The sequence below is a fragment of the Elephas maximus genome, chromosome 5 (assembly GCF_024166365.1).
Source record: "Elephas maximus indicus isolate mEleMax1 chromosome 5, mEleMax1 primary haplotype, whole genome shotgun sequence".
NCBI classification, from domain to species: Eukaryota; Metazoa; Chordata; class Mammalia; order Proboscidea; family Elephantidae; genus Elephas; species Elephas maximus.
The window spans coordinates 91742285-91814166 of NC_064823.1; the positions used below are offsets into that span (position 1 = coordinate 91742285).

The 71882-nt window shown below is 37.2% G+C and overlaps 1 protein-coding gene across 2 annotated transcripts; it reads left to right on the forward strand.

Moving 5' to 3' along the window:
- The first annotated feature begins 34861 nt into the window (after positions 1 to 34861).
- On the forward strand, positions 34862 to 55121 carry GNRHR (gonadotropin releasing hormone receptor). Of its 2 annotated transcripts, none has more exons than XM_049886167.1 (3): positions 34862 to 35383; positions 51990 to 52209; positions 54877 to 55121. In XM_049886167.1, exons 1-3 carry the CDS (start codon positions 34862 to 34864, stop codon positions 55119 to 55121), a joined length of 987 nt encoding a protein of 328 aa, XP_049742124.1. The 2 variants fall into 2 exon arrangements, with proteins under 2 accessions (XP_049742124.1, XP_049742125.1); XM_049886168.1 differs by having other exon boundaries at positions 52118 to 52209; positions 54877 to 55012.
- The last annotated feature ends 16761 nt before the right edge of the window (positions 55122 to 71882 follow it).

Below are 71882 nucleotides of genomic sequence, written 5' to 3' on the forward strand. Positions count from 1 at the left end.
ATCTGTACCCAGCAATGAAAAAAAAATTCAAGCTGTACAAATGTGCATTGGTTGAAAAATCTCCCTCCTTCCTCTGAACTACAGTCTCTCAATTCCCCTCCCCAGAGGTAACTATGGCATTATAGTTTTTAATGTCCAATTAGCCAGTTTAGTTTCCTCAGAGGATTGATGATTTTTAAAGGATTAACTATGTTTTATAGCTAAAGTATCTAATTAAAATTGTATTGATACCTAATAACCCACTGCTGTCGAGTCAATTCCAACTCATAGTGACCCTATAAGACATACTAGAACTGCCCCATAGAGTTTCCAAGGAGCACCTTGTGGATTTGGACCACTGACCTTTTGGTTAGCAGCCATAGATCTTAACCACTATACCACCAGGGATACCTAATAGGTCTCATTAAAGTATTGAAGTGCTAAATCACCTTTACCGTTATAAGAAGCTATGAGTGGGCGTGGAGAAGAGACCCAATTTAGAACAAGCAATAAAGAGATGAAATGGAATATTGTTGACCTTAGTTTGATTGGCCTTCTTTCACTAAGAAACACTTAACTGAGTCCAACACTAAACCTAAATGATCCCGGAGATTTCTTAATCTGGTTCCAATGTCCTAAATATTTTATTTATTAAAAGTCCTTTTATAGCATCCCCCTGTGCCAGGCTCTGTTGTAAGCTCTTTACAAATATTAACTCATTCAATCATCATGACAATTATGTAAAACGTGTTTGTAGTATTATCAACCCTATTTCTCAGATGAGGAGGCCTAAATAAAGAGATCAAGTAATTTGTCTAAGCTCACACTGCTATTAAGGGGCAGAACTGGGATTTAAATCCAGAAAACTGGGCTCCAGAACCCATACTCTGAACTCTACACTAAGATGCCTTTCCTTACGATTAGTAGGCTTCTAATATTTTTTTTTTTTTTTAATATCCCTGATGTTATTTATCAGCAATAGTCCTAGTGTTAACAAAGCTACTACTATAGTTACCTGGGCAGACAGAATCAGTGATAAACTCAGGAGAACCTTTATTTTATTTACTAATTTTTTCACGTAATATTTACTGACTACTAAATAAAAAAAAAAAATTTTTTTACCACACTAAATAAATAGATACCGTGCTAGGTGCAGTATCTATTTATTTAGTGATGGAGCATTATTTCTGTATCCCAGGAAATAAAAGACATGCAAACAAGTATTTGAAATACCTGGTTACCATCTCTAATAACAGATTGCTATAGTTCCAACTTTACCACTAAATCTATTCTTCAGTGTCGTAGAGAGCTTAATTCTCTGTTCTAATCAAATTTCTCTGTCCATCACCCCATCCCCATGTCTCTCTTCCAAATTTACACAGCCTAGAATCCACATTTTATTATTTCCACCACCCTATTGACAGCACCCTCAATGACTTCACCACTTACTTCCCCCATACCTGTCCTAATAACCTCAATGATAGAGCAATCCGACTACCTGCTTTATTTGTTCTTACATGCAAGCTGTTTAAGTACAGCTGAAGGAAATCTTGTAGTCTTGTAAACTGGTGTCATGTGATCACAGCTGGGTCTTTAACACACTGTACTTTTTTTAATGCATTTTTTATGGAGCTATGTCAAACCTTCATCACATTCTTTAAACAATCTATTCTACCATACCCTTATCTCCCTTAGCATATGAAATTTCTTCCTACTTACCAGAAAAAAATGAAAGCAATCATATAAGAACTCCTTTAATTTCCTTTCTCCTTTATACATTCGTTATCTGTACTCATCCTCATTTTCTAGGCTCATTATGAACAAATTTCTTCTGCTATTCAAAGTTAATCTCTTTCCTGTTTTATTCATCAAATCTCCTTCCACCTATGCAAGTATTTTAATTTCAATTTATATGAACTTTCTTCCTTATTTCTGAACTCTCTCACACTAAGGAATCCTTCTACACATTCTATATACATGATCAAGTTTCTCCCTTGATAGGTCCTACTCCATCTTTCTTCTCTTCCTGTTCAAGCCTCTAAAGAATAGTCTATTCTCAACACAGTCATTCTCTGACTCACAACTTGCAGACTGTTACCCCACCAGTCCACTGAAGGTATTACTAATGATTGCCTAATTGCCAAACCCAATACATTCAGAGCAGAAGACAGACGAGAGGTAAGTGAGCTAGAGATGGTGGAATCTATTGAATTATTTTGCCTGAGAAAGGTAATAAGAGCTCCATCTACAACACACTGGGAAAGGAGAAACAATAATAAAATAGAGTGGACAAGATTTTGTGACTTATTAGATAAGAGAAAATAAGGAATATATGCTAACCTCCATTTTCTCCCTGAGCAAATGGAAAGAGGGTGTATCGGAGAAAGAATAGGTTTGAGGAGGGTGAAAGCTCAGTTTGCGCTGTGCAGAATTTTAAATTTTTTTTTTTTTTTTATGACGTAGTGATTAAGAGCTATGGCCGCTAACCAAAAGGTCAGCAGTTTGAATCCACCAGGCACTCCTTGGAAACTTTGTGGGAAGTTCTGCTCTGTCCTATAGGGTCTCTATAAGTCAGAATTGACTTGATGGCAGTGAGTTTTTGGAGTTTTTTTGGTGGGATATCCAGATAGTTATGTCCAATATACCACTGTAAATAAAAGCTTTGAGCTGAGGAAAGACTTCTGGCTGGAGATATATACCTAAAAGTCATATTACTGTCTTGGTGGTAATTAAATCCATGAGTATGGATACAGTTGCCCAGTTGAAGTATGTTACAGAACTCTTGGGTCCACATGATTTAAGGGGCTATCAGTAGGAAGTAAGAAAGCAAAGATGAGGAAAGCAGAAAAACAATAAGAAATTAGTGTCACTAAATTCTGAAAAAAGGATCACAAAAAAGAATAGTTAATAGTGACACATGCCACAGAGGTCAACTAAGATAAATGCTGGAAACAGTTTATGAAGTTCAACACTTTGTTTATTGGTGAATTTTGGGCAACCAATTTTAGTGCCTTTTTTTTTTTTTTTTTGGTAGAGAGAAACCACTTCGAAGTAAGTTGAGAATGAGGTGAGAAAATGGAAACTGCCGTATACCCGATTCCAACTCATAGATTACTAGTTAAGACATGTAGTTGTAAAAGGAAGATAATTATGTCAATAGAGAAGGTTTTAAGATCCAGGAAGACTGTCATTTTTCAAGTAGGCAAGATCAAAACAAATAATCATGTATATACCTAGAGGAGAAATGCAGTGGAGGAAAGTTGAAGTCAGATTAAGAAAAAATAAAAAAGAGATTATTGATCATATAAGGTCCTTGATCCAGAGAAGAGATGGCTGGCTTAACCTTGGAAAGGACTAAATACATCCTGTCTGAAAAAGAGAAGAGTAGATACAATGATGACTTGCTGTAGGTGAGCTGGGAAGTCAAAAGAGATGAGGACAAGAAATGGAGGGGTTGCCACCTGCTACCCTATACTTACTCAATGAATTTGAAAGTAATACACTATAAACTAGATTCAGAGAGAAGAAACAGAATTTTTTTAAAAATGTGAAATGACAAAACTTTGGAATGGCTGTCCTGAATAATGAGAAAGGAAGCTGGCCAGAGATGCATAAATATTGCTCTGAGCTGCTGGTTTGAGGATGTAAATTTATAATGTGGTTTCCTTTCACGGTGTACAGTTTGGCCCATACTATGGTGGGGAGAAAGTTTAAGCAAGATAAGGAGCTGAGGATGTTGTCAAAGAGTAGTGGTATGCATGAATCATGAATTATAGCCTGGGTAAAGAAAAATGAAAAGTAGGAAGTGGGAGAAAAGGGTGGAGTCAAAGAATTGACACTCTAAGTGAATGTCTATTGACCAGCAGATGTAATATGAAAATTAGAATAAGAAAACTGAAGGGATAGGTTGATGCAATCATACTGCTGAATAATGGTATTTCAGAGGTGAAACAGTTCTAGTTGATGACAAGGAGAAAGTATGGATCATCAGAGCCAAGGAAACCAAGAGATTGTGAGGCTAAGGATGGATCATCCAATGGATGTTGAAATTAGGCAGAATGATAGGAAAGATTAGAGCAAAGGAAATCCAGGTGCCAATGTCTTCTTCATTCTTGGAAAGTGGCCTAACATCAGTAGTATGAAAATTATAAGGAGTGTAGTGGGCGGGGGGTGGGGAGATAACCAAATTACATAATTCTGAAAATTGGAGGAATGTTTACACAAGAACGGAAGAGCAATAGTCCAGTTCTGGTGATGGGTAAATACAAATCTTCCTTTTTTTCCCAGTATTGACCTGAAAATGGAGGAATTTGGGAAAATAATGGGAGAGTTCTTCAACATTCCAATGATTGCATAAGAAAAACTACCTTCAATATGTCCTTTGAGTAATAATTGAGTTGAAATTTTTCATACATGTTTTTCATTTTGTATTGTTTTATTCAAAGACATATTTTGAAATCTCTGATTTGAAGAAATTATTATAGAACATAAAAATATTCTAAAATCGGTATTTTGAGGCAGGGCCAAGATGGCGGACTAGGTGGACACTACCGCGGATCCCTCTTGCAATGAAGACTTAGAAAAACAAGTGAATCGATCACATACATAACAATCTACGAACTCTGAACAACAAACACAGACTTAGAGACGGAGAACGAACAAATACGGGCAGACAGCGATCGTTTTCAGAACCAGGAGCCAGCGTACCAGGCAGATGACCTTCGGAGCCCGATCTGGGGCAGAGCCCAGGGGGGCAGACGGCACAGACAAGGGGCCAAGCCCTACCCCCCGAAATCATCCCGGGAGAGAGCCTAGCTGGTTGGCGCGGGCGGCGTAGCGACGCAGCCGGTGGGAGAAGCACCCGGGAGGCAGTGACTGATCTTGGAGCGGGGAGAGCAGCGTCCCAGCCGGGGAGCCGTCCCGCCGGGAGTTTGGTGGGAAGCGGGCGTGGCGCGAGCGTGGGGATCAGCTATATTTCCCTAAAGCGACCCCGGGGGTGGGCCGAGACTTTCGTGTGGGCAACGCCCACCCAGTTCGCGAAAGCGGTGCGGCACACCGGAGGGAGAAGTCCCCGGGAGGAAGTGACTGGTCTCAGAGCGGGGAGAGCAGCGTCCCAGCCGGGGAGCCATCCCGCTGGGATTTTGGCGAGCGCGGGCGGGGCGTGAGCGCGTTCCCCTGAATAGACCCCGGGGGCGGGCCCAGCTGTTCATGAGGGCAACGCCCACCCAGTTCGCCCGAGTGGAGCCGCACGCCGGAGGGAGAAGTCCCCGAGAGGAAGTGACTGGTCTTGGAGCGGGGAGAGCAGCATCCCAGCCGGGGAGCCATCCCGCTGGCATTTTGGCGGACGCGGGCAGAGCGTGAACGTGGGGATCAGCACTATATTCTGAGGTGCTACACTCCTAGCTCTCTGATCCCTCCCCCACCCTCCCCAGGCGGCTCCATTAACATCCGAATACCCTGAGCCAGAGGGAGAATTCAGATAGGGATCTGACTGCATTTTTTTTTTAGCTGATTACCTGGAAAAACTCGTTTCCCAGTGATGGCTCGGAGACAGCAGTCCATATCAAACCACATAAAGAAACAGACCATGACAGCTTCTCCAACCCCCCAAACAAAAGAATCAAAATCTTTCCCAAATGAAGATACAATCCTGGAATTATCAGATACAGAATATAAAAAACTAATTTACAGAATGCTTCAAGACATCACAAATGAAATTAGGCTAACTGCAGAAAAAGCCAAGGAACACACTGATAAAACTGTTGAAGAACTCAAAAAGATTATTCAAGAACATAGTGGAAAAATTAATAAGTTGCAAGAATCCATAGAGAGACAGCATGTAGAAATCCAAAACATTAACAATAAAATTACAGAATTAGACAACGCAATAGGAAGTCAGAGGAGCAGACTCGAGCAATTAGAATGTAGACTGGGACTTCTGGAGGACCAGGGAATCAACACCAACATAGCTGAAAAAAAAATCAGATAAAAGAATTAAAAAACATGAAGAAACCCTAAGAATCATGTGGGACTCCATCAAGAAGGATAACTTGCATTGATTGGAGTCCCAGAACAGGGAGGGGGGACAGAAAACACAGAGAAAATAGTTGAAGAACTCCTGACAGAAAACTTCCCTGACATCATGAAAGACGAAAGGATATCTATCCAAGATGCTCATCGAACCCCATTTAAGATTGATCCAAAAAGAAAAACACCAAGACATATTATCATCAAACTCGCCAAAACCAAAGACAAACAGAAAATTTTAAAAGCAGCCAGGGAGAAAAGAAAGGTTTCCTTCAAGGGAGAATCAATAAGAATAAGTTCAGACTACTCAGCAGAAACCATGCAGGCAAGAAGGGAATGGGACGACATATACAGAGCACTGAAGGAGAAAAACTGCCAGCCAAGGATCATATATCCAGCAAAACTAGCTCTGAAATATGAAGGCGAAATTAAGATATTTACAGATAAACACAAGTTTAGAGAATTTGCAAAAACTAAACCAAGACTGCAAGAAATGCTACAGGAGATTGTTCGGCCTGATGACCAATAATATCAGGTACCAGCACAATACAAGGTCACAAAACAGAACGTCCTGTTATCAACGCAACTCAAATAGGGAAAGCACAAAAACAAACAAATTAAGATTAATTCTAAAAAATAAATAAACAAAATAATACACATAATAGGGAATCATGGAAATCAATAGATAAACGATCACAATAATCAAAAAGAGGGACTAAATACAGGAGGCATTGAACTGCCAGATGGAGAGTGATACAAGGCGATATAGAACAATACAAGTTAGGTTTTTACTTAGAAAAATAGGGGTAAATAAAAAGGTAACCACAAAAAGGAATATCAATTCCATAACTCAAGAAAAAAGCCAAGAAAAACGTAACGACTCAACAAACATAAAGTTAAACATTATGAAAATGAGGATCTCACAATCTACTAAGAAAAACGTCTCAGCACAAAAAAGTATGTGGAAAAATGAAATGGCCAACAACTCACATGAAAAGGCATCAAAATGACAGCACTAAAAACTTATTTATCTATAATTACGTTGAATGTACATGGACTAAATGCACCAATAAAGAGACAGAGAGTCACGGACTGGATAAAGAAACACGATCCATCTATATGTTGCCTACAAGAGACACACCTTAGACTTAGAGACACAAACAAACTAAAACTCAAAGGATGGAAAAAAATATATCAAGCAAATAATAAGCAAAAAAGAAGAGGAGTAGCAATATTAATTTCTGACAAAATAGACTTTAGACTTAAATCTGCCACAAAGGATAAAGAAGGACACTATATAATGATAAAAGGGACAATTGATCAGGAAGACATAACCATATTAAATATTTATGCACCCAATGACAGGGCTGCAAGATACATAAATCAAATTTTAACAGAATTGAAAAGTGAGATAGACACCTCCACATTTATAGTAGGAGACTTCAACACACCACTTTCGGAGAAGGACAGGACATCCAGTAAGAAGCTCAATAGAGACACGGAAGATCTAATTACAACAATCAACCAACTTGACCTCATTGACTTATACAGAACTCTCCACCCAACTGCTGCAAAATATACTTTTTTTTCTAGCGCACATGGAACATTCTCTAGAATAGACCACATATTAGGTCATAAAACAAATCTTTGCAGAATCCAAAACATCGAAATATTACAAAGCATCTTCTCAGACCACAAGGCAATGAAGCTAGAAATCAATAACAGAAAAACTAGGGAAAAGAAATCAAATACTTAGAAAATGAACAATACCCTCCTGAAAAAAGACTGGGTTATAGAAGACATCAAGGAGGGAATAAGGAAATTCTTAGAAAGCAACGAGAATGAAAATACTTCCCATCAAAACCTCTGGGACACAGCAAAAGCAGTGCTCAGAGGCCAATTTATATCGATAAATGCACACATACAAAAAGAAGAAAGAGCCAAAAGCAGAGAACTGTCCCGACAACTTGAACAAATAGAAAGTGAGCAACAAAAGAATCCATCAGGCACCAGAAGAAAACAAATAATAAAAATTAGAGCTGAACTAAATGAATTAGAGAACAGAAAAACAATTGAAAGAATTAACAAAGCCAAAAGCTGGTTCTTTGAAAAAATTAACAAAATTGATAAACCATTGGCTAGACTGATTAAAGAAAAACAGGAAAGGAAACAAATAACCCGAATAAGAAACGAGAAGGACCACATCACAACAGAGCCAAATGAAATTAAAAGAATCATTTCAGATTACTACGAAAAATTGTACTCTAACAAATTTGAAAACCTAGAAGAAATGGATAAATTCCTGGAAAAATACTACCTACCTAAACTAACACATTCAGAAGTAGAACAACTAAATAGATCCATAACAAAAAAAGAGATTGAAACAGTAATCAAAAAACTTCCAACAAAAAAAAGTCCTGGCCCAGACGGCTTCACTGCAGAGTTCTACCAAACCTTCAGAGAAGACTTAACACCACTACTACTGAAGGTATTTCAAAGCATAGAAAAAGACGGAATACTACCCAACTCATTCTATGAAGCTACCATCTCCCTGATACCAAAACCAGGTAAAGACATTACAAAAAAAGAAAATTATAGACCTAAATCCCTCATGAACATAGATGCAAAAATCCTCAACAAAATTCTAGCCAATAGAATCCAACAACACATCAAAAAAATAATTCACCCTGATCAAGTGGGATTTATACCAGGTATGCAAGGCTGGTTTAATATCAGAAAAACCATTAATGTAATCTATCACATAAGTAAAACAAAAGATAAAAACCACACGATCTTATCAATAGATGCAGAAAAGGCATTTGACAAAGTTCAACACCCATTTATGATAAAAACTCTTACCAAAATAGGAATTGAAGGAAAATTCCTCAACATAATAAAGGGCATCTATGCAAAGCCAACAGCCAATATCACTCTAAATGGAGAGAACCTGAAAGCATTTCCCTTGAGAACGGGAACCAGACAAGGATGCCCTTTATCACCACTCTTATTCAACATCATACTTGAAGTCCTAGCCAGGGCAATTAGGCTAGACAAAGAAATAAAGGGTATCCAGATTGGCAAGGAGGAAGTAAAGCTATCACTATTTGCAGATGACATGATCGTATACATGGAAAACCCTAAGGAATCCTCCAGAAAACTACTGATACTAATAGAAGAGTTTGGAAGAGTCTCTGGTTATAAAATAAACATACAAAAATCACTTGGATTCCTCTACATCAACAAAAAGAACACCGAAGAGGAAATAACCAAATAAATACCATTCACAGTAGCCCCCAAGAAGATAAAATACTTAGGAATAAATCTTACCAAGGATGTAAAAGACCTATACAAAGAAAACTATAAAACTCTGCTACAAGAAATTCAAAAGGACATACTTAAGTGGAAAAACATACCCTGCTCATGGATAAGAAGACTTATAGTAAAAATGTCTACTCTACCAAAAGCCATCTATACATATAAAGCACTTCCAATCCAAATACCAATGTCATATTTTAAGGGGATAGAGAAACAAATTACTAGTTTCATATGGAAGGGAAAGAACCCCCGGATAAGTAAAGCATTACTGAAAAAGAAGAAGAAAGTGGGAGGCCTCACTCTACCTGATTTCAGAACCTATTATACAGCTACAGTAGTCAAAACAGCCTGGTACTGGTACAACAACAGGCACATAGACCAATGGAACAGAATTGAGAACCCAGATATAAATCCATCCATGTATGAGCAGCTGATATTTGACAAAAGACCAGTGTCAGTCAATTGGGGAAATGATAGCCTTTTTAACAAATGGTGCTGGCATAACTGGATATCCATTTGCAAAAGAATGAAACAGGGCCCATACCTCACACCATGCACAAAAACTAACTCCAAGTGGATCAAAGACCTAAACATAAAGACTAAAACAATAAAGATCATGGAAGAAAAAATAGGGACAACCCTAGGAGCCCTAATACAGGGCATAAACAGAATACAAAACATTACCAAAAATGACAAAGAGAAACCCGGTAACTGGGAGCTCCTAAAAATCAAACACCTATGCTCATCTAAAGACTTCACCAAAAGAGTAAAAAGACCACCTACAGACTGGGAAAGAATTTTCAGCTATGACATCTGCGACCAGCGCCTGATCTCCAAAATCTACATGATTCTGGCAAAACTCAACCACAAAAAGACAAACAACCCAATCAAGAAGTGGGCAAAGGATATGAACACACATTTCACTAAAGAAGATATTCAGGCAGCCAACAGACACATGAGAAAACGCTCCCGATCATTAGCCATTAGAGAAATGCAAATTAAAACTACGATGAGATTCCATCTCACACCAACTAGACTGGCATTAATCCAAAAAACACAAAATAATAAATGTTGGAGAGGCTGCGGAGAGATTGGAACTCTCATACACTGCTGGTGGGATTGTAAAATGGTACAACCACTTTGGAAATCCATCTGGCGTTATCTTAAACAGTTAGAAATAGAACTACCATACAACCCAGAAATCCCACTCCTCGGAATATACCCTAGAGATACAAGAGCCTTCACACAAACAGATATATGCACACCCATGTTTATTGCAGCGCTGTTTACAATAGCAAAAAGCTGGAAGCAACCAAGATGTCCGCCAACGGATGAATGGGTAAATAAATTGTGGTATATTCACACAATGGAATACTACGCATCGATAAAGAACAGTGACGAATCTCTGAAACATTTCATAACATGGAGGAATCTGGAAGGCATTATGCTGAGCGAAATGAGTCAGAGGCAAAAGGACAAATATTGTATAAGACCTCTATTATAAGATCTTGAGAAATAGAAAAAACGGAGAAGAACACATACTTTTGTGGTTACAAAAGGGGGAGGGAGGGAGGGAGGGAGAGGGTTTTTTATTGATCAATCAGTAGATAAGAACTGCTTTGGGTGAAGGGAAAGACAACACTCAATACAAGGAAGGTCAGTCTAATTGGACTGGACTAAAAGCAAAGAGGTTTCCGGGATAAAATGAAAGCTTCAAAGGTCAGCGGAGCAGGGGTTGGGGTCTGGGGAACATGGTTTGAGGGGACTTCTAAGTCAATGGGCAAAACAATTCTATTATGAAAACATTCTGCATCCCACTTTGAAATGTGGCGTCTGGGGTCCTAAATGCTAACAAGCGGCCATCTAAGATACATCAATTGGTCTCAACCCACCTGGAGCAAAGGCAAAGGAAGAACACCAAGGTCACACGACAACTAAGAACCCAAGAGACAGAAAGGGCCACATGAACCAGAGACCTACATTATCCTGAGACCAGAAGAACTAGTTGGTGCCCGGCCACAATCGATGTCTGCCCTGTCAGGGAGCACAACAGACAACTCCTGAGGGAGCAGGAGACCAACGGGATACCGACCCCAAATTCTCATAAAAAGACCATACTTAATGGTATGACTGCGACTAGAGGAATCCCGGAGACAATGCTCCCCAGACTTCTGATGGCACAGGACAGGAACCATCCCTGAAGACAACTCATCAGGCATGAAAAGGACTGGTCAGCGGGGGGGAGACAGATGCTGATGAAGAGTGAGCTAATTATATCAGGTGGACACTGGAGAGTGTGTTGGCAACTCTTGACTGGAGGGGGGATGGGAAGATAGAGAAAGAGGGAAGACGGCAAAATTGGCACGAAACGAGAGACTGAAAGGGCTGACTCAATAGGGGGAGAGCAAGTGGGAGAAGGGAGTAAGATGTATGTAAACTTACATGTGACAGACTGATTGGAATGGTAAATGTTCACTTGAAGCCTAATAAAAATTAATTTAAAAAAAAGTCAGCAAATATGATTAAACCATAAAAAAAAACACTGTATTTTATAGTATAGGGTGACAAAGGAATAAACTTCTAAAATTTTCCTTTAAAAAAAAAAATTCTAAAATCACTTTACTATTGAAATAGCTAGTTTTTTTCCTTCTGTCCTCAAATCCCAGTTTACTTCAAAAGAGAAAAATATGAAGTATTCTCCTTTAAATCATAGTAATTATGCATATCCTTTTTCTTTCTAGGGTGACTGGTGGACCTCTAGTTAGTGAAGATTCTAAAGGTACCTGGTTTCTTGCTGGTATTGTAAGCTGGGGAGACGAATGTGCTCTTCCAAACAAGCCTGGAGTCTACACTCGAGTGACATACTATCGAGACTGGATCATGTCTAAAACTGGTCTCTAGTGCAGAAGTTCCTTTTAGATTAAAGCTCATAGTTTATATGCTCATCAAATATGTTTGTAATTCCCAAACCATATTTAATTTACATATTACCTCTCTTTATGATTTAATGTTGAATATTTAGACACTCACAATTTTAAAACTATCATACTCTGTGTTGGTTAGACTAATGGATGAGGACATACAATTTTCTCTTACCATTTTCCAGACTGAAAGTAATTATATTAGTAAATATAGATTATAGTTTACTAAAGACATCTTCCCTGTTAATTTGCAGAGCCAGATCCCTGGGGAAACATAGGTGTTAGCAATAAACTTCCTTTGGAGTGTATAAGTAATTCTCTGTTGATAAGTACATCATTTCCACAGGCTCGATATATAGATAGCTCATAGTCTAATGAGTTACAGTAATACTGACTATCAGAATTACTCAGGAAAATCTATCTACCTTTTTCCTTTCTAGTCCCTTGTGTCAATGATAACCCCTTCTCTACTTATAGTATCCTCCCTTTAAGTGATACAAAACAGCATTGACAATCCAACGGGGTGCATGGAATAGATTATGATGCTTGCTGACTTGTCCCTATCTGTCTTTCAAAAAAGCCAAAAAAAAGCTGGTTCTCATATATACACATACATAATAGTAAAATTGGAGCCCTCATGGTATAGTGGTTAATAGCTCCGCTGCTAACAAAAAGGTTGGCAGTTCAAATCCACCAGCCACTCCTTGGAAACCCTATAGGGCAGTTGTATAAGGTCGCTATGAGTCGGAATTTACTCAATGGCAACAGGTTTGGTTTTTTGTTTTTGTTTTTTTAATAGTAAAATTATACTCAGATTGTATGGGCTATGTTTCAATATATGTCTTGAATAGATCATGCAAATAATACTGCTTTATAGGTCTTCATATTCTTTAAAATTCCTCAACAATACAAATTATCAACCAGAATAAATAATACAAAAATTTTACTTCCACTTCACTCTCTTTTTGCCCATACAAAAACATCCCAGTCCCTAGTGAGGGCACCAAAACCACAGATGTCTATAAATGCGCTGTCTTGCTTTAGGCTTCCTGACAGCTTGTCAAATCAGCAAATCAGTTGACTTTTATCCAGAATATTATTTCATCAGTGTGCTTTCTCAGACTTCAGTCCACTAGTCCACTCCAAACTCTGTAGGAGTTTACCCTTCTCTGTTCATCACCGATAATCCTACAGCTACTATTAATAGCCTTCATTATAATTCTTTATTGGAGACCCAACAACATAATTGCATTAATAATAGTAGGTAATATTTATTGAGTCCTAACTATGTGCTGGTCACTTTATATTAAATCCTTACAACAACCCACTGAGGATGATCCCTTGTTATCTCAATTTTACAGATAAGGAAACTGAGGTACAGAAAAAAAAAAAAGTACAGAGAAGTCAAATAACTTGCCAAAGACCAGAGAGCTAATCAATGACAGAGGTGAGATTCAAAATCAGACAGTCTGATTCCAGAGCCTTAACAACTATGCTGTATCATGTGATATGGTTATAATTAAAAATCTACCTAATATTCTAAAACGTAACATTTGTCATAAACTTTATGGATGATATAATATAATAAGTGTTCTTATTTGATTGGCTTTAAAATATTTCAACATATCTTAAGTTTTAAATTTATCAGTCTAAAAGTTACACATTTTTTTTTAATTAAGCATAAACAAACTATATGCATACTGGTCAGGATTCTTTTGTTTGCAAGTGACAAAAATTCAATTAACACTAATGTAAACAGAAAGAAGAAATTTATTGGTTCATCTAACTAAAAATCTAGGGGCTTACATTTGACATAACTGAAGGTGGGTACAAGGGCTCAAACAACATCACTATCTCTAGCCCATCTTTACTCTCTTCTCCTCTGGCTTCATTCAAGGGCAAGTGATCTCTATAAGGTGGTACAGACAGGCTCACTCACTCTGAGCTTAGATTATCCTTAGTGCTAAATTAACAGTCCCATACAAAAATAGAGTTCGCCCACCTACTGGCTCCAGTGGGGAAAAAAAAAAGTCCTGAGGAGGCTGCTGATTGGTCCAGCCTGGAACAGGGTACCACTCCTGTGATACAGGAAGTGGAGCCCTTGATTGACAGCCCCTCTGGTCAGGGAGGAGTATATTCAGGAAATTTTAAAAAATGCTCGGTAGACAAAAATAATAATAATGGATATTACTACCCAGTAGGGGAGCCCTGGTGGTGCAGTGGCTAAAGTACTTGGCTGCTAACTGAAAGGTCAGCAGTTGGAACCTAGCTATGCCTCCATGGGAGAAAGTTGTGGCAGTCTGCTTCCATAAAGATTTACAGCCTTGGAAATCCTGTGGGGCACTTCTACTCTGTCTAGTAGGGTCGTTACGAATCGGAATACTCGATGGACTACAATGGTTATTACCCAAAGCAAAATATGCTACTTTCTGAATGCATTCAGTGTTATTCAAAATCATATAACCTCATAATAAACAGATATGCCCTGGTGGCTCAGTGGTTAAGCGCTTGGCTACTAATTGAAAGGTGGGTGGTTGGACCCTACATGCCCCTTCACAGAAGAAAGATGTGGCAGTCTGCTTCCTTAAAGATTTATGGCCTTGGAAAACCTTCGGGGCAGTTCTATTCCGTTCTACAGGTCGGTACGACTCGAAGGCAGTGAGTTCGGTTTTCTAGTTTTTATATTTCATGTGGAGTCCCTGAGTGGTGCAAACAGTTAAGTGCTCTGCTACTAACCAAAACTTTGGGGATTCAAACCTACCTAGTGGTGCCCCAGAAAAAAAACCTGGTGATCTGCTTCTGTAAAGATTACATCCAAGAAAACCCTGTGTAACATGTGAGGTCACCATGAGTCGGAATTGACTCAATGGTAACATTTTTTTAACTCGTCTTTACCTACCTTTTTTGTCTATATAAAATGGGTAAAATTCCTATGGAAAAAAAGTACAAAATACTTAATTTTGAAAATAATTTTACATGAAGACAGGTAGTTAAGTTAGCACATTTAAGAGGTATGTCACCTCCAAATAGGGCTGTTCAAGTAAACTGACCTGTGTAATGATACACTGTGCGGTGATATATTCCCTTTCCACTCTACAAGAGACAACATAGGAAGTAATACAAATGGTATTGGTACCTCCCCACCTGGACACCAGTGTAGTAACTACTGAGTCTCATTAGATTCAGGCACCTCTGCTATAAATAGTATCTGGTAAGAACTCGATATGAAGACTTTGAAATAATAGTGAAAACTCAATACATCAAATATAAATAAATGATGACTAAATTTTTTTTTATTTAAGTTAAAAAGGTAAGTTAAACATTACATACATGTCACTACACGTAAGTTCTGTATGTTGAAGTACATTTTGTCCACCAATCTCTCATCACTAGTAAGCTAGGAATACTTTAATGAACTGAAGGTTCGCCTATGAGTTGATTTCCTCTTTGGCTTTCTTAAACCCCATGTCTTTGCGACTCCTACCACCTGAAGTATCTGGTATCTCTTTCAGTGTTTTTGTGATTGTTTATATTCATCTGTGGCTTACAGGCTCTCTCTTCAAGTAATTAAATATCTAGTAAGACTAGTTTTATTACAGTTTGGTACCCTTACTGCGGATTATTGTTTTCACTTTGGTCTCCTCTGTTTTACTCAGACTGCTGCTTTTGCTGCTTTTCTGAGCTCTTTTGCTGAGAATACTTCCTTTGTTTATGCCACTAGGAAATGCACCTAGGATTGCTCAGATCCTTTATGGCATAGTTTGTTTACTTCCCCTCATAAAAAAAAAATAGCATCTCTTAATTTCCAATGGGAAGAACTGACTGAGTTCCTCAATGATTTCCACCAGGATGGTTTTCCACCAAATAAACAACATAAAGTAATGATAATGATTTTTAAGAAAACCTTTCTGGAAAGCTAATTCATTCTCTATTTTCAAGAATCCCCTTGCTAAAAAAAAAAAAAAAAGCCAGACTGCAGACTGCATATATTTTTAAATGACATTTAAAAAAAAAAAAAGAGGCATACCCTTAACACATCCTCTTTTAACCCTTCACTGTGCAGGAGCCTTAATATAAGTTCAAATAAATTATTTTTCTAACAAGAAAACTGCTCACCTCCCAATATATTTCAGTCACCGTTTCTTTAAATTTTTGCTTACAAAAAAATGTAAACTCCGTAATATTAGAGTCTGTATGTCTTATTCTATATTCCCAACATCTAGAACTCTGTTTGGCACATAATAAATACTTGTTAAATAAGTGAATAAAATGAATGAATGAGTAAAGTTAGGGAACTACAGTTCTATGACTATTAAATGAGGCATATTCAATAAATGAAATCGATCGTTTTAATCAGTAGAAATCTGTGCATAGTAAATGAGAATAATATAAAATGATTTTGAAGTAGCACTGACAAGTGAGCCAACTTACCTGGATTCAAACTCTAGCTCTGGGCACCCATAATTGTGTTACCTTGGGCAAGTCACCTAGCAGCTCTGAGCCTCAGTTTCCCCATCCATAGAATCAGGTAATAATAATACCTACCTCAAAAGGTAGTTATGAGGATTAAGTGACTACATAGTACTTAGAATAGTTCCTGGCACATAATTTCTATATTTGTGTTTTTAAATGAAATATTTGTTTACAACAATTTGCCATACTTAAAGAATTAGAATAACTATTTTATATTACCTTCTTCTGTTAAAGAAATGTAAATTATAAAAATAAGAGTAAAACATAGTAAAATAAGAATTAAGTCAGTATATTCTTGTCCTTATGGAATATTCTGTATAGATTGTTGTACCTTATTTCCATTATTGTACTAAGTAGAAATTAGGAAATAGTTCAGTCTTACAAATACAAGGAAATCTCCATGCTCTCTCTCGAAGTAGCATAAGGAGTAAAATAAATTTTAAAAACATTTCTTTACTATTTTCCCAGGGGAAAATACTAGCTATTTATACATTTGTTAAATTATCCCAAGCTAACTTCCTGTGACACAATAAGGTACTTTTGCCATTTTGCTAGGTCTTACTATAATATAGAATAAAATTAAGGTTTGGCAATCTATTTAATTGTTCTGCTAAGAAAAATGTTAAACCTTAACAATGTATACTACGTGGGGCACACAAAATTTAAAGCAGGCAATATTGATGATTTTTTATATATGTTTATTGAAAGAGCATCAAGAAATACTATGTGCGAATGAACCACTCAGAAATAGCAGAGACTTTATAGAAACCATTTAAAAAGTACATAAAAGAGAAGGAATAATAACAAAATAATAGTGAGTGTTATATAGGAATTAATAGGATGCCAGTTAATTTTATGTGAGTCCAATCTTACTAAAACTTAATTCTGATAGAAATGGATAATACCAAAAATCATATCTATTTTTCTAAACTGAATTTTTAGATCTTATTTATGTTATTATACACTTGCATCATAAATTCTTAATACAGTTAACCCACTGCTGTTGAATCAACTCCAACTCATAGCGACCCTATAGGACAGAGTAGAACTGCCCGGTAGAGTTTCCAAGGAGCGCCTGGCAGATTTGAACTGCCAACCTTTTGGTTAGCAACCATAGCACTTAACCACTGTACCACCAGGGTTTCCTCTTAATACAATTATTGGATATCAAATTTTCCAATTCTTCCAAATTTCCATTTCTGAAGAAAATGAGATTAAAATGTGTTGTATTTTTTAAGTTTGAATTATTTTATAGTCTAGAAATGCTGTGTGTCAACAGATTATCAACAAAAGGTAAAATAAGATTATATCACTTTTATGAACCAGCAGCCCACATAAAGTTTGTGGAAATAAAAGTATCTCACCATAATAAAATCATGAAATATGTTTGGGAATATCAAACATACTTATAATGAGCTTTAGCCAGCCTTTCTTTGGTAGCCGCAAGTACAGTGCCTAGTATATAACGGTCAATAAATTATTAATTAAGTGTGGTTGAAATAAAAATGATAATTCTAGTATTGTTAGTTTATATCTAGTTATATATTCCTAATTATAATAAAAACAAAAGTAAAATAGTACCACTTTCATTATTTAGTGGATATATTTATTTTGACAAATAAACATGATCATTGTGTTCCTGTTTTTTATTCATTTTATAAAATTAATGATATATTTTATATTTCTTCCTTAATCTGATGTCCAAAATCTTACATCAATTTTCAACCATAATTTCTATCATTTAACTCTGATACATTTATACTGAAACAAGAATTGTAATAAAGTCTCATGGTGTTTGCTATTCTCCAAATAAGATACATCATCAGAAATGAGAATGAATCTGTCATTTTGATCACGATACACAATTTAACATGGCTTAGATAAGTTTGTGTGACTTTTAAAATTTGTTCCTTACCTCCCTAACAATTTTGTGCAAACACTTTCTCAAAATCAATAGTCCACATTCCTTCTTCAAATATTCCAATTTGACTTCAGTAAAAATGCTCTCCTTTTATGGGGATCAGAGTTGTCACGGACACTATCATTCTTGAATGAAAGACATGTATTGAAAGACAGACAAAAAATATATATTTCTTTCTCTGGTATTGTGCTGCTCCTATCTTTTCTCCTCACTGGAAACAAAATTCTCACCCCAAACATACTTTTTTTCATCCACATATTTCTCCTTTGTAAGACTTGCCTTCTTCTATTCTTTCATTCTCACTGGAAGGAAGTGTTAAAAATCAATGTCTTGTTCCTCTGGGTCACTTCCAAACTATCATCACTCAATAATATCCTTCTTCTTTAACTCAACAATCAAGAGGCACTGACAATTCAAAGATGAATAGGCTCAAGACAAAAAATAAGGCAGGTCATTGTGACAATAGAAGGCTTGCGTTAGAAAAAAACCAAAATACATCATTCAAAACATCAAAAGCTATTGAGGAGATGTAAAGAAAACACAGGAACTAGTTCAAATGGTCTCCTGCTAACAAATTTGCAATAAATTTGAGCGTGAAAATAAATAATGTGAGCAACTGATTATAACTAATTTTTTAAAATCCATGCATACATAAACATGTTTTGAAATGTAACAAAAAATGATAAAGAAAGATAAATACTTCTTATTATATACGTAATTTTATTGTGGTAATATACATAACAAATAATTTGCCATTTTAACTGTTTTTAAGTGTACAATTCAGTAACATTATACTCACCATGTTATGCAACTGTCAGCACTGTCTATCCCCCAAAATTTATTATCACCCCAAACAGAAACTCAATATCCATTAAGCAACTACTCCCCACTCCCTCCCTCCCCCATTCCTGGTAATCACTAATAAACTTTGGTCTCTATGTATTTGCCTTTCTAGATATTTCATACAAGTGGGGTCATATAATTTTTGTCCTTTTGTACCTTATATATTTCATACTGCATGTTTTCAAGGCCCATCCATGTGATAGCATGTATCAGAACTTCAGTTCTCTTTATGGCAGAATAATATTTCATTGTAGAGATATATGATATTTTGTTTATCCGTTCACCTGTTGATGGACACTTGGGTTGTTTCTGCCTTTTGATTATTGTAAATAACGCTGCAGTGAACACCTGCATAGAAGTATCTTTCTAAGTCCCTGCTTGGGTATATACCTAGACATGGAATTGCTGGGTCACATGGTAATTCTATGTTCAAATTTTGAGGAAGTATCAAATGGTTTTCCACAAAGGCTGCATCATTTTACCTTACAACCAACAACGTAGGAGGGTTCCAATTTCTCCATAACCTTACCAACATTTATTATTTTCTGCTTTTCTGATAACAGACATCCTAAACCTGTTGCAGTCAAGTCAGTTCTCACTCTTAGCAACCCTATAGGACAAGGCAGAATTGCCCCATAGGGTTTCCAAGGATGTAGTCTTTAAGGGAGCAGACTGCTACATCTTTCTCCCATTGAGCATCTAATGTATTTGAACCACGAACTTTACAGTTAGCAGCCAAGCTTAGCACTGTGCCACCAAGGCTCCTTATAGCCATCCTAACAAAAAAAGAAATACCAAACCTATTGCTATCAAATCTATTCCAACTCATAGAAGGTTAGCATTCTGAATCCATCAGCAGCTCCTTGGAAACCCTTTGGAGCAGTTCTACTCTGTCCTATAGGGTCACTATGAGTTGGAATCGACTTGATGACAATGGGTTTTGTTTTGGTTAGGGTGGCTATACTCATAGCTATACTACGGGACAGAGAAGAACTACCCATTATAGTTGCCAAGGAGTGGCTGGTAGATTTGAACAATCAACCTTTTGGTTAGCAGTCAAGCTCTTTACCACTGTGCCACCAGGGCCCCATAGCCACCTTAGTAGGTGTGAAATGATATCTCATTGTTGTTTTGATTTGCATTTCCCTTATAAATGTCCTTTGTGAATTTTTTCTTTATTGAGTTTTTCTGTTTTTGTTGCTGACTTCTAGGAGTTCTTTCTATATTCTAGATAATAAATCTTTCTCAGATATATGGTTACCAAATACTTGTTCCCATTCTATGGGTTGTTCTTCACTTTCTTGTTAGTCTTTTGATGCACAAAAGTTTTTAATTTTGATGAAGTCCAAATTATCTATTTTTTCATTTGTTGTTTGTGCTTTTGGTGTTGTATCTAAGAAACAAGGTCCTCAAGCTTTACCCATATGTTTTCTTTTAAGATTTTTATGGTTTTAGTTCTTATAATTAGGTCACTGATCCACTTTAGTTTTTTCCCCTACTACTGGAGTCTAACAACGATTGTAAGGATGGCTCAGAACCGGACAGTGTTTCGTTCTGTTGTGCATAGGGTCACTATGAGTTGGAACTGACTCGATGGCACCCAACAACAACAACAACAACTGGAGTCTATCGGTTGTATAAATGATTAACATGCTTACAGCTCACCTAAAGGTTGGTGGTCCTAGTCCACTAAGACATGCCCTGAAAGAATACCCTGGTGATCTACTTCCAAAAGTCTGCCACTGAAAACCCTATGGATGCCAAACCAAAACCAAACCCATTGCCGTCGAGTCGATTCCAACTCATAGCAACCTATAGAACAGAGTAGAACTGCCCCGTAGAGTTTTCAAGGAGCGCCTGGTGGATTTGAACTGCCAACCTTTTGGTTAGCAGCCCTAGCACTTAACCACTATGCCACCAGAGTTTCCACCCTATGGATAAAAAAAAAAAAAAAAAAAAAACGGATATCTCCCCTAAATACTTATCAACCAAAAAGGGAAAGACTGTAACTTTACAATGGAGGGACTGGGCAGACAGCAACTTAACCAAGGGATTAAATATCACCAGAAATAAGATATGATGTACCAAGAAGAACAAAGCATCATTTTTTATGGTATCTTTGCCAAAAATGCATAAACTCTCTCCAATCATGAGAAAACAATGGGCTAACTCGAACTGAGAGACATTCTATAAAATAACTGATCCGTACTTTTCAAAAGTGTCAAGATCATGAAAGACAAGGAAAAAATGAGGAACCATTACAGACTAGAGAAGATTAAGCAGAAATAATTTCTAAAGATGATGTGGATCCTGAAACAAAGGACAGTGGTTGAAAAATTTATAAAATTCAAATAAAGTTTGTAGTTAGTTAATAGTATGGTACTAATGTTAATTTCCTGTTCTTGATCATTATACTGTGGTTATTAAATATACTGCATTAGGGGAAGTGGGATGAGGAGTATAAGGAAATTCTTCGTGCTATTTTTGCAATATTTTAAGTCTAAAATTAATTCAAAATAAAAAGTTAAAAAAGAAAACCCTCTAGAGCACAGTTCTACTCTGATGTACACAAGGTCCCCATGAATTGGAATGTACTCTATAGCAACAAGTTTGGTTTTGGTTTATTGTCCTAAAATTTTCAGAATGAAAGAAGTAACAGTTGAATAAAAGCATGAAAAAGTTAGAGAAGAGAAAGAGAAGAACAAAGTAGAAAGACTCACACTTCCTAATTTTAAAATATACAGCTACAGTAATCAAAACAGCCTAGTACTACCAAAAATATCCCCTGAAATTTTCTTAAAACCAAACAATAATTTAGCTTAACTAGTAAAGAATGTCTGCCTTGAGCGTTATGCTATTTTAAGCTCTATCTATATGGGATCAAACTGACAATAGTGCCTCAAAAAATTAGATAAGAAAGAACTTTAGGGGCAGTGAGTTTATGTCAATGGGAGAGGAACAACTCAGAAAAGGAGGGTGAGAATGGTTGTAGAACTCAAAGAATGTAATCAATGTCACTGAAATGTACATATAGAAACTCTAATTGGTGTATGTTTTTGATGTGGATATTCTCAACAGCAATGACAAAAAAAATTGTTAAAAAAAAAAACAGTCTGGGACTGGTATAATGATAGACACATAGACCAATGGAATAGAATTGAGTCCAGAAGTAAACCCACATATCTATGGTCAACTGATTTTTGACAAGGGTACTAAGTCCATTCAGTAGAGAAAGAAGACTCTCTTTAACAAATGATGTGAAATTGGATTTCTACATGATAAAATGAAACAGAATACATGCCTCACACTATACACAAAAACAAACTCAAAATGGATTAAGGGCCTAAATGTGAAAACTAAAACCATAAAATTCTTAGAAGAAAATGCAGGGGCAATGCTGTCAGGCTTAGCTTTTAACAATGGATTTTCTAACATAATAACAAAAGCACAGCAAAGGACAAAATAAATAAATGGGACCTCACAAAAACTTAAAACTTTTGCTCATCAAAAGACTTTACCAAAAAACTGAAAAGACAAGCTACTGACTGAGAGAATATCTTCAGAAACCAAATATACAACAAGAATCTAATAACCAAAATATATATAAAATTCTGACAACTTTACAACAAAAAGACAAATTACCCAATTATGAAATGGGCAAAGAACTTACATAGACATTTCACCCAAAGAGGCCACCAAACACATGAAAAGATGCTCAGAAAAGATGCTCAACATCATTAGCCATCAGAGAGATGCAAAACAAAACCACAATGAGATACAATATCACTTCCACTAGGATGGCTAAGATAAAAATAAATAAATAAATAAATAACAAATGTTGGTAAGAATGTGGAGAAACTGGAACCCTTATCCATTGCTACTAAGAATGCAAAATGGTACAGCTCTTGCAGAAAACAGTGAGGCAGTTCCTTGTAAAACTACCACATGACCTAGTAATTCCACTACTAGGTATAAACCCAAAAGACTTGAAAGCAGAGGCTCAAACAGATATTTTACACTACTATCCACTGCAGCACTTTTCATAATAGCCAAAAGGTGGAAACACCCTAAATGTCCATCAATGGAGGAATGGATAAACAAAATGTTGTGCATACATACAATGGACTACTACACAGCCAGTAAGCTAATCAAATCTTGATACATGCTACAATATGGATGAAGCTTAAGGCAACATGCTGAGTGAAATAAGTCAATCACAAAAGGACAAATATTAAATGACCTCACATATAAAAACATAAGAACAGACAAACGTGTAGAGATCAAAGTTTATTAGCAGTTACCAAAGGCAGGAGGGAGGGGGAAAAGGAAGGTAATTGCTTATGGAGTACTGAGTTTCAGTTTATGGTGATGGAGAAATCACAATGATTAAGCGTAGGGCTGAACAGTTGATTAATGTAATTGCTGTCAATAAGTTGTACACCTGTAAAAAGTTGAACTGGCAAAAGTTGTGTGATAGGTATATTTACGATGACGACAAAATTTTTAAAAAAGGAATAGTTGCTAAGGCTCCTTATGTACAACCAAACACCTCATGGGATTTGATTTCTTGGTTTAGAGGTGTAGGGTCATGATTTTATAGGGCATTCCAGTCAATTGGCCTAATATCATATTTAGTGCTTCTGTTGTAACTCCTACTTTGTTGCATAGCGAGCGTCTGGGATCTTAAAAGCTTGTAAATGGCCATCCAAGGTACAGTGGGTCTCTATTTGCCTGGAGCAAAAGAGGAAGGAGAGTCAGGACTAGGAGGAAGAAATGGCATGTGTGGCTAATTGCCTCCAGAAAATCTGCCCCCTTTGCCATGAGACTAGAATGGTATGGTGCCCAGCTACCACTGCTGAATATTTTGATCAAAGGTTCTATAGAAGATTCTTTGATCAAACGTGGTAAAATGCAAAACGAAATTTCAAATTCTCATGGGATCCAGATTTTCTAGAGGCATGGACCTGGAAGTACCCCTGAAACTATTGCCTTGAGATAATCTATAAACATTAAATCAAAAATATCCCCTGAAGTCTTCTTAAAACCAAACAATAATTTAGCTTAACTGGTAGGGAACGTCTGCCTTCAGTATTGTGCTTTTTTGAGATTTAAATACAACTAGGCCTGACTTACAATGGAGTTTCGTTCCTATGACTCTAAGTCGGTTCTGACGTAAATAAAATACCTCATTTTTTTTGTTTAGTCTTCATTATTATTGTCTTTTATTACCAGTATCTTTATAAATATATGTATGAAAAAAAGAAAAAAAAGATCAAAATGGATGTGAAGAGACTCAAACTTCCTCTTGAATGCAGAGCGGCTAAAGCAAATGGAAGGAAGAATGATAAAGTAAAAAAGCTGAACAGATTTCAAAAGGCAGCTCAAGAAGACAAAGTATAATAATGAAATGTGCAAAGACCTGAAGTTAGGAAACCAAAAAGGAAGAACACACTAGGCATTTCTCAAGCTGAAAGAATTGAAAAAAAAGCTCAAGTCTCGAGTTGCGATTTTGAAGGATTCTATTTTTATGGGCAAAAAAATTGAAGGACATAGGAAGCATCAAAAGAAAATGGAAAGAATACACAGTCACTGTACCAAAAAGAACTGGTCTACGTTCAATTATTTCAGGAGATGCCATATGATCAAAAACCAATGGTGCTGAAGGAAGAAGTCCAAGCTGCACTGAAGACATTGGGAAAAAACAAGGCTCCAGGAACAAATTGAGATGTTTCAACAAACAGATGCAACACCGGAAGAGCTCATTCATTTATGCCAAGAAAATTGGAAGACAGCTATCTGGCCAACAGAGTGGAAGAGGTCCATATTCATGACCATTCCAAAGAAAGGTAATCCAACAGAATGAGGAAATTGTCAAACGATATCATTAATATCACACGAAAGTAAAATTTTGCTGAAGATAACTCAAAAACTGTTGGTACAGCACATGGCAGGTAACTGCCAAAAATTCAGGCTGGACTTAGAAGAGGACTTGGAGTGAAAGATACCATTGTTTATGACAGATGGATCTTGGCTGAAAGCAGAGAATACCAGAAAGCTTTTTACAGGTAAAGGCATTCAACTGTACAGATGATAACAAATTATGGATAACATTATGAAGAATGGGAATTCCAGAACACTTAACTGTGGTCATGAGAACCTGTACATAGACCAAGAGGCGGTTGCTTGAACAGAATGGGATACTGCATGGTTTAAAATAAGGGAAAGTGTGTGTCAGAGATCTATCCTTTTACCATACTTACTCAATCTGTATGCTGAGCAAATAATCTGAGAAGCTGGATTATATGAAGAAGAATGTGGCATCAGGATTGGAGGAAGACTCATTAACAACCTGTGATATGCAGATGACACAACCTTGCTTACTGAAAGTGAGGAGGACTTGAAGCACTTACTGATGAAGATCAAAGACTGCAGCCTCCAGTATGGATTACACCTCAACATAAAGAAAACAAAAATCCTCACAACTGCACCAATAAGCCACATCATGAAAAATGGAGAAAAGATTGAAGCTGTCACAGATTTCATTTTACTTGGATCGATGGAAGCAGCAGTCAGGAAAACAAACGACGCGTTGCATTGGCCAAATATGCTGCAAAAGACCTCTTTAATGTATTAAAAAGCAAAGATGTCACCTTGGGGACTAAGGTGCACCTGACCCAAGCCATGGTATTTTCAATAGCCTCCTATGCATGCAAAAGCTGGACAATGAATATTGAAGACCAAAGAAGAATTGCTGCATTTGAATTATGGTGTTGGCAAAGAATATTGAATGTACCATAGACTGCAAGAACAAACAAATCTGCCTTGGAAGAAGTACAGCCAGAATGTTACTCAGAAGTAAGGATTGTGAGACTTAGTCTCACGTACTTTGGACATATTATCAGGAAGGATCAGTCAGTGGAGAAGGACATCAAGCTTGGTAAAGTATAAGGTTAGTGAAAAAGTGGAAGACCCTCAATGAGATGGGCAGCAACAATGGGCTTAAACATAGCAACGATTGTGAGGCTGGTGCAGGACCAGTCAGTGTTTCGTTCTATTGTACACAGGATTGCTATGAGTCGAAACCAACTCAATGACACCTAACAACAACAACAATATCTTTAAATCCAATCTTTATTGTATTTGAGGGTTGGAAACATTACATACAAACTTACATATATATTTTAATACATTCATATATACTTAATAAATACACAAATCATAAAAATTTACACCAATGATGAAGAAGAGTTGGGCAACATTGGCATTTTGTCAGTTGCGGTAATAACTCCATTTGCGGAAGGTCCTAGATCATCTGGATTATACTTTGAAATGAGGGTGGCATTTCCAATCAGAAAATTAGTGAGAGTTTTCTGTATGGTCCTTTTCTTTTTTTCTTCATATGTTTTGTGGTAACATCTCACTGTTTCCCAGATCTGCCTATTGATTTAAGCAATCAGTGTTTTGATCCATGCTTCAAGCAACTGAAGCTCCTAATTTGGTTTAGAAAATACTTCAGCTAATGCCTTCACTGTAAAAATTGTTTTGACAACTTCTTTCCTCTTCCTCATTATTTATTTCTTCTTCACCATTTCTTTCCTCTTCAAACACCATTAAGTTCTGATCTGTCGGTTCACCTTCTTCATGATCTATGAGCTGCTCCACCTTGGCGATATCAAGTCTAAATTCAGCGTTCTTGCCAGGTAGATGATTTTTCCACCAATCTCTTGCATCATATTATCCCGATCAAATGCTTGGATTTTGTTCACATAACTTAGCAATTTCTTCCATATCCCCTGCACTCATTTTCCTGTAACTTCTTCCCAGGAGGATGCACTTATTGATGAAAATCAAAGGCTACAGCCTTCAGTATGGATTACACTTTAACATAAAACCCACCAAGGAAACAAAAATCCTCACAACTGACACAATAGGCAACACCATTATAAATGGAGAAAAGATTGAAGTTGTCAAGGATTTCATTTTACTTGGATACACAATCAACACCCATGGAAGCAGCAGTCAGGAAATCAAATGACACACTGCATCGAGCAAATATGCTGCAAAAGACCTCTTTAAAGAGTGAAAAAGCAAAGATTTCACTTTAAGGACTAAGGTGTGCCTGACCCTAGCCATGGTGTTTTAAATTGCCTCATATGCATGTGAAAGTGGACAATGAATAAAGAAGACAGAAGAAGAATTGATGCCTTTGACAAAGAATATTGCATGTACAACCGGAATGCTCCTTAGAAGCAAGGATATCGAGACTTAGTCTCATGTACTTTGGATGTGTTATCAGGAGGAACCAGTTCCTAGAGAATCAAATCATATTTAGTAAAGTAGAGGGTCAGGAAAAAGAGGAAGACCCTCAGCAAGATGAACTGACACAGCGCCTGCAAAACTGGGCCAAGGATAACAATTGTCAGGATGGTGCAGGACTGGACAGTGTTCGGTTCTCTCGTACGGGTCGCTACAAGTCGGAATCGACTCGTTGGCACCTAAAAATAACAACAACAATAACATGAATAGGATGTCCTGGGGCATTATCATATAACAGCCGTTGGGCACACGCACGGTTCATTTGTTGTGCAATTCAACTGTCATATGTCGTTAGAGTTGAACATTGCCCAACTTTTATCCATTACAACTCCCGACACTGACACTGACTTCAACATAGACCAGGCCATAGCCTGCTATACAGCACTGTTTTGAACAGTACATCATAACACTGAACATCTGTGTGTGAACAACCGAGAATGATAACAGAATATTACATGCTGCAGCATTGTACGTAGTAGGTACCGCTAAGGAAAGATGTATCAAAAAAAAGGCTGTGAGTGTGGTTGGTCGAATACATCGTAAGTCAGGAACCATCTGTATATGAGATAAAATTGACAACAGAAACTTGAAAGATTAGATAGGAAGCTTAGAGGGCAGTGAGTTTGTGTTAACAGGGGAGGAACAACTCAAAAAGGGAGGGCGAGAATGGTTGCACAACTCGAAGAACATAGTCAATGTCACCGAATTGTATGCAGAAATGGTTGAATTTGTGTATGTACTGCTGGGTATATATTCAAGAGGAACAACAAAAATAAAATAAATTATAGAAAAAAGAAGGAAAAAAATTAGAGAAGTGGATGTCACTTGCATATTATGGGCTCTGAGATTGGCAAACAGATTTTAACAAGGTGCTTTGACATTGCTTCTGAATTCAGGTTCTAGACATGATTGTAAGTTGTTCTCCTTTGTTGTAGAAAGGTTAAGTGTTTGCTACCATGCATGTCCCAGTAGATCCTGTTAGGCAGGGCCATCTTTAGAAATATGTACACCCTTATCAGAAAAAGAATACGTAATCATATGAGTCAAGGGATGGAAAATCCTGGGCATAGATGCTCGAGGGCCAACTTTGTTCCATGACTCGTCTTACTAAAACTGCCTCATTAATGCCCTTTGTTTAAGAAACCAGAAAAAGGCCAAACTTTGTGCAGGAAGAGCCACCATTTCAACAGAAACGCATATGTAAATGTTTTAGTTATCTAGTTCTGCTATAACAAAAATATCAAAAGTGGCTTTAACAAAGAGAAATTTATACTCTCACAGTTTAGGAAGCTAGAAGTCAGAATTCAGGGTGCCAGCTCCAGGGGAAGGCTTTCTCTCTCTGTCTCCGGAAGAAGGTCTTTGTAATCAGTCTTCCTCTGGTTTAGGAGCTTCTTAGCGCAGGGACTCTGGGTCCACACAACACGCTCCACTCCCGGCCCTTCTTGCTTGGTGCTAATTAGGTCCCTCTCCTCTCTCTCCATTGTCTCTTTTATATCTCAAAAGTGATTGACTCAAGCAAGATACAACCTAATCCTGTATATTGAGTCCTGCCTCATTAACATAACTGCTTCTACTCCTGCCTCATTACCATCATAGAGATTAGGATTTACAACACATAGGATAATCACATCAGATCACAAAATGGTGGACAACCACAGAATACTGGGAACCATGGCCTAGCCAAGTTGATACACATCTTAACCATCACAGAAAGCAAAGGTGTCCCATCTATAGGCAGCCCAATGACCTACAAGGTGAACTAACTCAAAGTGCTGTGATGATAATTAGCTAAGGCAATTAGACTCCATTCAGAATTTGAACTTGCAATTCAGAGAAAGCTGGCCTTTAGATGCAAGAAGAGGATGGAAATGATAACATAAAGAGAAACAAAGGCATAATGATTGAGAATCAACTCAGATCATGAAAGAGAGTGGAGCTCATCCTTAGAGCTGCCTGGGTTCCTGTTGGCTTTCTACTACCTATGTTTTATAAAAAGACTTCAGTGTTCTAAGAGAACCTCCTTTTCTTGCAATCAAAAGGGCCAAACTAATATTACCCTTCATTCACTAAGGACTCTGGTATCTTGCTCACAATCTTCCTTTCTACCCAACAACTACAAGAAAGGCAGTATAGCTTAAGGTTAAGCACATGAGCTCTGGAGCCAGACTGCCTGGGATGTAATAACAATTCTAAGATAAATTAAGTGTGAAATTGCTCTTGGTGCTTCACTTTCCTCATCCATAAAATGAAAATAATAATAGTACCAACCTTCAAGGCTGTTGTAAGGATTAAATGTGTTAATACATGTAAAGTGCTTAGAGAAGAATCTGGCACATCCTAGGTATCCAATAAATGTTAAATATTATAGTACTATCATTATTGAAGTTATCAAGGATTTCATTTTATTGAAATCCACAATCAACACCCATGGAAGCAGCAGTCAGAAAATCAAACAACATATTGCATTGGGCAAATCTGCTCCAAAAGACCTCTTTAAAGTATTCAAAAGCAAAGATGTCACTTTTGAGAATTAAGGTACGCCTGACCCAAGCCATGGTATTTTCAATAGCCTCATATGTATGTGAAACCTGGACAATGAATAAGGAAGATCAAAGAAGAGTTGATGCATGTGAATTATGGTGCTGGCAAAAATAATGAATACACCATAGACTGCAAGAAGAACAAACAAATCTGTCTTGGAAGAAGTGCAGAATGCTCCTTAGAAGCAAGGATAGGGAGAGTTAGTCTCACGTACTTTGGACATTTTATCAGGAAAGACCAATTCCTTGAGAAGGACTTCAATCTTGGTAAAGTAGAGGATCCGCAAAAAAAAAAAAAAATGGAAGACGTTAAGGAAATGGACTGACAGTGGCTGCAACAATGGCTCAAACATATAGCGACGATTGTGAGAATGGTGCAGGACCAACCAGTGTTTCATTCTGTTGTACACAGTGTCCCTGTGACTCAATGGTACCTAACAACAACAATATTATTGCCAGAAATTCATGAGCACCTCCAAAATCTATCTGGCTGACCTATCCAACAACCTAGCTTCAAGTTTCTCTGAGCCCATCAAATCCAATAAACCTCATTCACTCTCCACTTTGGCTACCCACTTTTATGGTTACACCCTGTATTTTCTTATTACTCAGAACTGCTTTATATCTGGAATACTAACTTCCAATTTCTATCTACATCCTCCTAGGTTTGAGTTTCCCTTACTGTATTACCACTTATCTTCATTTCATCAAGAATTTCTTAACCCCTTCTTCTATTTAAGTCTACCCTACCCCCTTGCACAGATCCACTTCCTTCCCTATCAATCCTAAACTCCTTAATCCCTTCCTGTATAATCAGTTCCTCAAATCTCATATATGCTTCAAATGGCTATTCCTACCACCAAAACATTTAACTATTCTAGGCAGATCATCAGTGAGCTCCTAATTATCAAGTTCTATTAGCTTTTTTCAGGCCTCATCATATTTGACTTTTCTGAGATATTTGATGTTATGGACCACTCCCTCTTTCCTGAAATTATTTCCTCCTATGAAATCCATTATGTTACTCTTTTGTGGTCTCCTCCTTCCTCCCTGATGCCCCCCAGCCTCCATTTTCCCCTTAAATGATTGTGTTCACGGGGTCCTTTTCTAGCATTTGTTCACTTCTCACCGTTCACACTCCCTCTAGGTAATCTCATCCACTTCCATGGCTTCAACCACAAGCAATATATAAATATTCTGATGACTCCCAAATTTATACCTCTAGCAAGATGTATCTCTTGAGCTTTACAGCTATATAGCCAAGTGCCTGTTAAACATTTCCTCTGTGCTAGTTCATAGGCAACTCAGACTCAATACGTCTAAAGCTGTACTCCCTCCAGTATAACTAGTCTTGGTAAACAGCTCATTCAACTCATTTTTCCAAGTTGGAAATTAAGACAGTTCTGCTCCACACACGGAGTTGCCATAAATCGGAATTCACTTGATGGTAATTAACAAAAAGAACGATAATGAAACACTTATGCTCCACTAATCTTTTCACTAATCTTTTTTGTTGATTTAAGTGTACGGCCCTGATCAGATTAACTGATAGGATGTAATACGCAGAGCCTTCAGAAAAATAAACTGTTACAGTCAGAACTGTTTTGTTCTGAGCAACCTAACACAGCTAATGTGGTCGGTACAAATTTCATGATCACAATCTTCAGCTGTGAAAAAAAAAAAACCTTTCTTTAATATCCTATATGACCATAATTTTTCTCTCTCCTCTAACATCTGAATAGCTTTTATCAACTGAGGAATCAACAAATAGTATTTCTTTTACTCTTGTGAACCTCTGGATTAAACACAACTTTTTTAAAATGTTATAAACATTTTATGTTTGTAATACAGTCTAAGTTATTTGGAAGTTCTAATGAGAATTTTAATTTTTCTTTAATTTATCTTATTTTACTAATTGATTCTCATATATTTATGCTGTATTTGTGCTTGAAATAGAGGTGTTACATTTTAATCAGTTCAAAAAGGCATACTTCTCATAATTTCTGACTCATCTCTTCCAAAAATTATTCTAAAACAGCACATTTCAGAATCAAACTACTTCATTAGAAAATATTTCCAGACCCTTCAGAAAGCCACTGGAGAAGCCAAGTGCCATATCCTGTGGTATAATATTTCATCCAAGTCTGAAAGTAGTGAGAAGAACCAGTAATTTGGGGCATATCCTGACAGCTAAGAGGGAGCCCGGGTAAGCAACTGGTATAAGCTGCTCATGATCTGGGAGGCAGCCAGTACAGAATGAATATGAGGAGGCATATAAGATACGCCCAGTATACTTACTAATCTTGTATAGGAAGGAGCCCTGGTGATGCAACAGTTAAGCGCTCAGCTGCTAACCCAAAAGTCAATGTTTCAAACCCACCAGCAGCTCCATGGGACAAAAGACCTGGTAATCTGCTCCCATAAAGATTACAGCCTAGGAACTCCTATTGGGCAGCTCTACTCTGTCACATACGGTTGCTGTGAGTCAGAGTCAACTGGACGGCACACAACAACAATTTTTGTAGTACCAAATAAACTCCTTAAGGGTCTAGATGATGCCTTATTCACCTATGTATCACCTGTAATAGCTAACATATACATATTTATATATATATATACGTATACGTAATAACTAACATATATATATGGGATTCAGTAGTTATTTGATAAATAAGTGAATATAAGTTGGTATTCAGTAATTATTAAATAAATATAATAAATAAATTACATTAATGAATATTAGTTTCCTAGGGCTGCAAATTACCACAAATTTGGTGGTTTAAATAACAGAACTTTATTCTCTCACATTTCTGGAGGCCAGAAGCCTAAAATCAAGATGTCAGTAGGGCCATACTCCTTCAAAGGTCTTAGGGGAAAATCCTTTCTTGAGCCTTTCAGCTTCTGCTGGATCCAGGCATTCCTTATGTCTGCATAACTCCAATTTCTGCCTCCATCTTCACGTGGCCTTCTCCTGTCTCTGTCTTCTCTGTTGTCTCTTACACGTACATTTAGCATTGGACTTTGGTCCCACCCCAATAATCCAGGATGATCTCCTCTAGAGATCCTTAATTTAATTATCTACAAAGGCCTTTTTTTCAAATACGGTCACATTCACAGGCTCAGAAATTAGGACACTGACATGCCTTTTTAGAAACCACCATTCAACCTACTACAAAGACAGAATGAACAAAAAAATGTACCCACAAGCATGGACCATCTAAGTCAAATTAGCCACCTTTATCCTTAACATTTTCCTCTTTTGGCTGCCAAAAGGAAACTAAACCCAAACCCGTTGCCATCAAGTCAATTTCAACTCATAGCGACCCTATAGAATACAGTAGAACTGCCCCACAGAGTTTCCAAGGAGTGCCTGGTGGATTTGAACTGCTGACCTTTTTATTAGCAGCTGTAGCACTTAACCACTACGCCATCAGGGTTTCCAGAAGGAAACTAGACGACATGAGTCAAGTTGGTGATTTAATAATTCCATTGTAAGTCATACCAGTATTAGTAAATAATATAATCAAGCACTTCCATGAAAGTTCGAGCAGTGACATAGCAGTGGCCCCAATGTGAAATGATGCCATATAAAGAAATTTAAACAAATACTTTTATTATATTTATATAAATGTAAATGCGATTGTGAGGATAGCACAAGACCGGGCAGTGTTTAGTTCTGTTGTACACAGGGTACCAATGAGTTAGAACCAACTCGACAGCACCTAACAATAACAACAAAATAAATGCTGCTACAGCATTTATACAGTACTCTCTCAAATACCTAGTTAGCATATTCAATAATGTGCTACAATACCAAGTACAATGTTTAGATAATCTTAAAACCAAGGCAATAATCAAAAGATGGTTAGCAATTTTTACTCTAAGTTAAGCATGGATAATCTGATCATTTTGATTCATTGGTTAATTTGAATGTAGTCCAATTTGTATTAGGTCAAATTGGTTTTAATTATTAAGATGCCAATTTTGATGTTTTGTATACAATTGCTTTAAGTGAAAATATTTGTCTAGTGTTCAAATGTTTGATGTATGTCTGAAAAAGAATACAAGTGTTTTTTGAGAAACTTATTAATTTCTTAAGACAACAGATTTTAACTGAATCAAATATTTTAAGTATCTTTTTTCATTTTTATTTTACATATCTGTTTAACATAATGCTAACACTTAAAAGAGGTTTTAGAAAAATCTCTTCATTAAATTTCTTTTAATAATGCCATTAGCCAATTAGGCTTTACTTAGGAAAAATGTTGTGAAAAGCAGGCCATCTGCTGAAGTGCTACAGTTACATTTGGCCCTCAAAATGTTTTTGGCATGATCTGTTTTAGCACTCTGTCGGATTATAAACCCTCAAAACAAGTTCACCTTGATCTTTTACATTAAGTCCAGAGTATCTAGAGACAAAATTTGACATAAATTTAAACCTGTGACGTTTCCATCCAAAGAAGGCAGAAATAAAACAGGACTTTGTATCAGAGATACAAATCCTGAAGCTATATCAATAGGGAAGTATGGCAAACAGTGCCTCTCCTGAACAGAATCAAAATCACTGCTCAGCCATCAACAACAGCATCCCACTGATGCAGGGAAACCTCCCCACACTGACGTTATCCGGAAAGATCCGAGTGACAGTTACTTTCTTCCTTTTTCTACTTTCCACAACCTTTAACGCTGCTTTCCTGTTGAAACTTCAGAAGCGGAGTCAAAAGAAGGAGAAAGGGAAAAAGCCCTCAAGAATGAAGTTGCTTTTAAAACATCTGACCTTAGCCAACCTGCTGGAGACTCTGATTGTCATGCCACTGGATGGAATGTGGAATATTACAGTCCAATGGTACGCTGGAGAGTTCCTCTGCAAAGTCCTCAGCTATCTGAAGCTTTTCTCCATGTACGCCCCAGCCTTTATGATGGTAGTGATCAGCCTGGATCGCTCCCTGGCCATTACGAGGCCCATAGCTGTGAAAAGCTACAGTAAGCTCAGACAGTCCATGATTGGCCTGGCCTGGATCCTCAGTAGTGTCTTTGCTGGACCACAGGTAAACATTATTTATGACCTTGTTAGGACATGGAGATCACAGATTTCCTACCCAAACTTGAGTAAAAGTCTTATGAAAGGGAGTATTGCATTATCTTTATGATCTTGGAATCTGGAAGTCAGAGAGAGTGGACTTGAATCCTGGCTCTGCTATGTTATCTTGGGAAAAATTACTTGACCTCTCTGGATTCCAGTTCTCTTATGTATAAAATGGGGAAATGTCTACCTCATATGGCTTTTGTGATAATTAAATGAATAATGTATTAAATTGTCTAGCATAATTTCTGGTACATAGTAAATGCTTCCCCAAAAAGGTAGCTATTCTCAAAACTGACCTCATTCCCATTCTTTTCTTCCATTTATTTTTCCTTTTGCTCTGGTTGACATGAATTTAATGGTTAATTAACAGGATTTTTAAGAACTGTGGAATTTGCATAGGTAAAAAGTATTTACAACTTGTACTGTTCGAGATTTCTTGAATGGAAACTTTAAGAATCCTGTCACTGCAGTTTAAAACAGTAACCAGTTGTCATTGAGTCAATTTCAACTCATGACAGCCCTATGTGTATCAGCGTAGAACTGTGCTCCATAGGTTTTCAATGGCTGAGTTTTCAGAAGTAGGTCACCAAGGCTTTCTTCTGAGGCACCGCTGGGTGGGCTCAAACCTCCGACTTTTCAGTTAGCAGCCTAGTGCATTAACCATCAGGCAATGAGGTGATTAAGTGTGCGGCCTAGGTGATTCAGAGGGGACTGACGGTAATAGGGATATTTCAAATAAAAAACAAAGCTTGGCAACAAGTTGAATTTAGGGAGTTAATAATAGAGCAGAGTAAAATAAAACTCCAATGTTTTTAGCCATGGAGTCTGAATAGTAAAACCATTGAAGTAAACAAGTAGGCTGATAAGAGGACTATTCATTTGTTTGTCTTCTTGTCAGTCTGTTTGCCTGAAGGTGGGGGAAGGCAGGCTATGAAAGAAAGAGGTAAAAACATTTGCTTTATGGCATAACATCAGCAATATACAGTCTTCATGTAAGTACAGCTAGCTGAAAAATAGTTGGCAATTTGAGATTCTGATGTAGGTGAAACAAACAGCAATAGAAATAGGTCAATATTTGATAATAACTGAAAGGCAAACCCACAATTTCACTCTTTCAAAGGACTATTCCAGAGCCTATAAGTAAAATTCTGATTTATTAATTCAGCTATTTTAAGTATATCACAGCAATAATAGAAAGTTTATGCCAAATAGTTCTCTATCTTGATGTAGTAAAAAGAAAATATAAAATTAATTTTGAATTGTTTGGGAATTTCTTGTAATAACTCGACCTCAAATACATTACTCTACCTGAGAGATTTATGTGAATATGAGCCACAGAACATGATGTGAATATTTTACTTCATAAAACAAATAACTCTTCCTTACTTTACAGAAACACTTTAAATTTATAAAGCATTTTGTTGAAGTTTCCCAAAAAACTTCACAGACATAATATAATCTTATTTGATACTTATATTAACTCTATGAGGCACATAGGAGCAGTGTTATTATCTCCATTTCACATATAATAAAACCAAGGTCTAAACCTTTGGAAGAAATGGCATTCAAATTTTTTAGCAGTAAGTCAAAGTAAGAAATATATACTACGTCATGATCTAGTCTGTCTCTTTTTCTTTCATACACAGGTAACTGAAAAAAGTTTTCATGACACAAATATTCTATTCTGTTCCATTCCATTTTTTTAAGGTTGATTACAATTTACTGATGGGCACATGCTGCAGCTCAAAAAGCACTGGTTTAAAGGGATTCATTGGCTTTTCCAATGTCACATGACCTGTTAAACTCATGTCTTTTTATTAAGTTCAATTTTCCCTTTTAGTATAGCTCTCTGCTAGCTCCATGAATAAAAAAGATTTTAAACTTTGACTAATGCTACATGAGGAGTCCTGCTTATGCAGTGGTTAAACGCTTGGCTGCTAACTGAAAGGTCGCCGGTTCGAACCCACCAGCCACTCCTCACAAGAACGATATGGTAGTTGGGATACATAAAGATTACAGCCTTGGAAACCCTATGGGCAGTTCTACTCTGTCCTACAGGGTCGCTATAAGTTGGAATCAACTCAACGGCAATGGGTTTTTGGGGTTAATGTTACATATATTTGATGAGGAAGACAAGAGATAGAGATGGCTTTTTATTTCTAGGTTGTGACACATGCCCTACGCTTCGCCACACTCTGTGGGTAGGACTATTGACAAAGAAGCATCCTATAGTGGCTAATTTACATTGAAAGGGTGACTGTAATCTTCACCCTTTGTTCCATATATTGATTTTCTATTACTTGAGTAGTTCATAACTTAGTATTAAAAAAGTAACAAGCTAATTGTCACAACTCAGGGCTGGGAGTTTATGATACTTAATCAGAATTCAAAATGTACAAATATCAATTTAGCCACCTTGGTTGATCTATGGTGGATTGGGGATGTGTTTTGGCATAGCATAGCACAGTACATTTCAAGCTTTTTACTAGTACTAAAAATTTTTTTTTAAAAATCCTATGTAGAGGGATCAGTCCCTGGAGAAGGACACCATGCTTGGTAAAGTAGAGAGTCAGCAAAAAAGAGGAAGACCCTGAACGATATGGATTGGCACTGTTGCTGCAAAGATGGGCTAAGCATAACAATGACTGTTAGGATTGCACAGGACCAGGCAGGGTTTCTTTCTGTTGTACTTTGGGTCACTATGAATCGGAATCAACTCGACAGCACCTAACAACAGCAACAACATGTGGAGCTCCAAGAAACAAATATAAGTGGAACTGAGCTGGTCAAAATAGGGATAAAGGAGGCCTAGTTCAATGCCTGGGTTTTCACTAGCTGCCAGTTACAGTTTGTTTGAAGACCTTACAATCCCCTGCAACAAAGTTTGAAAGCCGATAGAGTAGTAGAAATGGCATTGGTATTAGATTTAAACAAAATTAGGTTCAATCTCAGTACTGTCTCTTACAAGCTATCTGATTCTGAGCAAATTACTTAACCTTTCTCAGTTTAAAAGAATAACTGTAAAGAATAAAATATATAAAATCATCTAGTACAATACTTTATACTTAAAAAATTAACGTTCATTTCTTTCCTTCCCTTCTTTCTTCCTGCTTTTCTTCCTTCCTTCATAATAGGTTTTTGAAATCAGGAGAGAAGAAAATAGGGAAATATGAGTATGAAAATGGATGGTCCTCTAAGAAACAGCAAAGAAAAATGCTTATATAAAAGTTGATTGTTTCACATTTCTCCAAATTATAACATTCATTCTGACCAGTCAGTAAATTTGGTCAAACTACTCCCTAGTCCCCCCCATGTCTGTCAGTTTGTCATACACTGGGGGCTTTCATGTTGCTGTGATGCTGGAAGCCATGCCACTGGTAGTCAAATACCACCAGGGTCACCCATGGTAGGCTGGTTTCACTTGAGCTTCCAGACTAAGGTAGACTAGGAATAAGGACCCAACAGTCTACTTCTGAAAACAATTAGCCAGTGAAAACTTTATGAACAGTAGCAGAACACTGTCAGATATAGTGCTGGAAGATGAGCCGTCCCCCTACCCCCAGGCTGGAAGGCATTCAAAAGATGACAGGGGAAGAGCTGCCTCCTCAGAGCAGACTCAACCTTAACGACGTGGGTGGAATCAAGCTTTCAGGACCTTCATTTGCTGATATGGCATGACTCAAAATGAGAAGACACAGCTGAAAATATCCATTAATCATCAGAATGTGGAATGTATGACGTATGAATCTAGAAAAATTGGAAATCGTCAAAAATGAAATGGAATGCATAAACATTGATATCCTAGGCATTAAAAAAAAAAAAAAAAGGCATTAGTGAGGTGAAATGGACTGGTATTGGCCATTCTGAATCAGACAATGATATGGCCCACTAAGCCGAGTATGACAACTTGGAAGAGGAATGGTGTTCCATTCATTGTCAAAAAAAAAACATTTCAAGATCTATCCTGAAGTACAATGCTGTCAGTGATAGGATAATATCTGTACACCTACGAGACCAGTTAATAGTATTATTATTCAAATTTATGCACCAATCACTAAGGTCAAAGATGAAGAAATTCAAGATTTTTACCAGCTTCTGCAGTCTGAAATTCATCAAACATGCAATCAGGGTACATTGATAATTAATGGTAATTGGGATGTGAAAGCTGGAAACAAAGAAGGATCTGTAGTTGGAAACCATGGTCTTGGTGATAGAAATGATGCCAGCGATTGCATGATAGAATTTTGCAAGACCAACAACTTCTTCATTTCAAATAGCTTTTTTCACCAATATAAACGGCAACTATACACATGGACCTTGCCAGATAGAACACGCAGGAATCAAATCGACTGCATCTGTGGAAAGAGATGATGGAAAAGCTCAATATCACCAGTCAGAACAAGGCCAGGGGCCAACTGTGGAACAGACCATCAATTATTCATATGCAAGTTCAAGGTGAAACTGAAGAAAATTAGAAAAAGTCCACAAGAGCCAAAGTACGACCTTGAGTATATCCCACCTGAATTTAGAGACCATCTCAAGAATAGATTTGACACGTTGAACACTAATGGCAAAAAACTAGTCATGCTGTGGAATGACATTGAGGACATCACACATGAAGCCATAGCACTTAACCACTACGCCACCAGGGTTTCCAAAAAAGCAAGAGGCCATTAAAAAGACAGGAAAGAAAGAAAAAAACGAAATGGATGTCAGAAAACTCTGAAACTTGCTCTTGAACCCCAAGCAGCTAAAACAAAAGGAAGAAATGATGAAGTAAAAGAACTAAACAGAAGATTTCAAAGGACAGCTCCAGAAGACAAAGTAAAGTATTATAATGACATGTGCAAAGAGCTGGAGATAGAAAACCAAAAAGGTAGGACACACTCAGCATTCCTCAAGCTGAAAGAACTGACGAAAAAATTCAAGCCTCGAGTTGCAATAGTGAAGGATTCTATGGGGAAAATATTAAATGATGCAGAAAACATCAAAAGAAGTTGAAAAGAGTACACAGAGTCATTATACCAAACAGAATTGGTCGATGTTCAGCCATTTCAAGAGGCAGCATATGATCAGGAGCCAATGGTAATGAAGGAAGAAGTCCAATTTGCACTGAAGGCATTGGCGAAAAACAAGGCTCCAGGAATTGATGGAAGATCAATTGAGATGTTTCAATAAGTTGACGCAGCACTGGAAGTGCTTACTCATCTATGCCAAGAAATTTGCAAGCCAGCTACGTGGCCTACTTACTGGAAGAGATCCATATTTATGCCTATTCCCAAGAAAGGTGATCCAACTGAATGTGGAAATTACCGAACAATATCATTAATATCACACACAAGTAAAATTTTGCTGAAGATCATTCAAAAGTGGCTGCAGCAGTACATTGACAGGGAACTGTCAGAAATTCAGGCCAGTTTCATAAGAGGACATGGAACCAGGGATATCATTACTAATGTCAGATGGATCCTGTATGAAAGCAGAGAATTCCAGAAAGATGTTTACTAGTGTTTTATTGACTATGCATTTGATAGTGTGGATCATAACAAATTATGGATAACATTGCGAAGAATGGGAATTCCAGAACACTTAATTGTGCTCATGAGGAACCTGTACATAGATCGAGAGGCAGTTGTTCAGACAGAGCAAGAAGATACTGCATGGTTCTAAGTCAGCAAAGGTGAAAGGTATACGTCAGGGTTGTATCCTTTCATATACCTATTCAATCTGTATGCTGAGCAAATAATCTGAGTAGTTGGATTATATGAAGAACAGGGCTTCAGGATTAGAGGAAGACTCATTAACAACCTGCTTTGTGCTGATGATACAATCTTGCCTGCTGAAAGTGAATAGGACTTGAAACACTTACTAATGAAGATCAAAGACCACAGCCTTCACTATGGATTGCACCTCAACATAAAGAAAACAAAAATCCTCACAACTAGACCAATGAGCAACACCATGATAAATGGAGAAAAGACTGACGTTGTCAAGGATTTCATTTTACTTGGATCCACAGTTAGCACCCATGGAAGCGGCAGTCAAGAAATCAAAAGACACATTGCACTGGCAAATCTCCTGCAAAAGATGTCTTTAAAATGCTGAAGAGCAAAGATATCATCTTGAAGACTAAGGTGCACCTGACCCAAGCCATGGTATCTTCAATCACATCTGGACGATAAATCTGTATGATAAATAAGGAAGACCGAAGAAGAATTGACGCCTTTGAATTGTGGTACTGGTGAAGAATATTGAATATACCATGGACTGCCAAAAGAATGAACAAATCTATCTGAGAAGAAGTACAACCAGAATGTTCCTTAGAAATAAGGATGGTGAGACTGTGTCTTACATACTTTGGGCATGTTGTCTGGAAGAATCAGTCCCTGGAGAAGGACATCATGCTTGGTAAAGTAGAGGATCAGCGAACAAGAGGAAGACCCTCAGCAAGATGGATTGACACAGTGGCTGCAACAATGGGCTCAAGAATAACAATTGTGAGCATGGCACAGGACTGGGCAGTGTTTCATTCTGTGGTACATAGGGTGGCTATGAGTTGGTACTGACTCAACAGCACCTAACAACAATAACAACAACTCCCTAGTCACAAAACAATCCTACTCACCCTGAGAACTATATATACCAGAGCATAAAAATTCAAGTCTTGGTGGCATGATTCACAAAAGTAGGATTAAAATGAAAGGAAAAGAAAAGAAAAGGCAACAAACATGCCTGGGGAGTAGATCAGATTTAAGACCGTCTATGCTGGGTTTTTTTTTTTTTTTTAATGCTTAGGCTGGTAACTACATGTTGAAGAGAGAAAAGAAAATATTTCCTGAATTAGGTGTGTCCCTAGATAATTAAAAATCACATGGTTTCCAATGAATGTCATGTTAAGACCACACAAATTCTAAAGAAGCAGATTATTTGCAGAAAGAGTTCATACCATTAGTTTATCTAGGCTAATATGGAGCATTACACATCAACACCTTTTAAACTCTACAGTTAACCCAGGCCTGCCAGCAAGATACCATGAGTCACCCCCTTAGTCTTTGGTGTACAGGTGTGTGATTTGAAGATATGTGAAGACTTGTCTTGACACAGAGAATTTACAAGGTTAGAAGGCACTTCTGAACTTGGCAAGCAGTTCAAATAAATATTTATTATGTGGGTACATTATGCTAGGTATTGTGCTGGAACATAGTAGCAGCATACTAGTAACAGAAATAACAACAATAATGACGATGATAAATAGTAGTTATTGAGGACGTATATATGCCAGGAATTGTGCTATGTGCTTTTGCATGCATTATTTAATATAACCCTTCTAACAACCCCATAAATTAAATACAGTCATTATCCTTATTTTGCACATAAAAAAAACCACTAAGGCTAAGAACATTACATAACATGTCCAAGATATCATCTAACAAGTGGAGGTATCAATATATCTAGTTAATAACAGAGCTTTTAGCCACTATATTAAAAAAAAAAAAAAAAAAAACTAGTGCCATCGTACCACATTAGTTCCTTTTTTCATGTAGAAAGCTAAGGAAGGAACATGAAAGAAAAGTTTAAGGTGAAAATAGATATGTAAGAGGCATCAGGAAAAATATACATGTCTCAAATTTTTAGTTATAAAAATGGTTAAGATTTATATACTGCTAATTGTGTGCCCCACCAGCCATACTGTGGTGGCTTGCATGTTGCTATGATGTTGGAAGCTATGCCACCAGTATTTCAAATATGCAGCAGGGTCACCCACGGTGGACAGGTTTCAGCACAGCTTCCACACTAAGATGAAATAGGAAGAAAGGCATAGTGATCTATTTTTGAAAATTAACCAATGAAAACCATACAGATCACAACAGAACATTGTCCAACTCACTCGCTTTGAACACATCATCAGGAGGGATCAATCTCTGGAGAAGGACATCATATTTGGCAAAGTAGAGGGCCAATGAGGGTGTGGGAGATCCTTGGTGAGATAGATAGGAACAGCAGCCACAATGATGGACTCATACATACTGGTAATTGTGAGGAATGGACATTTTGGTGTGTCATATACAAGGTCTCCATGAGTCATAGTCAACTCGACAGAAGCTAGTAACAACTGTGTGCCAGGCATTATTCTAAGTGCTTTACCTGTATTAACTCATTTAATTCTCATGACAACCCCTAAAAATGGATACTGCTATTGGTTTATTATCTCTAAATTTATAGACCAGGAAACTAAAGCACATCACCTGAAGATAATCACCTTTGGAAAAGATTAGTTATTGGTGTAATTAGTGTGGAGTAAGGTGAGAGTTAAAGATAATATTCTAAGAAGAGATGAGCATTCACAGTTGACTGTGAAGAAGGAAGACAGAAGAATGTCCTAGTTTATCGTGAAATAAAGCAAACACCAATGACAACTGGGGTAAGGAATAAGAGAAATGTAAAGAAATTAAAGAAACATAACCCTAGGAAAAAAGAGTAAGTGAAGTAGATTCATACATTAATCATTCCATTTAACATCGCCTTAAAGCACAAAATAAATTTGAACCAAACCTAAAACAAATTAGTTTATGGGCAAGTAAGATTCTGAATTTCCATACCACTTTACCTCTCTTTTGGAACTTAACACCGTCTATGTATATTACAGTTATCAGCTACATGCTATATCTCCCTTACCATATGTATTTAATTCCTCGGTAAATCTTGCTCATCTTTTATGACATAAAGCAGCTAGTATAGTTATTTTTACCAAGGAGTTGCTTGAAAAATAAGTATTTGTTGAATAAAGATGATAACCATTAATTCAAATCATAGTATCTCAAAGTCACTATGGTTGAAAGTTTGTTATACCTTTAAAACACGAAATATTAGAGTGACACTAAGGCCCATTGCAGAGCAGAAAATCATATTCAGTTCACCTGGTGCCAAGTCCAGCTGGGGAGGTGAGGAGGAAAGTGGTTTAGACTTTAAAGAAATATAAGGCTCTATTTCAGATTCTGGAGTCCTGGCAGTGCAGTGATTAAGAGTTCGGCTTCTAACCAAAAGGCCAGCAGTTCAAATCCACTAGCAGCTCCTTGGAAACCCTGTGGGGCAGTTCTACTCTGTCCTATAGGTTCGCTACAAATCGGAATCAACTGGACGGCAATGGGTTTGGTTTATTTCAGGTTTTATGTGAAATAACCCTTTCAAAGACTTCAACTGACAACATTTATTGTGTAAAATTCAAAACAGAACTGTAAATAATGTCACACTGCAAAGAAGTATGAAAAACCAAAAAGACTCACTTTATAATTTTGGAAAGAGTTGGTCTGAATAATGAGACAGAATTAGCTGAACCACTTGTTCCGGGTTCCTGACTTTAAGGTTGATGTTATGATCATTGGTCGCCCTCTAATGGACCAGTTTAATAATACTTTTCTCCCTTGTTAGGTGCCACTGAGTCAGTTCGACTCATAGTGACCCTATGTACAACAGAACGAAACACTGGCCAGTCCTGTGTCATCCTCACAATTGTTGCTACATTTGATCGCATTGTTGCAGCCGCTGTGTCAATCCATCTCATTGAGGGTATTCCCCTTTTTTGCTGACCCTCTATTTTACCAAGCATGATGTCCTTCTCCAGGGGCTGGTCCCTCCTGATAACATGTCCGAAGCTTGTGAGACAAAGTCTCACTTTCCTTCCTTCTTTTTTTTCCAGACATAAGCAAATCAGTGATAAGCAATTTTTAATATGGAAAGACCCAAGCACTGCTCCAAGTATTCTGTTTTCCACTGCATTGAAACTACACTAACATCTAAATTGTACTTAGACTTTATGCAAATAAAAAGAATAATAATAAAAGTAACAACACTTAGAACAATAACAGCAACAGCTCCCATCTGCCTGGTATTTTAAGCTTTTCTAAAAATTAATTTTATCTGTTAAAATGATCTGCTCCTCATAACAATCTGGAATCATTTCAGCAGGAGTTATTCTCCATCATTTCAAAGAGAAGCAAACTGAGGTTCCAAGACAAGAAATTTCCACCAAATCACACTGTGGTAGTAGATGTTTTATTTCCTACTTACTGCTCTGTGTGACACTTAACCCGTTAAGTCAATTCCCACCACAGTGACCCTCTAGCTCCTTTTAAGGAGCGTTCTGGCTGTACTTCTTCCAAGGCAGATTTGTTCGTTCTTCTGGCAGTCCATGGCATAGTCAATATTCTTTGCCAACCCCATCATTCAAATGCATCAATTCTTCTTGGGTTTTCTTTATTCATTGCCCAGCTTTTGCATGCATACGAGGTGACTGAAAATTTCATGTGCTGGGTGAGGCACACCTTAGTCTTCAAAGTAGCATCTTTGCTTTTTAAAGACTTTAAAGAGGTCTTTTGCAGATTTGCCTAATACAATAATACGACATTTGATTTCCTCACTGCAGCTCCCACAGGCGTTGATTGTGGTTGCAAGTAAAATGAAATCCACAACAACTTCAATCTTTTCTCCATTTATCATGACATTGCTTATAGGTCCAATTGCGAGGGTTTTTGTTTTCTTTATGTTGAGGTGTAATCCATACTGAAGGCTGTCGTCTTTGATCTTCATCAGTAAGTGCTTCAAGTCGTCTTCACTTTTGGCAAGCAAGGTTGTGTCATCTGTGTATCACAGGTTGTTAATGAGTCTTCCTCCAACCCTGATGCCCTGTTCTTCTTCATATAGTCCACTTTCTTGGATTATTTGCTCAGCATACAGGTTGAATAGGTATGGTGAAAGGATACATCTCTGACACACACCTTTCCTGATTTTAAACCACACAATATCTCCTTGTTCTGTTGGAACAACTGCCTCTTGGTCTACATACAGGTTCTGCATAAGACACCTAAGTGTTCTGTAATTCCCATTCTTAGCAAAGTTATCTATAATTTGTTATGATCCACATAGTCGAATGCCTTTGTACAGTCAATAAAACACAGGTAAACATCTTTCTGGTATTCTCTGCTTTCAGCCAAGGCCCATCTAGCATCAGCAATGATATTCTTCCTTCCACATTCTCTTATGAATTCTGCTTGAAATTCTGGCAGTTCCCTGTCGATGCACTGCTGCAACCATTTTTTTTAATTATCTTCAGCAAAATTTTACTCGTGTGGGATATTAATGATATTGTTCAGTAATTTCCACATTCTGTTGGGTCACCTTTCTTTGGAATGGGCACAAATATGGATCTCTTGCAGTCAGTTGGCCAGGTTTTTTTCCCTTAAAACTGAGAAAAGACGTGGATTTTTTGCATTTCCATTATGATATTGGAATTATAAATCTTAAGAAGAGGGTTATTTTCTCTACTAAGTGACGAAAGAAAATATTTTCTAGTATTATTTAGAAAACAAAGTTATTCTCCATTCCCAACCACACCATTCTTCAAAAAAGGAAGAAACCCTGGGCCTCTTAATTAAATTAAACTATAATATCTTAATCCTATTGTAAAACTAAAAAGTATGAGTATGGATCCCTCGATTCTTTAAAGTAAAAGAAATCCTGCGAACTTTTTGTTTAAATTTACTGGCCATAAATTTAAATGTTTGCACTGTTTTATGCTTTCATTTTAATAATGTTTGTCTCATAGTAAAGTGAAGTTTCCTAGCAGAAAAGCTTTTTTTTTTTTTTTGTACATAATTTCACACGTAAAGACTGCAAGAATAATAGAATAATACAAAGAACTCCTGGATATTTGGATATATTTTACCCACCCAGAGTCCCCAAGTATTAACATTTACCGTATTTGTTTCTTTGCTTTATTCTGTCTTATACAGATACATTTTTTGTTCTAAATGTTTTAAAAGTAAATTGCAGACATGGTGCTTCTTTGCAGCTAAATATTCCAACATATATTTCCTAAAGGCAAAGATTTCTCTCACATAACCACAGTACAATTATCAAAATCACAACATTAGCACTGATACTATTATTTAATCTATAGACCTTAATCAGATCTCACTAGTTATCATAATAATGTCCTTTATTACAAAAAGAAATCCACAATCATGCAGTGTATTCAGCTGTCATGTCTCTAGTCTCGAACAGTTCCTTTTTTGTTTGTTTCATGACACTGACATTTTTTAAAAGGGCAGGCCAGTTACTTCATGGAATACCCCTCAGTTTGGATTTGTCTGAGGTTTTCTCGTGTTTAGATTCAGGTAATGTACTTTTAGCAGAAATACCAAAAAGTGCTTCCTGGGTTCTTCTCGGTGCAATTAGACCCATTTTTAGCAATGTCAATGGTTATAACTGCAAAGTTATAATTTTATACTTTGTAATGAATAAATAACCTGTTGTTAGATACATTGAGACTATGTAAATATCCTATTGTTCCTCAAATTTTCACTCACTATTATCATCCAATGATGATTCTTGCCTGAATGAATTATTATAGTAATCAGTAATCACTAATTCCATTATTCTTTCTACATTTACTAGTTGGTGAAATAGTAAGAAAGCTTTTTCCTCTCCCCATTTATTTGTTGTTGTTGTTTTAGAAACTGTATCATCATATATTCATGGATTAGTTTGTTCAATAATTTGTCATTCATTCTGATCTTTTTTTTTTAATTTTGATCCTTAAAGTTTCCTAGATTTGACAGTGAGAGTTCTTTCAAGTCCTTTTAACATGGACCATTATTCTTTGATGGACAACCAAAAGTTGTTTCATGTACATATTGTACATTTCCTGCATCCAGCCCTGACATCACCTATTTCTCCAATAAGCCTTGGCTCATTTTAGTATAGAATAGTTTTACAAACCAAGATCTGGGCACTAGCGTGGAAGTGTGTTGTTACTAGGATGTCAATGTTTCCAGGCCCTCTCAGCAGACAAAGCTGGGAAATAGATACACCTATTCCTCACTTACCAGCTGTCTTATTATCCAACATTTCACATTTATGACAATAGTAAAAAAAAAAAAAAACCTACTATTCAATTATTTTGTGCATTAATGACATACTTCTGGCAGTAACGAATGCTGAGGTGCAAGGCAAGAGTAATGGTGGTTGTGATGGTTAAGGCTATGTGTCAACTTGTCTGCGCCACGATTCTCAGTATAATAATGTAATTTGGCAGTTATGTAAAGATATAGTAATCCTCTATCTTATGACCGGATGTGGTCATCCTCCATTTTCTCACAACGATTTTCACATAATGACCTGGTCTTTGGAATCTAACCATGTCAATAAATGAGGAGCAGGTGTATATGTATGCTGTTGTTGTTATTGTTATTGCTGTTAGTTGCCATTGAGTTGCCTCCAACTCATAGTGACCTTATGTATAACAGAATAAATGTTGCCTGGTCATGCTTCATCTTCATGATCTTTGTTATGTTTAAGTTCATTGTTGTGGCTATTGTGCCAATCCATCTCATTGAGGGCTTTCCTTCTTTCCGTTGGTCCTCTATTTTACCAAACAGGATGTCCTTTCTAGCTGTTGGTCTTTCCTGAGAACATGTCCAAAGTAAGTGAGCCAAAGCCTCACCATCCTCACTTTTAAGGAACATTCTGGTTGTATTTCTTCTAAGACTGATTTGTTTATTCTTCTGGCAGTATATTCAATATTCTTTGCCAGCACCACAGTTCAAATGCATCAATTTTTCTTCTGTCTTCTTTTTTCATTATCCAACATTTGCATGCATATGAGGTGGTTGAAATGACCATAGCTTGGGTCAGACACACCTTAGTCATCAAAGTGATATCTTTAAAGAGGTCTTTTGCAGTAGATGTGCCCAATGCAATGCTTCATTTGGTTTCCTTACCATAGATCCCATAATGTTGATTTTGGATCCAGGTAGAATGAAATTGTTGACAATTTCTATTTCTTCTCTATTTATCATAATGTTGTTTAGTGGTCCAGTTGTGAAGGTTTTCTTTTCTTCATGTCTTAGTCATCCAGTGCTGCTATAACAGGAATACACACAAGTGGATGGCTTTAACAAAGAGAAATTTATTCTCTCACAGTCTAGAAAGCTACAAATCTAAATTCAGGGCATCAGCTCCAAGGGAAGGCTTTCTTTCTCTGTCGGCTCTGAGAGAAGTTCCTTGCCATCAATATTACCCTTATCTAGGAGCTTCTCTGCAAAGAACCCCAGGTCCAAAGGACACGCTCTGCTCCTGGTGCTGCTTTCTTGGTGGTATGAGGTCCCCCTGTCTCTCTGCTTGCTTCCCTCTTTTATATCTCAAAAGAGATTGCCTCAAGATACGATCTAATCTTGTAGATTGAGTCCTGCATCATTAACATAATTGCCGCTAATCCCATCTCATCAACATCATAGAGAAAACATTTACAACACACAGGAGAATCATATCATTATGACAAAATGGTGGACAATCACACAATACTGGGAATCACAGCCTAGCCAAGTTGACAGACATTTTGGGGTGACACAATTCAATCCATGACACTTCACATGCAGGTGAAATCCATAAGGCTGTAGTCTTTGAGCTTCAGCAGTAAGTGCTTCAAGTCATCTTCATTTTCAGCAATCAAGGTTGTGTCATCTGCATATTGCAGGTTGTTAATGAGTCTTCCTCCAATCCTGATGCTTTATTCTTCTTCATATAGTCTGGCTTTTCAGATTATTTGCTCAGCATACTGATTAAATAATCCTGCCACGCAGCTTTTCCAATTTTGAACTATGCAGTATCCCCTTGTTCTGTTAAAGCAACTGCTTCTTGACCCATGTGTATGTTCTACATGAGCACAAGTAAGTGTTCTAAAATTCCCATTGTTGGTAATGTTGTGCATAAATTGTTATGGTCCACACAGTGGAATGCCTTAGTGTAGTTGATAAAATCAGGTAAACATCTTTCTGGTATTCTCTGCTTTCAGCTAAGATCAATCTGACATCAGCAATGATGTTCTTCATTCCATGTCTTCTTCTGAATCCAGCTTGAACTTCTGGCAGTTCCCTGTCAATGTACAGCTACAGTCATTTTTGAATTACATTCAGCAGAATTTTGCTAGTATGTGTTATTAATGATATTGCTCAATAATTTCCACATTCAACATAATAGCCTTTCTTTGGAATGGGCACAATTATGGATCTCTTCCAGTCAGTTGGCCAGGTAGCTGTTTTCCAAATTTCTTGAGGTAGACAAATAGCGGAAAATAACTAAAGCAAACAACAGAAGTGATGAAGTAAAAGAGCTGAAAAGAAGATTTCAAAGGGCAGTTCAAGAAGGCGAAGTAAAGTATTATGATGAGAAATGAAAAGACCTGGAGTTAGAAAACCAAAAGGGAAGAACACAATGCCATTTCTCAAGTTGAATGAACTGAAGAGAAAATTCAAGCCACAAATTGCAATACTGAAGGATTCTATTAATAAAAAGTTGAATGAGGCAGGAAACATCAAAAGAAAATGGAAGAACATACAGTTACTGTATCAAAAAGAACTGGTCAACATTCAACCATTTCAGGAGATAACATATGATCAAGAACCACTGGTACAGAAGGAAGAAGTTCAAGCTGCACTGGAAAAAAAAAATTTTTTTTTTTTTTTGAAGGCAGTGGTAAAAAGCAAGGCTCCAGGAATTAAAGATCAATTGAGATACATGTATACACATGAGTTTGTATATGCACATACACACGCTCATATATACACATACATATACATAGATTTTCCCCACTCTTTTTTACAGCTACATAGTATTCCACTGTGTGCTTTCAACCATAGTTTATTCAGCTTCTATTTGATGAATTGGTATTTAGTTTATTTTCAATATTTTTCTATTACAAACAATACTGCAATGAATAACTTTATGTGTATATATTTTCACATCATGTGGTTAGGTGTGCAACTTCAGGGTAAATTCGTGGCATTGCTGAGTCAAAAAAGTTAAGTAACTAGTTTTGCTAGTTATTGCCAAACTCCTTTCCATAAGGATTTGCATTCAACTAGTAATGTATGAAAGTGCCTGCTTCCTCACAGCCTCACCAACAGAATGTTATACATTTTAATTTTTGCCAATCTCAGTGTAGCTTTAGTTGTAATTTACCTTATCATGAGTGAGGTTGGACATCTTTTCAAATGTTTAAGGGTCATTTTTATATCTTTCTTGTGAGATATCTGTTTGTGTCTTTTACCCATTTTTTTACATACAAGAAGGACATTTTAGTGGGGTTTTCTGTCTCTAAAATAAAATTTAAGTATGTGTTTTGTTGGGCACAGTTTAACTGCCAAGCACAGTTTGAGGAGTTAAGGATAAAACAATGAACATAATCACTTGCAAAGTGTTTACTCAGCATAACTGCATTTGAAATTGAAAATACAAACAAGATTTTAATCCCTAGCTGGTGATTATTCTGCAAGTTTGAAATAATTTCCAAACACTTTAAACTCCTATAGATTAATTCACACTTACCCAAACATACTTTAAGTAAACATCCACTTGTAACTTTTTGTAGAAAAGCCAAAAGGATGATGCCAAGGAGCTAAACAATTGCTTTGAGCAACAACATATTGGAGGGCTAGGCCAATATAGGACAGAAAAATTTCAAAAAGGTAAATGTTGTTTGTAAACAGTAACATAATTTTTTTCTCATACAGTTATATATCTTCAGGATGATCCATGTAGCAGACAGCTCTGGACAGATTGACGTTTTCTCTCAATGTGTAACACACTGCAGTTTTCCACAGTGGTGGCAGCAAGCCTTTTATAACCTTTTCACCTTCAGCTGCCTCTTCCTCATCCCTCTTCTCATCACGTTGATCTGCAATGCAAAAATCATCTTCACCCTGACACGGGTACTTCGTCAGGATCCCCACAGTATGTATTCATTAGGTTTAGTTTTAATTGTGGGTAAACAGTTTTGAAACAGTAATCCTCAAGGCTGAGTGGCACTTACGACATACTAGGTACTATTCTAAGCAATTCACATATATTAACTCATTTGATATTCACAACCACCCCAGGAAGTATTTATTTTTATTACCTCCAATTTACAGATGAGGAAATTTAATATCTCCTGATCTTCTAAATTGACAGCATGGAATTAAAGATGAAAGGACAATTACCCCATTTACTTGGGATAAGCATTAGGAAACTGTTCCTGCTGGGTCATAACAAAACCAAAAACCAGTTGATGTTGAGTCAGTTCTGACTCATGGTAATCCCATGTGCGTCAGAGTAGAACTGTGCTCCACAGGGTTTTCAACAGCTGACTTTTCAGAGGCAGACTGCCAGGACTTTCTCCTGAGGCACCTCTGGGTGGACTAGAAACTCCAACCTTTCAGCGTGTTAACCATTTGCACCATCCGCGCTCTTACGAAGCATCCGATTTCTAGAATGTGACAAAGCACAACACGCTAAATGCTAGCCGGTAGACTTGTGAAAATTAAGCTGTTCTGTTGCACAGTCAAATCTCCTATATCTTCACAACATGAACTATGCACATTTCTTCATGTATGTGTGTGAACTAAGTATGTGAAATACTGTTGAATGTATAGGTGATTACTTCACCCAAAACTTCACAGATGTAGTTGTGCCTCTTTTGTTTCAGTAATTAGGTGCATTTCCAAAAACTGAAATGTATGACTTTACACAGGAAGCAAGGCTATATTGATGTGTCATCCAAAAGACAATAGCATAGCGCATAAGTTATACCTGTTCCAACTTAACAGGGAAACAATCTTAATTACTATAGTGTGCTCACTCAGCAGGTATTCTCAAAAGGAGATAATTTTGATAATGCTCTTCAATAGGTACTTGGGCAGTTTTCACCCTGCCAGCACAGTTATTTGATACTCCCAATAAAGTATACTGTAAAAACAATCTGCCTTCAAAATCTTATCCTCGAGAAATTCAGTTTTCTATCGAGGCTATCCAAGAAGGGCAAAGGGAGAGGAAGAAGATGAATCCCAAATAGAGGTTAACAAATGTGAGCTGCACAAAAAGCAAAAAAGCAGAGGCAGAGAGCAATAGTTAAATATTACTAAATCTATCCATTCAATCTTTTATTTATTCAACTAATATAGACTGACCACTCATTATTGCTGAAAACAGTGCTAGGTGGGGATACCATGGTGATTAAGACAAGCCTAGTAACTACTCTGCTCTCATGGAGTTCACAGTTCAGCAGAAAAGCCAGGCAGTAAACAAAAACCAGTTGCCATTGAGTCATGTGTTGCAGAGTAGAACTGCACTCCATACAGTTTTCAAGGCTGCGACTTTTGGAAGCAGATTACTAGCCTTTCTTCCAGGGCACTTCTGGGTGGATTCAAACCTCCAACCTTTTGGTTAGTAGTTGAGCACTTAACCATCTGTGCCACCCAGGGACTCCCAGGCTATAAATATGAAACCAATAATCAAGTGTGATGATATTTCAAAAGAGGACAAGAAGCACAATGTGTTGCAGACGTCTATTTTTTTTCAGATTTATCTACTGTGCTAAGCCAATATACCTTTTTAAATGTGTCTACTCCTATTAATTATTTATTACTTAAATGTTACCTAGGTTCACAGATACTGAGAAATAAATCCTAATAAAATTATGTGTGAAAAGAGCAAGCCCATAGCAAGGCACTCAGCAAGTGCTAATTAAGCTTGTCTGACCAAAAATCTATAACTAGCCTGTGTTCAATAAATTACCTATTTTAATGTTTCCAGTCAAAAATTAGCATACTCTCTTAAACTTTTATTTCAAGAGTTTGAGTACCCCTATATTTCAAAGGTCAGCAGTTCAAACCCACCAGCCACTCTGAGGGAGAAAGATGTGGCAGTCTGCTTCTATAAAGATTTACAGCCTTAGAAACCCTATGGGCTAGTCGTACGCTGTCTCTACAGGGTCACTAATTCGGAATTGACTCGACGGCAATAGGTTTGGTCTGGTATATTTCAAATCCAGATTAGTTTAGTGGAAACTTAACTTTCAAGAACACTGTCATCTGGTGGCATAGTGGTTAAGTGCTATGGCTGCTAACCAAAATGTTGGCATTTCATATCCACCATGTGCTCCTTGGAAAATTTATGGGGCATTTCTACTCTGACCTATAGGTTCGCTATTAGTCAGAATCAACTTGACAGCAACGGGTTTTTTATCATCTTTAATGGAGCCCTGGTGGCACAATGGTTAAAAAGCTAGACTGCTAACCAAAAGGTCAGCAGTTTGAATTCACCAGCTGCTCCTTGGAAACCCTGTGGGACAGTTCTAGTCTGTCCTGTAGGGTCGCTATGAGTCGGAATTGACTCGATGGCAATGGGTTTGGCTTATGGGGTTTTATCATCCTTAATATTTTCTGTTCATTATACTATATGACATAGTGGAAATTTGGAATAAAAACATGCATTCCAAACAAATTATCAGTATTAAAAATATTGTAAATTTGTTTCCATTATATTCATCAAGTTGAACTAGTGATTCTGTCTTCCTTTTTATCCATTTGGTTTTATGAGAAAACTGGTCATTCAAAACCCACTGTTTTATCTGTCTAATAGAACTACAACTGAATCAATCCAAGAACAATATACCAAGAGCACGGCTGAAGACCTTAAAGATGACAGTTGCGTTTGCCACTTCATTTACTGTCTGCTGGACTCCCTACTATGTCCTAGGAATTTGGTACTGGTTTGACCCTGAAATGTTAAACAGGGTGTCTGACCCAGTAAATCACTTCTTCTTTCTCTTTGCTTTTTTAAATCCATGCTTTGATCCACTTATATATGGATATTTCTCTCTGTAATTGATAGACTACATAGGAAATTATGTAAGGAAAGAGCAAGGTAATGAATTTCCCCAACTGGGAATGATAACTCAAAGGTCACAACATGTTTACATGCAAACAAAGCAGGATTTAAGGCTAATTTATCAACTGCATTTTTTTAGAAACCACATCGTCACAGCCTCAATTGTAAGGAAAAAACCTCCAGTAAAGATACTGAAACATTTCTTTTCAATCAACAAACTTTTATATTAGACTCTGCTCTTTCTGAACTCCTAAGCATGTTACTTAAGTTTTTCATCACTTTTTCTTTGTATAATAATGCTTAAATATTTAACACAGCCACGGTCTAAGGTGAAGAGAGATGTAAAAGGTAATGCTAAAAGCATGCCTTAAAGAGTTTTTCTCTAAAGGTGCTTGGACGTAATTACAATTTTATGTTATAACAATACATAAAACGCAGACAGTATTTAGCCTACCCATAAGATGAATTTTCCCTCCTTTGGTTGAAAAAAAAAAAGATGCAATGAATCTAATTTACTCTTTGTCTTCAAAATTCTGAGGTTTGAAGTACTCTGCCATCAATCCTGTCAACCACTTCACCAACCTGACAAAATTTTTGAGTAGTTCCTTCATCCCATTCTTCACACGACACAGGTTGTGAAATGCCTCCACATAAAGTGGGGTTTTAGAGGGATTAGGATTTGGAGAAGGGCTCAAAACATTCCTCTAGCTGTATGGTCTACGAAGTTGATAATTAACTGAGAAAACAATGAGTACTCTTAAACGCAATCAAGAAAAGACAAACTGATTATGTTTCATGTATAATATACCTATACCCTTCGCATAATAGGGAGGATTTTTCTATCTCCTAATTTTACTGAATTCATAATCCATAAATTACTGAGAAAAAGCAATAAGAAATCAAAGAGTTATGCACAGCAAAAAAGATATTTGACACACAAAAAGGCACTCCAGAGGGAAAAATTACACAGTTTCAATCCATATAGGTCAAAGAAGGAAAAAATAAAAGAAAAACTGTGTAAATTTGAAACTAGCACCTGCTTGTATTCACAGTAAATGGTATGCTTTTAAAAAATATGTCTGCAAAACAATGCCTGTTTCATCTCAGGCCTATTTCTGCCCATTCCATGAAAAAGGGGAGGGGCTGGAAATAACAGATTATAACAACCATTAAATGTGAAAAACATGAAAAAGGAGTTAGAAGAAATTCAATCATTGCTTAACTTTAAAAAACAGACAAAATATCATTATATTCATATTAGATATGCAGTGCCACATAAAAGATGAAATATAATTTCCAAATATTCCAGGGCATGTGAATTGTGCAAAGTAAATTGCTAGTAGAGTAGTCAAGCCCAAGGCTGTTGCCATAGAGTCAATTCCAATTCACAGCGACCATATAGGACAGAGCAGAACTGCCCCATAGAGTTTCCAAGGAGCGGCTGGTGGATTTAAACTGTTGACCTTTTGGTTAGCAGCCGTGGCTCTTAACCAATGTGCCACCAGGGCTCTAAAGTAGTGGTAGCTCTTTCCTTTTCTTTCTTTCTTTTATTTTTCTTATACGTGTTCTTTTTCTTTCCATTTCTTTAGTGTCATTGTGTATTATTTTCCAATTTTGTCTCCACTGGTCCTATATCTGTCATCACTGAATTCCTTCTTTCTATACTTTTGTTCATATCTTCTTTTTCACTAAACCGATACTTTCAACCAACCAATCTATGGCTGAACTCCACAGCTGAATTGGGCAAGGCTCAAAATTTGCAGTGTGCAAAAATGCTCGAAGTTAATTTTAAAGGCATGAATATTGATAACAAGATTTTATAATCCCATTAGATGACACAGTAATGTAAATAATAAAATCATTCTCCTCCAAATTTCCTTATCATCTACTTATTCCTAAACTGATAATAAGTCTTCTGGATATGAAGGCAAAAATAACACACATATACAAGAAACAATCTAAGGGCTGTAGCACATACGTGCTTCATGAATGTATGTCAGCTTGGTTCTTACGTATCCAAGAAATTATTCTACTTGGGTATTCTCTCAGGTATTTTTTGATACATTAAAAAAGGGGCTATTCAAAATCTTGATATGGGGGACCTTAACCTTTGTTCCAGGCACAAAACTACATTTCAATGTAATTTGTTTTGTTTTAATCCTATTTGTTGTATTATTTTATGCATTTAAAAACATTATCCTGAGAGAGTGTTTACAGGCTACACCGCATTGCCACAGGCAACCTGGCACAAGAAGTTAGGAATTTCTGATTAGTTTTAGGTATTGGTAAGGAACAATATCACAATAAGAATATATCAGAATGTATTTGTTTGTTTCTATGCATGCATAATAATGTTAATATTGAAACTGAATTGTTTCAATTTGCTTTGTCATCCTTTTCAAACCCAGAAACACTCTTGCAGCAAAATGTGTAGTGAAAAAGTTTACACAAGTACACATGTGGATACTATGGTCCATAAATTATAATGTAGATGTGTATTTAAACTAAAATTCATACTCAAAAGGTAAATGTGGCTTTTTAAAGAGGCACCACTTAGGAGAAAGTATTTTATTCACTCTATTTCCAATCATAATAAAAGATGGGAAAGAAGAAGTACTCTACAGAGTAAATCTAAGATAATGGATAATTAAGATTCTGTCATGGTTGTCGCCTCCTTTACTTAGTCTATAAAACTGGTAGTAAAAAATTAGTTTTCTTTAGCAATTCAATTTAGTATAGAAGCGACATTAACTAATGACAATGAACTGAACAAAGATTATACTAATTCAATTTCAGCCTAAGAAACAGACATGTCATAGCTAAAAAATACCCAAGGTGGGGGTAGGGGGTACCACAAACATTATCTTCGGAGAGTGTAAGTCAGTGTAAATGAGTCAGAAATTTCCTGAAAGTGACCTAGTCTCCAAATTTCTTGGTAGTCACAAAGAGATGATATTTAATTAGGGCAGTTTAAATATTTTTTAAATTTCATCTATTTAACTTTGGTCAAGTTTCAGATGTTGAACCAATGCTTTGGGCTTGTCTAATTACTATAAATTTTGTCCATATGAAACTAAATAAAAGAATAAGGCTCAATTTAATCTTACCATTTTTATGGCTGTTAAGTAAAAAATCAAATGCAAAACAATTAGTCCAATTTTAAAAGTTACATATAATATACACAAATGCATGCACAGGAGCAACAGAGGAATATATGCAAGAACGTCAATAGTTATCTCTGAGTGATAAAATATTATTTTATATTCTTCCTTGTGAATTCCTGTAATCTGAATTTCAAAAACATAGACTGCTTTTGTAATAAGAAAAAAAAAGCACAATAAATGTTATACGTGTGAGTGTTTGTATGAGTTATATTTTATGCATCACCATTTATTAGAATGCTTTCTGCTGTAAGTAATAGACATGTCAGATTGGAAGTGCTCTTTTTCATCTCGTGTTACAGGAAGTCCAGAGGTAGGCATGCAGATTTGATTAATTCAGAAATTTGGATCAGTTTCTCTACTTCCATTAGGCTTTCCTCTCATGATTACAAGTTGGTTGTCTCATTCTAAGTCTCAAAAGCAGAAAGAAAGGGTGGCTTCTCTTTGTGCACCTCTCCCAGAGCCCTCAGCACTTCCTTAAATTTGCCAGAACTGTTTCACATGACCTCCTCTAAGCCAATCACTAGCAAAGAGGAATGGGATTACCCTAAACACCTTAAGGATATGATTCATCTTATGCAACATGGCTCAAATTCTCTGAACACTTAGCTATCTGATAATTGAAAAAAAAAACAGTTGTAGGCTTTTTTTTCCTTTTTATATTGATTGTGTGATTGATTGATTGATTGAGGGAGTAGAAGGGGACTCTTTCAGGTCAGAAACCAGCAGTAACTGCCACAATCACCAATTAATTCCTCCAAGTAAAAGCAAGACTAAATACATCACAAGTTTAAATAGTATACAATTTAAAATACAAAGCATAAAAGTTAAATACAATTCAAAAACACTAAAAATCAAACCTGTTGCCATCAAGTATTCCAACGCATGGGAACCCCAAGTGTGTCAGAGAACCGTGCTCCATAGGGTTTTCAATGGTTGGTTTTTTGGAAGCCAACTGCCAGGCCTTTCTTGCGAGGCTCTTCTGGGTGGACTCGAACCTCCAAGTTTTCAGTTAGCTGTGGAGCATGTTAACTGTTTGCGCTACCCGGGGACTCCAAGTACAGTCCTCATAGTAATTATTTACTAAATGTAACTATAAAGGGAAAGAACAAATTTTATTGTTTTTTTTAATAAACTAAATCCAAGCATTTCAAACTCTAGTCTTTGTAGTTTTCATCTGGTCAGTAGACGGTAGCTTCTGCCCAATTATTGACTTTCTTAGGAACTCTTGGTCTCTGGTTTTTCATTGATTGTCTGTTTTTTAACTAGTGACACTGGGTAAGAAATTTCCACAAGTTTTTAAAATACTGGGCATCACTTCAGATTGAGAGAACAATTGTCAAATAAATTAATAAATAAATGGCAACCTGAAGTAAATTTATTGTGAACCTAACAAAGCTTAATTTCTGAGCACCTCACTTACTCAGCCACCTCCCAAGGCCCTAGAAAAGATGTACTCATATGGTCACATATTTTCGTAAAATTTGTAAAAATAAGATACTTGAATTGCAATTAGCTAAGGATATCTCCTTCCGCTCTGACTTTCCCTCTGTAATATTTCCCTGAGGTGAGGTGGTGTTGGAATAGCCATGGCCATCTTTGGGATCCGGCCAAAGGGGAGTTGAATTAGGCATATATTTAGATTTAATGTAGAGAGATAGTGTGTGGTTCTTAGTCATTTTCATGTATAGTTAAGTCATTTCTAGGTGTTATAGCAGGCTTCTATTCATACTTCTAGATAAAGGCACTATTATCACTGTGTTGACTCACCTAGCACAGTGACAGGAAAGTGTAGCACCAGGCATCATGACACGATATGAATGTATCCAGAAGTATACGCCGGAACTATGTGGGTAACGGGAGGAAAACAAGGTGTAAAATGTACAGAAGCTAGTCTTTGGAAAACTCTTCCAATCCTTCTATTGTACACCTAAAATGATCCCCCCTTCAATAACTCAGGCCCTTATATAATCTCTTCTCCTTGATTTTCGGTGGAACCCATGATTTGCTTATAGCCATGTTATGGCAAAGGCAATGAGATAGCACTCTCTTACTTACATCACCCTGAGCAGAGGGACCAGCTTAGCCATGCCTGTTCTCTAGACCAACAGAAACTGTAGAGTAAGAAGTGTGTGTGTGTCTGTGTATGTGTGTGTCTGTGTGCGGTTAAGTCACTAAATTTGTGGTAATTTATTATGTAGCAATAGAAAGGTAATATATTTAGTATGTAAAATTGTAAAGAGATTTGGCTCTCACCAAATCCTAGTCAATGTGGAAGTTCTCTCCTATCAGAAATTATACTCAGCAATGAAGCATATGCAGCTATTTAAAAACAAAAAAACTTCTGTTGCCCGGTTGATTCCAATTCATAGCATCCCTATAGGACAGAGTACAACTATCCCATAGGGTTTCCAAGGCTGTATTCTTTATGGAGGCGGACTGCCATATCTTTCTCCCGTGGAGCAGCTGGTGGCTTTAAATCACCAACCTTTCTATCAGCAGCCAAGTGCTTAACCAAGGCACTATCAAAGTCTTCTTATATACAGCTATAAGCTCCTCTAATTTTTTTTTCCTTTTTTGACTGGAAATGTTCAAATATAATTTATGAGAATTCCCAAGCTTGTAGGGTAAAAAATCATGTCAATACTAAAAACATCAAGTTTATCTGTTTATGCATCCCAGTGTATCAGGTATCACGTTAGGGTGTCATTGCTAAAAAAAAGAATCGTGAAGCTGAAAGAAATCTTTAAAAAAAAATTTTTTTTCATGCCCTGGTGGCATGGTGGTTAAGAGCTTAGCTGCTATTCAAAAGGTCACCAGTTCAAATCCACAGCCGTTCCTTGAAACATTGCTATTTTAAGACATAATCAAAGAAAATGTAAAATAAAACCACAGAAAGATACCACTTCATCCCCACTAGGATGGCTATTATTAAAAAAATGGAAAAAAACAAGTGCTGGAAAGGATGCGAAAAATTGAAACCCTCATTTTCTTACTCATGACTAAGTAAGTCATGTTTCCCTGTAAAATTTTTTCTATTTTTACCCTTGAAAAAAAATTTTTTTTTACCCTTGAAAGTTTTAAGAAAGAGGGAGGCGAGCGGGCGCCAGAGGGCGCTAGATCATCACGCGATTGCGAGAGCAGTCCGCTATCTTAAACTACCTAAAGTAATGTTATTGCCCCAACAATGAAACCCCGGTGAAAAACCGTGAGGTAGTGTTTAAATGCTACAGCTGCTTAACTGAAAAGTTGACAGTTCAAATCCACCAGATGCTCCTTGGAAACTCTATAGGGCAGTTCTACTCTGCCCTACCGGGTCACTATGAGTTGTAATGCACGGTAGGGCAATGGGTTTGGTCTTTGGTAACAAGGTCCCAAGTAACCTGGCTTACGCCTCCTCTTTCTTTAACCCTAGATTTCAAACATTCACCCTCTCACCGACTACTAACCACACTAGTATTGTGTCATTTTGCCTCCAAGACAAGCTCTTACCTCTGCCTAGCACAAGTTTTCCTCAACCGTTTGAGAACCGGCTTCTTCCATTTCTCAGACATATGCTTTAAGGCACTTTCTCAGAGAGGTTAGCCCTACTGGTCAATAACTCCAAATAAAGCACGTCTGTTACTGGAATTGAACCTATTTGGGAGATTTGGAATTTCTTGTGATACTTTCTTTTTAACTCCAAATGAATGAGTCTTTTTCTGAGAGTAATAACCTTTTTCTCCCAACTCCATTATTTTATCACATAATTCTTTTTACCTCCTTAATAGCCTTTATTAAGATACGTATTACCTTGTTTGTTTTTATTTACTCATGTCTTCACTTAATCCCCCAATAGACTGAAGGAGTCACAGACCCATGAGGGCAGGGACCTTGTCTGTCTTATTATCCACTGTACCTCCCTCCACTGCATAGAACAGCACCAGGCTTATAGTAGATGCTTAGTGTTTGTTGAATAAATGAATAAATTTCTTTGCCCTGTAACTACTATTGAATACCAATATCCCAACCTCTTAATTTCCCCCAGAAAATCTAATCACTAATATAAACATACACAATGAGTCATTCATTACCCACATAATTAGAAAAATCAGAAGTTATAAATTGCTTTTTGAGAGATATAAAGTGAATGAGAGATATAAGGAGATGAAAATTGTTATGTTCCATTACATAACTGAGACACCAAAACAAAGGTCTGTATAGTATATATCCATAATTCCTTTTTTTTTTTTTTTTTTTTGCCTCTCCAGTATCCTATTCCAATAGTACCTCAATTGTCTTTGAAACAGACCTCTGCCACTTTCAGTCCCTATGCTTTGGATGGGTTTTTGATCCAGACCTGGCCAATCAAAGCACTGTAGCTCTTAGCCAGTGTGATTGATTCAGGTGTGGTCACATGATCCAAAGCCAAACCAATCAGAACTAAAGAGACTCAGCTCCTGGACTTTAATTGTAGCTATTGCAAAAGACTATGATTCTGGAGATGCTAGCTGCCAACATAGGGATGGGCATGTCTGAGAAAAAAACTATTAGAAGGAGGAGTCATGAAATGGAGAGAGCAAGACCCAGTTTTAGGCACATTATTTGAGCCCCTAGATCCAGGCTTTTTCACTCTATCAGCTACTATATTCTCTTCATGGCTTAATAAACATGTTGAGGTAGGTTTCTGTCGCTTGCAACTAAAAGAATTCTGACTAATACAGGGTGCAAGAATTGTAAGAAATGCCATAAAAGGGGACACTCTGATATGAGGTCTCACCATGTAGTAAGCATTTTGCTGATCTTTTCAATTCTTTATTAATGTTCATATATGGACTATGTACATACCAATGTCAACAATGCTTTGCAGTTCTACATCACGTAGAAAAGATATAATATCACTGAGAAGTTTATTCTAAAGGGACTTAATTCCTCTTGAGATATTTTGAAGAAATGTCTAAAAATTTGTTGTTTCTCCTTTAATTCATTCTTACTGTCCTTGTTACCCTATCATCTTAGTGAATAAGGTCATTTGTTCTATTGCCTGAAGTTTAAGAAATAAACTTGTATATGAAAACTAAAACCTAAAAGTTGACTGAAGCCTTGTATTGTCATTCTCCAGTGATAAAAACTTTGATGTTACTCCTTACATGAAATGGAAAAAATGGCATATACGTTGCCATTTTTTGTGCCCAGTCCAGACATCTCTAAATTCATCTTTTTACTTTTTCCTGTAGAACTCCAATACAGGATCAGAATCTACCTTATCTGGCACCCCAGAAAGCCACTCCCAATTGATCATATTTGGCACATAAGAGGAAACCTTTTTTTGCCCATTCTCACATATAGTAGCCTTAGAAATATTTCTTTGGTAATTCCAGTCCATAAGAAATGTATCTGTAAGGAAATATGAGCAGAACAAAGAAACATTATTCCTTCAATATAGTTGCTGTTAGGTGCCATCAAGTCGATTTTTGGCTCATAGCAGCCCCATCGGAAACCCTGGTGGCATAGTGGTTAAGTGCTACGACTGCTAACGAAAGGGTCACCAGTTCAAATCTGCCAGGCGCTCCTTGGAAACTCTATGGGGCAGTTCTACTCTGTCCTATAGGGTTGCTATGCATAGGAATCGACTCGACGGCCCTGGGTTTGCTTTGGTTTAGCAGCTCCATGTGACAGGAGAACTGCCCCCATAGAGTCTTCTAGGCTGTAATTCTTGGAGGAGCAGATTCTCGCGTCTTTCTCCCATGGAGCAACTGAGTGAGTTCAAACCACCAACTTTTCAGTTAGCAGCCAAGCACTTAGCCATTGTGCCTTTGCATTACTTTCAATATAAATGATCTAAATACACCAATTAAAAGACAGAAATTACCAGAATGGATTTTAAAAGATAACTATATGCTGTCTACAAAAAACTCACTTCAAACATAATGACATAGGTAGGTTGAAAGTAAAAGGATAGAAAAAAATAATAAAAGCAGGAATAGCTATATTATTATCAGACAAAGTAGACTTTAGAGCAAAGAAAATTACTAGGGATGAAGAGAGACATATAATGATGAAAGATCAATCCAACAAGAAGATATAGGATGTTAAATGTGTATGCCTCAAACAGAGCTTCAAAATATATGAATCAAAAACTAATAGAGTTGAAAGGTGAAATAGAAAAATCCATAATGATAGTTGGATACTTCAACGCCCTACTCTCAGCAATTGATAGAACTACTAGAAGAAAATCAGCAAGTTTATAAACAAACTGAACAACGCCATCAACCAACAGGATCTAATTGACATTTATAGAATATTCTACCCAGGGGCTGATTAACCAGTAAGCAAGGTACACATGGGCTTCATCGTGTTTACTTACTAATCTGTGGTGCACGCTTTCACGTTGGTTTCACCACATCTTTTATGTGGTGAAAAACAGATGAAATTGTGTACTACAGATTAGTAAATAAGCACAAGTAAGCCTCTGCTTGTACCTTGCTTATTGGGTAATCCACCCCTGACTCTACCCAATGACAACAGAATATACATTCTTTTTAAGAACTTGTGGAACATTCACCAAGACAGGCCATATGCTGAATCATAAAACTATTTATTATGGATGTGTTCAAATACACATAGAAGTAGAGAGTGGTACAAGTTATTATGGACCCATCAGCCAGCTACCATTCTTTTCATTTTATCTTCACACACACACACTTTTTTGTTTTCATTTTTTCTGGGGTATTTTAAAGCAAACTTCAAACATCATATAATTTCAACTATAAATACTTTAATATGTAGCACAAATGAAATTCCCTCCCCTTTATAAGTACAGTTATCTATCATAACTAACATGGTTAACAGTAATTCCTTAATTTACCTAGTCATGTTCAAATTTTTCTGATTAACTCAAAAATATCATTCTACAGATGTTTTTTAAGTTAAAATCCAAACAGGGGTCTCACATTCCTTTCAGTTAATGTTTCTTAAATCTCTTTTAATCTATAATATGTCCCTCCCCTTTTTTGAATGCCACATGTTTGTGGAAGAAACTAGATCTGTAGAATTTCCTAAATCCTGGAGTTGGTCAATTGCATACATGGTGTGTTATTTAACACGTTCCTTTATTGCCCATATTTCCTATAAATTGGTAGCTCCAGAGTCTTGATTAGGTTGCTTTTTTTAATGCACTAATATTCAATATATAGTGCTAGCAATTCCTACTTCATCACATCATGAGGAAAAATTGGTTGCCACACTTTCCATGAGGTTAACGTTGATCAATAGGTTTGGTTGTCGTCAGCCTGATTCAGTAATTATAAAACTCCACACTGATCTTTTCACCTAACATTTCAGCAGTAAATGATAGTCACTGCCTAGATCCAGCACTCTTTTTAATCACTCAGTTTAGAATTTTGAATATTTTTGGTTCATCTCAACTTTATTCCTCATATCCAATCAACAAAAAAATTTTTTAAAAACCTTTAAGAACCTCCCTTTCTTCTCATTGTCCTCAAAAACTCAATGTGTGACCCTAGAAAACAAGTTTAGAACAAAACTAGACAGTAATTGTAGCAGTATAATCATATAGTATAGAACTAATAATAACTTTAATCATACAGTAATATTCTAGAAGGGAAATTTTATTGCAAGGATTACATATGAGTCTAAAAAAATAACAAGGAATAGAAAGGATAAGGCAAGTACTGAAGTTCTAAACCTGATAAAGCTTCTGAAATCTTCAGCAGGAAAAGCTAAAAGGGAAGAATCCATTGAATCAAAACAGCTTAAGTAAATATGACTCATTAGCCTCAAACTGAGTAACACAAGATTAATTCGTCCACCAGTAGTTTAAATATATTTAGCTCCCCCGGCCACCTCTCACTAAAAGTCAAAGCAAGGCCTCTGAGATGAGAGGTGAAAAAGGAAGTAAAGGTCCAATTCACTGATGTTACATTGTCAATATTCTAACCATCTGGCTGTATGGTGAACTCCCTATAAAGTTAGCCTTGAAGTAACCTGTCAAGTATTCTTTTATCTTCTGGCCTTTGGGCACACTCTGCTCTCCTCAGAACACTAACCAACAAGGTGCTTCCCCTTATCAGAGAAATAACCTCATTTCCTTCCTTGTCAAAACTCTACTCACCCTTCGAAGCCTAGTTCAAATCTCAGCTCTTCTGTGTAACCTTCCCTGCCGTCAGTCAGTACTAATTACTCCCTCCCCGAAAACCCAAAGCACCCTGCTGCATGTTTATGACACCTAACCTTACTTAGGTTACACAAATATATTAGACCAGTGCAAGCAGAAATGAAGTCTGTCAAGAGGAAACCCAGACATGGAGAGGAGACACAGGTGCCACTGATCAGCCAAGTCTAAAGGCAGGATCCAGAGTACAAAACCAAAGGGCAGATCCAGGAGGAATAGGGCTGCAAACACACCAACCAATAAGAAGCAAAAGAGATAGTGCAGCCCAGAATTTAATAAAGAAAGCCCTAACTAATGACCAAACCAACCAAAACCAAACCCGGTGCCGTCGAGTCGATTCCGACTCATAGCGACCCTATAGGACAGAGTAGAACTGCCCCGAAGAGTTTCCGAGGAGCGCCTGATGGATTCGAACTGCCGACCCTTTGGTTAGCAGTCGTAGCACTTAACCACTATGCCACCAGGGTTTCCTAACTAATGACAGGAAGGTTAAAAAAAAAAAAAAAAAAAAAAGGCTTATTGCCATCGAGTCAATTCTGACTCATAGCAACACTATAGGACAGAGTAGAACTGCCCCAGAGGCTTTCCAAAGCAGTAATCTTTTTGGAAGCAGACTGCCACATCTTTCTCCCACAGAGCAGCTTGTCGGTTTGAACTGCCAACCTTTCCGTTAGCAGGCGAGCGCTTAACCACTGTGCCAGTAGGGCTCCTCAAGGGAAGGTTAACAGTAGTATAAAGCATCAGCTAAAGGCAGAGAGTTAGAGCCGTAAAAAGTGTGGTCCTGGATCCAGCAGCACAAACATCACCAATGAACTTGTTAGAAATGCAAATTCTCAGGCCCTCCCCCAGAAATACTGAAAAAGAAAATCTAGGAGTGGGGCCCAGAAATCTGTAGTTTAACAAGCAGGCCAGGTGATTCTGATGTGTGCCAAAATTTGAGACCCACTGAGCTAGAGGATTTGGAAACCCTGGTGGTATAGTGGTTAAGTGCTACGGCTGCTAACCAAGACCTCGGCAGTTTGGATCCGCTAGGCGCTCCTCGGAAACTCTATGGGGCAGTCCTACTCTGACCTATACGGTCACTATGAGGCGGAATCGGCTCGCAAACCAAATAATGATGAGAAAACAAGCCAAAAATGAGAGGGTAGATGATTTGAATGTTGTTCAGTCAAGAAAAAAAATACAAAATGAACTGGCATTAAATTTGAAAGCAGTTGTAATATGATGGTGAACAAGTGACTTCGGCTGGAATTTGGATCTCCGGAATAGGGCTCTGAATATTGTTTCATAAAGGGACTGAGGGGCCTCTATCCCCCAATTAGATAGAATTTTAATGCATTTACAGAGTACTGCCTAGAAAGCTACAAGGGCTTGAAGCCCCACCTAGTAACATTCAGATTAATCAACTCTTTTCGATCCATACTAGGAGTAAGTTAAATTTAGGAGCATAATTTATAATATTTTGTCTCCAGTCACTGTTCTTAAAGTAGTTAGATTAAACATTAAGTGTCTTAGAAATGTATATTTCAGTTGCTAACCTATAACAATTTCTCTTTATTGTTGCATAGGCAATTTTTAAAAAAATATTTCAGGAAAATGTGATATGCACATATTCTATTTAATAAGCCATTTAAGTGGTTTAAGACACAAAATAATTAGCTTCCAACCAGTTCAAATGTTATTGCAACACCACTGGGCAAAGAAGCCTGCCTCAAAACTCAGGTGGTCGGCTGCTTTCCAAATATGCTCACAAAGACCTGACTTCAGGATTGAGTACTTCCTATTCTTTATGATTGCCATGAAAGAGGTATTCCAATTGTTGGGATCTAGAATTATACCAGAAAAATACTAGACTAGGAAGAAAATGGCTTCTAGTCCTGGCTCTGCACCTATAATGATGTGAATTTGCCCAAACCATTTAACCTCTCTGGGTCATCCTCTTGCAGCCCAGAATTCAATAAAGAAAGCCCTAATGAAGGGAAGGTTAGTGGTAGTATAAAGCATCAGCTACAGGTAGAAAAAAAGTGTGGTCCTAGGTTCAGCAGCACAAACATCACCAGAACGCCAAAAGAAACAACAGATACTCACGAGTAACCGGGGACTCAAACCCATTCAAAGTGGTTCAGTTATAGCCGACAAAGCAAAACTGGAATAGACCTGAATTTTTACAACTGGGTGACCCATTATAATATCCAGAATAGAAAATTACAGGTCCAAGCCCTGGAATGGGAGACTCGGAAGAGGCATAGAGCCCTTTCAGGAGCCTGACATGTGAGATTGGATTATTGGCAGGACTGTGGACAGCAACACACATTTAAAGCAGCTCGGCTGTCAACCATCTTTGAGTGAGGCACCACTGTTTCTGACTCTGCTCAAAATCCGATGAGAAAAACAATTGGTCACTTCCCATCCAGAGAAAAGAAGAGTGAAGAAAACCAAAGACTCAAGGAAACAACTAGTCCAAAGGACTAATGGGCCACATGAACCTTGGCCTACACTACCCTGAGAAAGGAAGAATCAGATGGTGCCCAGCTATACTACCCGCTGCTCTGACCAGAACCACAATTGCAGGTCATGGACAGGGTAGGAGAGAAATGAGAACAAAATTCAAACTCATAAATAAGACCAGACTTACTGGCCTGATAGAGACTGGTGGAACCCCTGAGACTATGGCCCTTAGACACCCTTCGAACTTGGAAGTGAAATCACTCCCAGAGATCACACTATAGCCATACAATAGACAGGGCTATAAAATGAACAATAACACCAGTTGAAGAATGTACACCTCAGAACAATCGACTATACACGACCTAAAGGGCAGTATTTGTCCCAAAACAAAGTTCAGAGGGACAACAGGGGCAGGAAAGCTGGGCAAATGGACATGGAGAATCCAGGGAGGAAAAGGAGAGAGTGCTGACACATTCAGGGGTTTGAAACCAGTGTTACAAGTTGTGTATGAACTATTGAGTAGGAAACTAATTTGCTCTGAAAATTTTCACTTAAAAAACAGTCAAAAAAAAATAATAATAAAGAGTTTTGGTTGAGATGCAACATTGTCCTTGTTTTCTAAAAGGGAGATTAGGTTTCTAGCAAGGCTTTGACCATAATTTTTCCTGTTTCAGATATTGTTCTGGTTTGCCCAAATTTTAAAAATTCAAATCTGTTCCAGTGTTGCTTACTTGGCCATGACTGAACGGAGAAGAACTGGTTTGAACTCCTGCTGGTAACACAATAGGCCAACTTGAAAACAGCAGCTGAAACTGGTTGGAACATCCCACTACTGCCTGTTGTTGTTAGGTGCAGTCTAGTTGGTTCGGATTCATAGCAAGCCTATGTACAACAGAATGGAACTCTACCTAGTCCTGCACCATCACAATCGATGCTATGCTTCAGCCCATTGTTGCTGCCAATCAATCAATCTCTTTAAGGGTCTTCCTCTTTTTCAATGACCCTCTACCAAGCATGATGTCCTTCAACAGGGACTGGTCCCACCTGGTATCATGTCCAAAGTATGTGAGATAAAGTCTCCTATCCTTGCTTCTAATGAGCATTCTGGCTGTACTTTTTCCAAGACAGTTATGTTCATTCTTTTGGCAGTTCGTGGTATATTCAATAGTCTTCGCCAACACTATAATTCAAAAGCACCAATTCTTCTATCTTGCTTATTCACTGCCCAGTTTTCATATGCATATAAGGCTACAGAAAACCCCATGGCGAAGGAGCACCTTAGTCCTTAAAGTGACAACTTTGCTTTTTAACACTTTAGAGAGGTCTTTTGCAGCAGATTTATCCAACGCAATATGTCACTTGATTTCTTCACTGTTTCCGTGGGCATTGATTGTGGATCCAAGCAAATATGAAACCTTTTACAACTTAAATATTTTCTCTGTTTATCATGATGTTGCTTTTTGGTACAGTTGTGAGGATTTTTGTTTTCTTTATGTTGAGGTATAATCCATACTGAAGGCTGTGGTCTTTGATCTTCATCAGTAAGTGCTTCAATCCTCTTCACTTTCACCAAGCAAAGTTGTGTCATCTGTATAGCTCAGGTTGTTAATAAGTCCTCCTCTAATCCTGATGTCTCGTTCTTCTTCATATAGTCTAGTTTCTCAGAATATTCGCTCAGCATACAGACTAAGCAAGTATGGTGAAAGGATACAACCCTGACACACACATTTCTTGACTTTAAACCAAGCAATATCCCCTTGTTCTGTTCAAACAACTGCCTCTTGGTCTATGCACAGGTTCCTCATGAGCATAATTAAGTGTTCTGAAATTCCCATTCTTGGCAATGTTATCCATAATTTGTTATGATCCACACAGTCGAATGTCTTTGCATAGTCAGTAAAACACAGGTAAACATCTTTCTGATATTCTCTGCTTTCATCCAAGATCCATCTGACATCAGTATGGCCTCTTCTGAATCTGGCTTGAATTTCTGGCCATTCCCTGTCGATGTACTGCTGCAATGGCTTTTGAATGATCTTCAGCAAATTTTACTTGTGTGTGATATTAATGATATTGTTCGATAATTTCCACATTCTTTTGGATTACCTTATTTTGGAATGGGTACAAATACGGATCTCTTCTAGTCAGTTGGCTAGGTAGCTCTCTTCCAAATTTCTTAACATAGACCAGCGTGCACCTCCAGCACTGCCTCCATCTGTTGAAACATCTAAATTGCTATTCCATCAATTCCTGGAGCCTTGTTTTTTGCCAATGCTTTCAGTACAGCTTGGAACTCTTCCTTCAGTATCATGGGCTCTCGATCATATGCTATCTCCTGAAATGGTTGAACATCGACCAATTCTTTTTGGTACAGTGACTCCATGTATTCCTCCAATCTTGTTTTGATGCCTCCTGCATCGTTTAACATTTTCCCTATGGAATCCTTCAATATTGGAGTACAAGGCTTGAATTTTTTCTGTGTTCTTTCAGCTTGAGAAATGCCACGCATCTTCTTCCCTTTTGGCTTTCTAATTCCAGGTCTTTGCACATTTCATTATAATACTTTACTTTGTCTTCTTGAGCCACTCTTTGAAATCTCTGTTCAGCTCTTTTACCTCATCATTTCTTCCTTTCACTTTAGCTACTGTACATTTAATAGAAAGTTTCAGAGTCTCACATCCATTCTGATCTTTTCTTTCTTTCCTATCTTTTTAATGACCTTTTCCTTTCTTCATATATGATGTCCTTGATGTCATTCCACACTCATCTGGCCTTCTGTCATTAGTGTTCAGCATGTCAAATCTATTCTTGAGATGGTTTCCAAACTCAGGTGGGATGTACTTAAAGGTCGTACTTTGGCTCTCGTGGACTTATTCTAATTTTCTCCAACTTAACATGAACTTGCATATGAGTAATTGATGGCGCGTTCCACAGTCAGTGCCTGGCCATGTTCTAACTGATGACACTGAGCTTCT

Coding starts and splice junctions, on each gene's coding strand:
- GNRHR (XM_049886167.1), top strand. CDS start 34,862: ATGGCAAACAGTGCCTCTCCTGAACAGAATCAAAATCACTGCTCAGCC. Junction 35,384..51,989: donor GTGTCTTTGCTGGACCACAG/GTAAACATTATT, acceptor TTTCTCATACAG/TTATATATCTTCAGGATGAT. Junction 52,210..54,876: donor ACTTCGTCAGGATCCCCACA/GTATGTATTCAT, acceptor TCTGTCTAATAG/AACTACAACTGAATCAATCC.